This window comes from Clarias gariepinus, chromosome 14 (genome assembly GCF_024256425.1).
Source record: "Clarias gariepinus isolate MV-2021 ecotype Netherlands chromosome 14, CGAR_prim_01v2, whole genome shotgun sequence".
Taxonomy (NCBI): Eukaryota; Metazoa; Chordata; class Actinopteri; order Siluriformes; family Clariidae; genus Clarias; species Clarias gariepinus.
Window position 1 is genome coordinate 12,404,975 of NC_071113.1, and position 69,280 is coordinate 12,474,254.

Genomic DNA, 69,280 nt, shown 5'->3' on the forward strand with positions numbered 1-69,280 from the left:
AGGCCTTCCTTCAACCCAATTTCCACTTCTAGTTGTATTTGTATGAGAGTGCCAGATCAAGCCTGATCTAGAAAGCTAAGCAGGCTTGACCCTGGGTAGTGCTTGGATGGGGGACCACCTGATCCTGTAAGCTTTTCAGTTTTATTCCTCATATAGATTTTTTTTTTAAATAAAGAAATTAAATTAAAAAATAAATCATTTTAATTGGTCAAATAGGACTTCATTCAACCCAGTTTCCACTTCTAGTTGTACTGGTATGAGAGTGCCAGATAAAGCCTGATTTAGAAAGCTAAGCAGGCTTGACCCTGGGTAGTGCTTGGATGGGAGACCACCTGATCCTGTAAGCTTTTCAGTTTTATTTCTCATATAGATTTTTTTTTTTTTTTTTTTTTTTTTTTTAAATAAAGAAAACAAATAAAAAATAAATCATTTTAATTGGTCAAATAGGCCTTCCTTCAACCCTGTTTCCACTTCTAGTTGTACTGGTATGAGAGTGCCAGATCAAGCCTGATTTAGAAAGCTAAGCAGGCTTGACCCTGGGTAGTGCTTGGATGGGAGACCACCTGATCCTGTAAGCTTTTCAGTTTTATTTCTCATATAGATTTTTTTTTTTTTATAAAAAAAAATAAATTAAAAATAAATCATTTTAATTGGTCAAATAGGCCTTCCTTCAACCCAGTCTCCACTTCTAGTTGTACTGGTATGAGAGTGCCAGATAAAGCCTGATTTAGAAAGCTAAGCAGGCTTGACCCTGGGTAGTGCTTGGATGGGAGACCACCTGATCCTGTAAGCTTTTCAGTTTTATTTCTCATATAGATTTTTTTTTTTTTTTTTTTTTTTTTTTAAATAAAGAAAACAAATAAAAAATAAATCATTTTAATTGGTCAAATAGGCCTTCCTTCAACCCTGTTTCCACTTCTAGTTGTACTGGTATGAGAGTGCCAGATCAAGCCTGATTTAGAAAGCTAAGCAGGCTTGACCCTGGGTAGTGCTTGGATGGGAGACCACCTGATCCTGTAAGCTTTTCAGTTTTATTTCTCATATAGATTTTTTTTTTTTTATAAAAAAAAATAAATTAAAAATAAATCATTTTAATTGGTAAAATAGGCCTTCCTTCAACCCAGTTTCCACTTCTAGTTGTACTGGTATGAGAGTCCCAGATAAAGCCTGATTTAGAAAGCTAAGCAGGCTTGACCCTGGGTAGTGCTTGGATGGGAGACCGCCTGATCCTGTAAGCTTTTCAGTTTTATTCCTCATACAGTTTTTTTTTTTTTTTTTTAAATAAAGAAAACAAATAAAAAATAAATCATTTTAATTGGTCAAATAGGCCTTCCTTCAACCCTGTTTCCACTTCTAGTTGTATTTGTATGAGAGTGCCAGATCAAGCCTGATCTAGAAAGCTAAGCAGGCTTGACCCTGGGTAGTGCTTGGATGGGGGACCACCTGATCCTGTAAGCTTTTCAGTTTTACTCCTCATATAGTTTTTTTTTTTAAATAAAGAAAATAAATTAAATAATAAATCATTTTAATTGGTCAAATAGGACTTCCTTCAACCTAGTTTCCACTTCTAGTTGTACTGGGATGAGAGTGCCAGACCAAGCCTGATTTAGAAAGCTAAGCAGGCTTGACCCTGGGTAGTGCTTGGATGGGAGACCACCTGATCCTGTAAGCTTTTCAGTTTTATTTCTCATATATATATATATTTTTTTTTATAAAAAAAAATAAATTAAAAATAAATCATTTTAATTGGTCAAATAGGCCTTCCTTCAACCCAGTTTCCACTTCTAGTTGTACTGGTATGAGAGTGCCAGATCAAGCCTGATTTAGAAAGCTAAGCAGGCTTGACCCTGGGTAGTGCTTGGATGGGAGACCACCTGATCCTGTAAGCTTTTCAGTTTTATTCCTCATATAGATTTTTTTTTTTTAATAAAGAAAATAAATTAAAAATAAATCATTTTAATTGGTCAAATAGGCCTTCCTTCAACCCAGTTTCCACTTCTAATCGTACTGTGATGAGAGTGCCAGACCAAGCCTGATTTAGAAAGCTAAGCAGGCTTGACCCTGGGTAGTGCTTGGATGGGAGACCACCTGATCCTGTAAGCTTTTCAGTTTTATTCCTCATATAGATTTTTTTTTTTAAATGAAGAAAATAAATTAAATAATAAATCATTTTAATTGGTCAAATAGGACTTCCTTCAACCTAGTTTCCACTTCTAGTTGTACTGGGATGAGAGTGCCAGACCAAGCCTGATTTAGAAAGCTAAGCAGGCTTGACCCTGGGTAGTGCTTGGATGGGAGACCACCTGATCCTGTAAGCTTTTCAGTTTTATTCCTCATATAGTTTTTTTGTTTTTTTTAAATAAAGAAAACAAATAAAAAATAAATCATTTTAATTGGTCAAATAGGCCTTCCTTCAACCCTGTTTCCACTTCTAGTTGTACTGGTATGAGAGTGCCAGATCAAGCCTGATTTAGAAAGCTAAGCAGGCTTGACCCTGGATAGTGCTTGGATGGGAGACCACCTGATCCTGTAAGCTTTTCAGTTTTATTTCTCATATAGATTTTTTTTTTTTTTTTTTTTTTTATAAAAAAAAATAAATTAAAAATAAATCATTTTAATTGGTCAAATAGGCCTTCCTTCAACCCAGTCTCCACTTCTAGTTGTACTGGTATGAGAGTGCCAGATAAAGCCTGATTTAGAAAGCTAAGCAGGCTTGACCCTGGGTAGTGCTTGGATGGGAGACCACCTGATCCTGTAAGCTTTTCAGTTTTATTTCTCATATAGATTTTTTTTTTTTTTTTTTTTTTTTTTTTTTTTTAAATAAAGAAAAAAAATAAAAAATAAATCATTTTAATTGGTCAAATAGGCCTTCCTTCAACCCTGTTTCCACTTCTAGTTGTACTGGGATGAGAGTGCCAGACCAAGCCTGATTTAGAAAGCTAAGCAGGCTTGACCCTGGGTAGTGCTTGGATGGGAGACCACCTGATCCTGTAAGCTTTTCAGATTATTCCTCATATAGTTTTTTTGTTTTTATTAAATAAAGAAAACAAATAAAAAAATAAATCATTTTAATTGGTCAAATAGGCCTTCCTTCAACCCAGTTTCCACTTCTAGTTGTACTGGTATGAGAGTGCCAGATCAAGCCTGATTTAGAAAGCTAAGGAGGCTTGACCCTGGGTAATGCTTGGATGGGAGACCACCTGATCCTGTAAGCTTTTCAGTTTAATTTCTCATATAGATTTTTTTTTCTTTTTTTTTATATAAAGAAAATAAATTAAAAATAAATCATTTTAATTGGTCAAATAGGCCTTCCTTCAACCCAATTTCCACTTCTAGTTGTATTTGTATGAGAGTGCCAGATCAAGCCTGATCTAGAAAGCTAAGCAGGCTTGACCCTGGGTAGTGCTTGGATGGGGGACCACCTGATCCTGTAAGCTTTTCAGTTTTATTCCTCATATAGATTTTTTTTTTAAATAAAGAAAATAAATTAAATAATAAATCATTTTAATTGGTCAAATAGGACTTCCTTCAACCTAGTTTCCACTTCTAGTTGTACTGGGATGAGAGTGCCAGACCAAGCCTGATTTAGAAAGCTAAGCAGGCTTGACCCTGGGTAGTGCTTGGATGGGAGACCACCTGATCCTGTAAGCTTTTCAGTTTTATTTCTCATATAGATATATATATATTTTTTTAAACAAACAAAAAAATAAATTAAAAAGAAATCATTTTAATTGGTCAAATAGGCCTTCCTTAAACCCAGTTACCACTTCTAGTTGTACTGGTATGAGAGTGCCAGATCAAGCCTGATTTAGAAAGCTAAGCAGGCTTGACCCTGGGTAGTGCTTGGATGGGAGACCACCTGATCCTGTAAGCTTTTCAGTTTTTATTTCTCATATAGATTTTTTTTTTTTTTTTATAAAAAAAAAAAAAATTAAAAATAAATCATTTTAATTGGTCAAATAGGCCTTCCTTCAACCCAGTTTCCACTTCTAGTTGTACTGGTATGAGAGTGCCAGATAAAGCCTGATTTAGAAAGCTAAGCAGGCCTGACCCTGGGTAGTGCTTGGATGGGAGACCACCTGATCCTGTAAGCTTTTCAGTTTTATTCCTCATATAGATTTTTTTTTTAAATGAAGAAAATAAATTAAATAATAAATCATTTTAATTGGTCAAATAGGCCTTCCTTCAACCCAGTTTCCACTTCTAATCGTACTGGGATGAGAGTGCCAGACCAAGCCTGATTTAGAAAGCTAAGCAGGCTTGACCCTGGGTAGTGCTTGGATGGGAGACCACCTGATCCTGTAAGCTTTTCAGATTATTCCTCATATAGTTTTTTTGTTTTTATTAAATAAAGAAAACAAATAAAAAAATAAATCATTTTAATTGGTCAAATAGGCCTTCCTTCAACCCAGTTTCCACTTCTAGTTGTACTGGTATGAGAGTGCCAGATCAAGCCTGATTTAGAAAGCTAAGGAGGCTTGACCCTGGGTAATGCTTGGATGGGAGACCACCTGATCCTGTAAGCTTTTCAGTTTTATTTCTCATATAGATTTTTTTTTTCTTTTTTTTTATATAAAGAAAATAAATTAAAAATAAATCATTTTAATTGGTCAAATAGGCCTTCCTTCAACCCAATTTCCACTTCTAGTTGTATTTGTATGAGAGTGCCAGATCAAGCCTGATCTAGAAAGCTAAGCAGGCTTGACCCTGGGTAGTGCTTGGATGGGGGACCACCTGATCCTGTAAGCTTTTCAGTTTTATTCCTCATATAGTTTTTTTTTTTAAATAAAGAAAATAAATTAAATAATAAATCATTTTAATTGGTCAAATAGGACTTCCTTCAACCTAGTTTCCACTTCTAGTTGTACTGGGATGAGAGTGCCAGACCAAGCCTGATTTAGAAAGCTAAGCAGGCTTGACCCTGGGTAGTGCTTGGATGGGAGACCACCTGATCCTGTATGCTTTTCAGTTTTATTTCTCATATAGATATATATATTTTTTTTTAAACAAACAAAAAAATAAATTAAAAAGAAATCATTTTAATTGGTCAAATAGGCCTTCCTTAAACCCAGTTACCACTTCTAGTTGTACTGGTATGAGAGTGCCAGATCAAGCCTGATTTAGAAAGCTAAGCAGGCTTGACCCTGGGTAGTGCTTGGATGGGAGACCACCTGATCCTGTAAGCTTTTCAGTTTTATTTCTCATATAGATTTTTTTTTTTTTTTTTTTAATAAAAAAAAAAAATAATAAAAATAAATCATTTTAATTGGTCAAATAGGCCTTCCTTCAGCCCACTTTCCACTTCTAGTTGTACTGGTATAAGAGTGCCAGATCAAGCCAGATTTAAAAAGCTAAGCAGGCTTGACCCTGGGTAGTGCTTGGATGGGAGACCACCTGATCCTGTAAGCTTTTCAGATTATTCCTCATATAGTTTTTTTGTTTTTATTAAATAAAGAAAATAAATAAAAAATAAATCATTTTAATTGGTCAAATAGGACTTCATTCAACCCAGTTTCCACTTCTAGTTGTACTGGTATGAGAGTGCCAGATCAAGCCTGATTTAGAAAGCTAAGCAGGCTTGACCCTGGGTAGGGCTTGGGTGGGAGACCACCTGATCCTGTAAGCTTTTCAGTTTTATTTCTCATATAGTTTTTTTTTTTTTTTTTTTTTAAGAAAATAAATTAAAAAGAAATCATTTTAATTGGTCAAATAGGCCTTCCTTCAACCCAATTTCCACTTCTAGTTGTATTTGTATGAGAGTGCCAGATCAAGCCTGATCTAGAAAGCTAAGCAGGCTTGACCCTGGGTAGTGCTTGGGTGGGGGACCACCTGATCCTGTAAGCTTTTCAGTTTTATTCCTCATATAGTTTTTTTTTTTTAAATAAAGAAAATAAATTAAATAATAAATCATTTTAATTGGTCAAATAGGACTTCCTTCAACCTAGTTTCCACTTCTAGTTGTACTGGGATGAGAGTGCCAGACCAAGCCTGATTTAGAAAGCTAAGCAGGCTTGACCCTGGGTAGTGCTTGGATGGGAGACCACCTGATCCTGTAAGCTTTTCAGTTTTATTTCTCATATAGATATATATATATTTTTTTAAACAAACAAAAAAATAAATTAAAAAGAAATCATTTTAATTGGTCAAATAGGCCTTCCTTAAACCCAGTTACCACTTCTAGTTGTACTGGTATGAGAGTGCCAGATCAAGCCTGATTTAGAAAGCTAAGCAGGCTTGACCCTGGGTACTGCTTGGATGGGAGACCACCTGATCCTGTAAGCTTTTCAGTTTTATTCCTCATATAGTTTTTTTGTTTTTTCTAAATAAAGAAAACAAATAAAAAATAAATCATTTTAAACGGTCAAATAGGCCTTCCTTCAACCCAGTTTCCACTTCTAGTTGTACTGGTATGAGAGTGCCAGATCAAGCCTGATTTAGAAAGCTAAGCAGGCTTGACCCTGGGTAGTGCTTGGATGGGGGACCACCTGATCCTGTAAGCTTTTCAGTTTTATTTCTCATATAGATTTTTTTTTCTTTTTTTTTAAATAAAGAAAATAAATTAAAAAGAAATCATTTTAATTGGTCAAACAGGCCTTCCTTCAACCCAGTTTCCACGTCTAGTTGTATTTGTATGAGAGTGCCAGATCAAGCCTGATTTAGAAAGCTAAGCAGGCTTGACCCTAGATAGTGCTTGGATGGGAGACCACCTGATCCGGTAAGCTTTTCAGTTTTATTCCTCATATAGTTTTTTTTTTTAAATAAAGAAAATAAATTAAAAAGAAATCATTTTAATTGGTCAAATAGGCCTTCCTTCAACCTAGTTTCCACTTCTAGTTGTACTGGTATGAGAGTGCCAGATCAAGCCTGATTTAGAAAACTAAGCAGGCTTGACCCTGGGTAGTGCTTGGATGGGAGACCACCTGATCCTGTAAGCTTTTCAGTTTTATTCCTCATATAGTTTTTTTTTTCTTTTTAAATAAGTAAATAAATTAAAAAGAAATCATTTTAATTGGTCAAATAGGCCTTCCTTCAACCCAGTTTCCACTTCTAGTTGTACTGGTGTGAGAGTGCCAGATCAAGCCTGATTTAGAAAGCTAAGCAGGCTTGACCCTGGGTAGTGCTTGGATGGGAGACCACCTGATCCTGTAAGCTTTTCAGTTTTATTCCTCATATAGTTTTTTTTTTTTAAATAAAGAAACTAAATTAAAAATAAATCATTTTAATTGGTCAAATAGGCCTTCCTTCAACCCAGTTTCCACTTCTAGTTGTACTGGTATGAGAGTGCCAGATCAAGCCTGATTTAGAAAGCTAAGCAGGCTTGACCCTGGGTAGTGCTTGGATGGGAGACCACCTGATCCTGTAAGCTTTTCAGTTTTATTCCTCATATAGTTTTTTTTTTTTTTTTTATAATAAAAAAAAATAATTAAAAATAAATCAGTTTAATTGGTCAAATAGGCCTTCCTTCAACCCAGTTTCCACTTCTAGTTGTACTGGTATGAGATTGCCAGATCAAGCCTGATTTAGAAAGCTAAGCAGGCTTGACCCTAGATAGTGCTTGGAAGGGAGACCACCTGATCCGGTAAGCTTTTCAGTTTTATTCCTCATATAGTTTTTTTTATTTTTTTTAAATAAGAAAATAAATTAAAAATAAATCATTTTAATTGGTCAAATAGGCCTTCCTTCAGCCCACTTTCCACTTCTAGTTGTACTGGTATAAGAGTGCCAGATCAAGCCTGATTTAAAAAGCTAAGCAGGCTTGACCCTGGGTAGTGCTTGGATGGGAGACCACCTGATCCTGTAAGCTTTTCAGTTTTATTCCTCATATAGTTTTTTTTTTTTAATAAAGAAAATAAATTAAAAAGAAATCATTTTAATTGGTCAAATAGGCCTTCCTTCAACCTAGTTTCCACTTCTAGTTGTACTGGTATGAGAGTGCCAGATCAAGCCTGATTTAGAAAACTAAGCAGGCTTGACCCTGGGTAGTGCTTGGATGGGAGACCACCTGATCCTGTAAGCTTTTCAGTTTTATTCCTCATATAGTTTTTTTTATTTTTTTAAATTAGAAAATAAATTAAAAATAAATCATTTTAATTGGTCAAATAGGCCTTCCTTCAGCCCACTTTCCACTTCTAGTTGTACTGGTATAAGAGTGCCAGATCAAGCCTGATTTAAAAAGCTAATCAGGCTTGACCCTGGGTAGTGCTTGGATGGGAGACCACCTGATCCTGTAAGCTTTTCAGTTTTATTCCTCATATAGTTTTTTTTTTTAAATAAAGAAAATAAATTAAAAAGAAATCATTTTAATTGGTCAAATAGGCCTTCCTTCAACCCAGTTTCCACTTCTAGTTGTACTGGTATGAGATTGCCAGATCAAGCCTGATTTAGAAAGCTAAGCAGGCTTGACCCTGGGTAGTGCTTGGATGGGAGACCACCTGATCCTGTAAGCTTTTCAGTTTTATTCCTCATATAGTTTTTTTTTTTTTTTTAAATAAGAAAATAAATTTAAAATACATCATTTTAATTGGTCAAATAGGCCTTCCTTCAGCCCACTTTCCACTTCTAGTTGTAATGGTATAAGAGTGCCAGATCAAGCCTGATTTAAAAAGCTAAGCAGGCTTGACCCTGGGTAGTGCTTGGATGGGAGACCACCTGATCCTGTAAGCTTTTCAGTTTTATTCCTCATATAGTTTTTTTTTTTTTTAAATAAAGAAAATAAATTTAAAATAAATCATTTTAATTGGTCAAATAGGCCTTCCTTCAACCCAGTTTCCACTTCTAGTTGTACTGGTATGAGAGTGCCAGATCAAGCCTGATTTAGAAAGCTAAGCAGGCTTGACCCTGGGTAGTGCTTGGATGGGAGACCACCTGATCCTGTAAGCTTTTCAGTTTTATTCCTCATATAGTTTTTTTTTTTTTTAAATAAAGAAAATAAATTAAAAATAAATCATTTTAATTGGTCAAATAGGCCTTCCTTCAACCCAGCTTCCACTTCTAGTTGTACTGGTATGAGAGTGCCAGATCGAGCCTGATTTAGAAAGCTAAGCAGGCTTGACCCTGGGTAGTGCTTGGATGGGAGACTACCTGATCCTGTAAGCTTTTCAGTTCTATTCCTCATATAGTTTTTTTTTTTTTTTTAAATAAAAAAAAATAATTAAAAATAAATCAGTTTAACTGGTCAAATAGGCCTTCCTTCAACCCAGTTTCCACTTCTAGTTGTACTGGTATGAGATTGCCAGATCAAGCCTGATTTAGAAAGCTAAGCAGGCTTGACCCTAGATAGTGCTTGGATGGGAGACCACCTGATCAGGTAAGCTTTTCAGTTTTATTCCTCATATAGTGTTTTTTTTTTTTAAATAAAGAAAATAAATTAAAAAGAAATCATTTTAATTGGTCAAATAGGCCTTCCTTCAGCCCACTTTCCACTTCTAGTTGTACTGGTATAAGAGTGCCAGATCAAGCCTGATTTAAAAAGCTAAGCAGGCTTGACCCTGGGTAGTGCTTGGATGGGAGACCACCTGATCCTGTAAGCTTTTCAGTTTTATTCCTCATATAGTTTTTTTTTTTAAATAAAGAAAATAAATTAAAAAGAAATCATTTTAATTGGTCAAATAGGCCTTCCTTCAACCCAGTTTCCGCTTCTAGTTGTACTGGTATGAGAGTGCCAGATCAAGCCTGATCTAGAAAGCTAAGCAGGCTTGACCCTGGGTAGTGCTTGGATGGGGGACCACCTGATCCTGTAAGCTTTTCAGTTTTATTCCTCATATAGATTTTTTTTTTAAATGAAGAAAATAAATTAAATAATAAATCATTTTAATTGGTCAAATAGGCCTTCCTTCAACCCAGTTTCCACTTCTAATCGTACTGGGATGAGAGTGCCAGACCAAGCCTGATTTAGAAAGCTAAGCAGGCTTGACCCTGGGTAGTGCTTGGATGGGAGACCACCTGATCCTGTAAGCTTTTCAGATTATTCCTCATATAGTTTTTTTGTTTTTATTAAATAAAGAAAACAAATAAAAAAATAAATCATTTTAATTGGTCAAATAGGCCTTCCTTCAACCCAGTTTCCACTTCTAGTTGTACTGGTATGAGAGTGCCAGATCAAGCCTGATTTAGAAAGCTAAGGAGGCTTGACCCTGGGTAATGCTTGGATGGGAGACCACCTGATCCTGTAAGCTTTTCAGTTTTATTTCTCATATAGATTTTTTTTTTCTTTTTTTTTATATAAAGAAAATAAATTAAAAATAAATCATTTTAATTGGTCAAATAGGCCTTCCTTCAAACCAATTTCCACTTCTAGTTGTATTTGTATGAGAGTGCCAGATCAAGCCTGATCTAGAAAGCTAAGCAGGCTTGACCCTGGGTAGTGCTTGGATGGGGGACCACCTGATCCTGTAAGCTTTTCAGTTTTATTCCTCATATAGTTTTTTTTTTTAAATAAAGAAAATAAATTAAATAATAAATCATTTTAATTGGTCAAATAGGACTTCCTTCAACCTAGTTTCCACTTCTAGTTGTACTGGGATGAGAGTGCCAGACCAAGCCTGATTTAGAAAGCTAAGCAGGCTTGACCCTGGGTAGTGCTTGGATGGGAGACCACCTGATCCTGTAAGCTTTTCAGTTTTATTTCTCATATAGATATATATATATTTTTTTAAACAAACAAAAAAATAAATTAAAAAGAAATCATTTTAATTGGTCAAATAGGCCTTCCTTAAACCCAGTTACCACTTCTAGTTGTACTGGTATGAGAGTGCCAGATCAAGCCTGATTTAGAAAGCTAAGCAGGCTTGACCCTGGGTAGTGCTTGGATGGGAGACCACCTGATCCTGTAAGCTTTTCAGTTTTATTTCTCATATAGATTTTTTTTTTTTTTTTTTTTATAAAAAAAAAAAAAAATTAAAAATAAATCATTTTAATTGGTCAAATAGGCCTTCCTTCAGCCCACTTTCCACTTCTAGTTGTACTGGTATAAGAGTGCCAGATCAAGCCTGATTTAAAAAGCTAAGCAGGCTTGACCCTGGGTAGTGCTTGGATGGGAGACCACCTGATCCTGTAAGCTTTTCAGATTATTCCTCATATAGTTTTTTTGTTTTTATTAAATAAAGAAAACAAATAAAAAAATAAATCATTTTAATTGGTCAAATAGGCCTTCCTTCAACCCAGTTTCCACTTCTAGTTGTATTTGTATGAGAGTGCCAGATCAAGCCTGATCTAGAAAGCTAAGCAGGCTTGACCCTGGGTAGTGCTTGGATGGGGGACCACCTGATCCTGTAAGCTTTTCAGTTTTATTCCTCATATAGTTTTTTTTTTTAAATAAAGAAAATAAATTAAATAATAAATCATTTTAATTGGTCAAATAGGACTTCCTTCAACCTAGTTTCCACTTCTAGTTGTACTGGGATGAGAGCGCCAGACCAAGCCTGATTTAGAAAGCTAAGCAGGCTTGACCCTGGGTAGTGCTTGGATGGGAGACCACCTGATCCTTTAAGCTTTTCAGTTTTATTTCTCATATAGATATATATATTTTTTTTTAAACAAACAAAAAAATAAATTAAAAAGAAATCATTTTAATTGGTCAAATAGGCCTTCCTTAAACCCAGTTACCACTTCTAGTTGTACTGGTATGAGAGTGCCAGATCAAGCCTGATTTAGAAAGCTAAGCAGGCTTGACCCTGGGTAGTGCTTGGATGGGAGACCACCTGATCCTGTAAGCTTTTCAGTTTTATTCTTCATATAGTTTTTTTGTTTTTTCTAAATAAAGAAAACAAATAAAAAATAAATCATTTTAAACGGTCAAATAGGCCTTCCTTCAACCCAGTTTCCACTTCTAGTTGTACTGGTATGAGAGTGCCAGATCAAGCCTGATTTAGAAAGCTAAGCAGGCTTGACCCTGGGTAGTGCTTGGATGGGGGACCACCTGATCCTGTAAGCTTTTCAGTTTTATTTCTCATATAGATTTTTTTTTCTTTTTTTTTAAATAAAGATAATAAATTAAAAATAAATCATTTTAATTGGTCAAACAGGCCTTCCTTCAACCCAGTTTCCACGTCTAGTTGTATTTGTATGAGAGTGCCAGATCAAGCCTGATTTAGAAAGCTAAGCAGGCTTGACCCTAGATAGTGCTTGGATGGGAGACCACCTGATCCGGTAAGCTTTTCAGTTTTATTCCTCATATAGTTTTTTTTTTTAAATAAAGAAAATAAATTAAAAAGAAATCATTTTAATTGGTCAAATAGGCCTTCCTTCAACCTAGTTTCCACTTCTAGTTGTACTGGTATGAGAGTGCCAGATCAAGCCTGATTTAGAAAACTAAGCAGGCTTGACCCTGGGTAGTGCTTGGATGGGAGACCACCTGATCCTGTAAGCTTTTCAGTTTTATTCCTCATATAGTTTTTTTTTTTTTTTTAAATAAGTAAATAAATTAAAAAGAAATCATTTTAATTGGTCAAATAGGCCTTCCTTCAACCCAGTTTCCACTTCTAGTTGTACTGGTGTGAGAGTGCCAGATCAAGCCTGATTTAGAAAGCTAAGCAGGCTTGACCCTGGGTAGTGCTTGGATGGGAGACCACCTGATCCTGTAAGCTTTTCAGTTTTATTCCTCATATAGTTTTTTTTTTTTAATAAAGAAACTAAATTAAAAATAAATCATTTTAATTGGTCAAATAGGCCTTCCTTCATCCCAGTTTCCACTTCTAGTTGTACTGGTATGAGAGTGCCAGCTCAAGCCTGATTTAGAAAGCTAAGCAGGCTTGACCCTGGGTAGTGCTTGGATGGGAGACCACCTGATCCTGTAAGCTTTTCAGTTTTATTCCTCATATAGTTTTTTTTTTTTTTTTAAATAAGTAAATAAATTAAAAAGAAATCATTTTAATTGGTCAAATAGGCCTTCCTTCAACCCAGTTTCCACTTCTAGTTGTACTGGTGTGAGAGTGCCAGATCAAGCCTGATTTAGAAAGCTAAGCAGGCTTGACCCTGGGTAGTGCTTGGATGGGAGACCACCTGATCCTGTAAGCTTTTCAGTTTTATTCCTCATATAGTTTTTTTTTTTTAATAAAGAAACTAAATTAAAAATAAATCATTTTAATTGGTCAAATAGGCCTTCCTTCATCCCAGTTTCCACTTCTAGTTGTACTGGTATGAGAGTGCCAGATCAAGCCTGATTTAGAAAGCTAAGCAGGCTTGACCCTGGGTAGTGCTTGGATGGGAGACCACCTGATCCTGTAAGCTTTTCAGTTTTATTCCTCATATAGTTTTTTTTTTTTTTTATAATAAAAAAAAATAATTAAAAATAAATCAGTTTAATTGGTCAAATAGGCCTTCCTTCAACCCAGTTTCCACTTCTAGTTGTACTGGTATGAGATTGCCAGATCAAGCCTGATTTAGAAAGCTAAGCAGGCTTGACCCTAGATAGTGCTTGGATGGGAGACCACCTGATCTGGTAAGCTTTTCAGTTTTATTCCTCATATAGTTTTTTTTTTTTAAATAAAGAAAATAAATAAAAAATAAATTATTTTAATTTGTCAAATAGGCCTTCCTTCAACCTAGTTTCCACTTCTAGTTGTACTGGTATGAGAGTGCCAGATCAAGCCTGATTTAGAAAACTAAGCAGGCTTGACCCTGGGTAGTGCTTGGATGGGAGACCACCTGATCCTGTAAGCTTTTCAGTTTTATTCCTCATATAGTTTTTTTTATTTTTTTAAAATAAGAAAATAAATTAAAAATAAATCATTTTAATTGGTCAAATAGGCCTTCCTTCAGCCCACTTTCCACTTCTAGTTGTACTGGTATAAGAGTGCCAGATCAAGCCTGATTTAAAAAGTTAAGCAGGCTTGACCCTGGGTAGTGCTTGGATGGGAGACCACCTGATCCTGTAAGCTTTTCAGTTTTATTCCTCATATAGTTTTTTTTTTTTAAATAAAGAAAATAAATTAAAAAGAAATCATTTTAATTGGTCAAATAGGCCTTCCTTCAACCTAGTTTCCACTTCTAGTTGTTCTGGTATGAGAGTGCCAGATCAAGCCTGATTTAGAAAACTAAGCAGGCTTGACCCTGGGTAGTGCTTGGATGGGAGACCACCTGATCCTGTAAGCTTTTCAGTTTTATTCCTCATATAGTTTTTTTATTTTTTTAAATTAGAAAATAAATTAAAAATAAATCATTTTAATTGGTCAAATAGGCCTTCCTTCAGCCCACTTTCCACTTCTAGTTGTACTGGTATAAGAGTGCCAGATCAAGCCTGATTTAAAAAGCTAAGCAGGCTTGACCCTGGGTAGTGCTTGGGTGGGAGACCACCTGATCCTGTAAGCTTTTCAGTTTTATTCCTCATATAGTTTTTTTTTTTAATAAAGAAAATAAATTAAAAAGAAATCATTTTAATTGGTCAAATAGGCCTTCCTTCAACCCAGTTTCCACTTCTAGTTGTACTGGTATGAGATTGCCAGATCAAGCCTGATTTAGAAAGCTAAGCAGGCTTGACCCTGGGTAGTGCTTGGATGGGAGACCACCTGATCCTGTAAGCTTTTCAGTTTTATTCCTCATATAGTTTTTTTTTTTTTTTTAAATAAGAAAATAAATTTAAAATACATCATTTTAATTGGTCAAATAGGCCTTCCTTCAGCCCACTTTCCACTTATAGTTGTAATGGTATAAGAGTGCCAGATCAAGCCTGATTTAAAAAGCTAAGCAGGCTTGACCCTGGGTAGTGCTTGGATGGGAGACCACCTGTTCCTGTAAGCTATTCAGTTTTATTCCTCATATAGTTTTTTTTTTTTTTAAATAAAGAAAATAAATTAAAAATAAATCATTTTAATTGGTCAAATAGGCCTTCCTTCAACCCAGTTTCCACTTCTAGTTGTACTGGTGTGAGAGTGCCAGATCAAGCCTGATTTAGAAAGCTAAGCAGGCTTGACCCTGGGTAGTGCTTGGATGGGAGACCACCTGATCCTGTAAGCTTTTCAGTTTCATTCCTCATATAGTTTTTTTTTTTTTTAAATAAAGAAAATAAATTAAAAATAAATCATTTTAATTGGTCAAATAGGCCTTCCTTCAACCCAGCTTCCACTTCTAGTTGTCCTGGTATGAGAGTGCCAGATCGAGCCTGATTTAGAAAGCTAAGCAGGCTTGACCCTGGGTAGTGCTTGGATGGGAGACTACCTGATCCTGTAAGCTTTTCAGTTCTATTCCTCATATAGTTTTTTTTTTTTTTGTTAATAAAAAAAAATAATTAAAAATAAATCAGTTTAACTGGTCAAATAGGCCTTCCTTCAACCCAGTTTCCACTTCTAGTTGTACTGGTATGAGATTGCCAGATCAAGCCTGATTTAGAAAGCTAAGCAGGCTTGACCCTAGATAGTGCTTGGATGGGAGACCACCTGATCAGGTAAGCTTTTCAGTTTTATTCCTCATATAGTGTTTTTTTTTTTAAATAAAGAAAATAAATTAAAAAGAAATCATTTTAATTGGTCAAATAGGCCTTCCTTCAACCCAGCTTCCACTTCTAGTTGTCCTGGTATGAGAGTGCCAGATCGAGCCTGATTTAGAAAGCTAAGCAGGCTTGACCCTGGGTAGTGCTTGGATGGGAGACTACCTGATCCTGTAAGCTTTTCAGTTCTATTCCTCATATAGTTTTTTTTTTTTTTTTTTAATAAAAAAAAATAATTAAAAATAAATCAGTTTAACTGGTCAAATAGGCCTTCCTTCAACCCAGTTTCCACTTCTAGTTGTACTGGTATGAGATTGCCAGATCAAGCCTGATTTAGAAAGCTAAGCAGGCTTGACCCTAGATAGTGCTTGGATGGGAGACCACCTGATCAGGTAAGCTTTTCAGTTTTATTCCTCATATAGTGTTTTTTTTTTTAAATAAAGAAAATAAATTAAAAAGAAATCATTTTAATTGGTCAAATAGGCCTTCCTTCAACCCAGCTTCCACTTCTAGTTGTCCTGGTATGAGAGTGCCAGATCGAGCCTGATTTAGAAAGCTAAGCAGGCTTGACCCTGGGTAGTGCTTGGATGGGAGACTACCTGATCCTGTAAGCTTTTCAGTTCTATTCCTCATATAGTTTTTTTTTTTTTTTTTTATAAAAAAAAATAATTAAAAATAAATCAGTTTAACTGGTCAAATAGGCCTTCCTTCAACCCAGTTTCCACTTCTAGTTGTACTGGTATGAGATTGCCAGATCAAGCCTGATTTAGAAAGCTAAGCAGGCTTGACCCTAGATAGTGCTTGGATGGGAGACCACCTGATCAGGTAAGCTTTTCAGTTTTATTCCTCATATAGTGTTTTTTTTTTTAAATAAAGAAAATAAATTAAAAAGAAATCATTTTAATTGGTCAAATAGGCCTTCCTTCAGCCCACTTTCCACTTCTAGTTGTACTGGTATAAGAGTGCCAGATCAAGCCTGATTTAAAAAGCTAAGCAGGCTTGACCCTGGGTAGTGCTTGGATGGGAGACCACCTGATCCTGTAAGCTTTTCAGTTTTATTCCTCATATAGTTTTTTTTTTTAAATAAAAAAAATAAATTAAAAATAAATCATTTTAATTGGTCAAATAGGCCTTCCTTCAACCCAGTTTCCACTTCTAGTTGTACTGGTATGAGAGTGCCAGATCAAGCCTGATTTAGAAAGCTAAGCAGGCTTGACCCTGGGTAGTGCTTGGATGGGAGACCACCTGATCCTGTAAGCTTTTCAGTTTTATTCCTCATATAGTTTTTTTTTTTTTTTTTTATAAAAAAAAATAATTAAAAATAAATCAGTTTAATTGGTCAAATAGGCCTTCCTTCAACCCAGTTTCCACTTCTAGTTGTACTGGTATGAGATTGCCAGATCAAGCCTGATTTAGAAAGCTAAGCAGGCTTGACCCTAGATAGTGCTTGGATGGGAGACCACCTGATCCGGTAAGCTTTTCAGTTTTATTCCTCATATAGTTTTTTTTTTTTAAATAAAGAAAATAAATAAATAATAAATTATTTTAATTTGTCAAATAGGCCTTCCTTCAACCTAGTTTCCACTTCTAGTTGTACTGGTATGAGAGTGCCAGATCAAGCCTGATTTAGAAAACTAAGCAGGCTTGACCCTGGGTAGTGCTTGGATGGGAGACCACCTGATCCTGTAAGCTTTTCAGTTTTATTCCTCATATAGTTTTTTTTATTTTTTTAAAATAAGAAAATAAATTAAAAATAAATCATTTTAATTGGTCAAATAGGCCTTCCTTCAGCCCACTTTCCACTTCTAGTTGTACTGGTATAAGAGTGCCAGATCAAGCCTGATTTAAAAAGCTAAGCAGGCTTGACCCTGGGTAGTGCTTGGATGGGAGACCACCTGATCCTGTAAGCTTTTCAGTTTTATTCCTCATATAGTTTTTTTTTTAAATAAAGAAAATAAATTAAAAAGAAATCATTTTAATTGGTCAAATAGGCCTTCCTTCAACCTAGTTTCCACTTCTAGTTGTACTGGTATGAGAGTGCCAGATCAAGCCTGATTTAGAAAACTAAGCAGGCTTGACCCTGGGTAGTGCTTGGATGGGAGACCACCTGATCCTGTAAGCTTTTCAGTTTTATTCCTCATATAGTTTTTTTTTTTAAATAAAGAAAATAAATTAAAAAGAAATCATTTTAATTGGTCAAATAGGCCTTCCTTCAACCCAGTTTCCACTTCTAGTTGTACTGGTGTGAGAGTGCCAGATCAAGCCTGATTTAGAAAGCTAAGCAGGCTTGACCCTGGGTAGTGCTTGGATGGGAGACTACCTGATCCTGTAAGCTTTTCAGTTTTATTCCTCATATAGTTTTTTTTTTTTTTTTATAAAAAAAAATAATTAAAAATAAATCAGTTTAACTGGTCAAATAGGCCTTCCTTCAACCCAGTTTCCACTTCTAGTTGTACTGGTATGAGATTGCCAGATCAAGCCTGATTTAGAAAGCTAAGCAGGCTTGACCCTGGGTAGTGCTTGGATGGGAGACCACCTGATCCTGTAAGCTTTTCAGTTTTATTCCTCATATAGTTTTTTTTTTTTAAATAAAGAAAATAAATTAAAAATAAATCATTTTAATTGGTCAAATAGGCCTTCCTTCTACCCAGTTTCCACTTCTAGTTGTACTGGTGTGAGAGTGCCAGATCAAGCCTGATTGAGAAAGCTAAGCAGGCTTGACCCTGGGTAGTGCTTGGATGGGAGACCACCTGATCCTGTAAGCTTTTCAGTTTTATTTCTCATATAGTTTTTTTTTTTTAAATAAAGAAAATAAATTAAAAATAAATCATTTTAATTGGTCAAATAGGCCTTCCTTCAGCCCACTTTCCGCTTCTAGTTGTACTGGTATAAGAGTGCCAGATCAAGCCTGATTTAAAAAGCTAAGCAGGCTTGACCCTGGGTAGTGCTTGGATGGGAGACCACCTGATCCTGTAAGCTTTTCAGTTTTATTCCTCATATAGTTTTTTTTTTTAAATAAAGAAAATAAATTAAAAATAAATCATTTTAATTGGTCAAATAGGCCTTCCTTCAACCCAGTTTCCACTTCTAGTTGTACTGGTATGAGAGTGCCAGATCAAGCCTGATTTAGAAAGCTAAGCAGGCTTGACCCTGGGTAGTGCTTGGATGGGAGACCACCTGATCCTGTAAGCTTTTCAGTTTTATTCCTCATATAGTTTTTTTTTTTTTTTTTAATAAAAAAAAATAATTAAAAATAAATCAGTTTAATTGGTCAAATAGGCCTTCCTTCAACCCAGTTTCCACTTCTAGTTGTACTGGTATGAGATTGCCAGATCAAGCCTGATTTAGAAAGCTAAGCAGGCTTGACCCTAGATAGTGCTTGGATGGGAGACCACCTGATCCGGTAAGCTTTTCAGTTTTATTCCTCATATAGTTTTTTTTTTTTAAATAAAGAAAATAAATAAATAATAAATTATTTTAATTTGTCAAATAGGCCTTCCTTCAACCTAGTTTCCACTTCTAGTTGTACTGGTATGAGAGTGCCAGATCAAGCCTGATTTAGAAAACTAAGCAGGCTTGACCCTGGGTAGTGCTTGGATGGGAGACCACCTGATCCTGTAAGCTTTTCAGTTTTATTCCTCATATAGTTTTTTTAATTTTTTTAAAATAAGAAAATAAATTAAAAATAAATCATTTTAATTGGTCAAATAGGCCTTCCTTCAGCCCACTTTCCACTTCTAGTTGTACTGGTATAAGAGTGCCAGATCAAGCCTGATTTAAAAAGCTAAGCAGGCTTGACCCTGGGTAGTGCTTGGATGGGAGACCACCTGATCCTGTAAGCTTTTCAGTTTTATTCCTCATATAGTTTTTTTTTTTAAATAAAGAAAATAAATTAAAAAGAAATCATTTTAATTGGTCAAATAGGCCTTCCTTCAACCTAGTTTCCACTTCTAGTTGTACTGGTATGAGAGTGCCAGATCAAGCCTGATTTAGAAAACTAAGCAGGCTTGACCCTGGGTAGTGCTTGGATGGGAGACCACCTGATCCTGTAAGCTTTTCAGTTTTATTCCTCATATAGTTTTTTTTTTTAAATAAAGAAAATAAATTAAAAAGAAATCATTTTAATTGGTCAAATAGGCCTTCCTTCAACCCAGTTTCCACTTCTAGTTGTACTGGTGTGAGAGTGCCAGATCAAGCCTGATTTAGAAAGCTAAGCAGGCTTGACCCTGGGTAGTGCTTGGATGGGAGACTACCTGATCCTGTAAGCTTTTCAGTTTTATTCCTCATATAGTTTTTTTTTTTTTTTTAATAAAAAAAAATAATTAAAAATAAATCAGTTTAACTGGTCAAATAGGCCTTCCTTCAACCCAGTTTCCACTTCTAGTTGTACTGGTATGAGATTGCCAGATCAAGCCTGATTTAGAAAGCTAAGCAGGCTTGACCCTGGGTAGTGCTTGGATGGGAGACCACCTGATCCTGTAAGCTTTTCAGTTTTATTCCTCATATAGTTTTTTTTTTTTAAATAAAGAAAATAAATTAAAAATAAATCATTTTAATTGGTCAAATAGGCCTTCCTTCAACCTAGTTTCCACTTCTAGTTGTACTGGTGTGAGAGTGCCAGATCAAGCCTGATTGAGAAAGCTAAGCAGGCTTGACCCTGGGTAGTGCTTGGATGGGAGACCACCTGATCCTGTAAGCTTTTCAGTTTTATTTCTCATATAGTTTTTTTTTTTTAAATAAAGAAAATAAATTAAAAATAAATCATTTTAATTGGTCAAATAGGCCTTCCTTCAGCCCACTTTCCGCTTCTAGTTGTACTGGTATAAGAGTGCCAGATCAAGCCTGATTTAAAAAGCTAAGCAGGCTTGACCCTGGGTAGTGCTTGGAGGGGAGACCACCTGATCCTGTAAGCTTTTCAGTTTTATTCCTCATATAGTTTTTTTTTTTTAAAAAAAAAAAAAAAGAAAAAAAAAAAGAAAAGAAAATAAATTAAAAATAAATCATTTTAATTGGTCAAATAGGCCTTCCTTCAGCCCACTTTCCACTTCTAGTTGTACTGGTATAAGAGTGCCAGATCAAGCCTGATTTAAAAAGCTAAGCAGGTTTGACCCTGGGTAGTGCTTGGGTGGGAGACCACCTGATCCTGTAAGCTATTCAGTTTTATTCCTCATATAGTTTTTTTTTTTAAATAAAGAAAATAAATTAAAAATAAATCATTTTAATTGGTCAAATAGGCCTTCCATCAACCCAGTTTCCACTTCTAGTTGTACTGGTGTGAGAGTGCCAGATCAAGCCTGATTTAGAAAGCTAAACAGGCTTGACCCTGGGTAGTGCTTGGATGGGAGACCACCTGATCCTGTAAGCTTTTCAGTTGTATTCCTCATATAGTTTTTTTTTTTTTTTTTTTTTTTTTTTTTTTTTTTAAAAATAAAAAAAAATAATTAAAAATAAATCATTTTAATTGGTCAAATAGGCCTTCCTTCAACCCTGTTTCCACTTCTAGTTGTACTGGTATGAGATTGCCAGATCAAGCCTGATTTAGAAAGCTAAGCAGGCTTGACCCTGGGTAGTGCTTGGATGGGAGACCACCTGATCCTGTAAGCTTTTCAGTTTTATTCCTCATATAGTTTTTTTTTTTTTTAAATAAAGAAAATAAATAAAAAATAAATTATTTTAATTTGTCAAATAGGCCTTCCTTCAACCTAGTTTCCACTTCTAGTTGTACTGGTATGAGAGTGCCAGATCAAGCCTGATTTAGAAAGCTAAGCAGGCTTGACCCTGGGTAGTGCTTGGATGGGAGACCACCTGATCCTGTAAGCTTTTCAGTTTTATTCCTCATATAGTTTTTTTTTTTTTTTAAATAAGAAAATAAATTAAAAATAAATCATTTTAATTGGTCAAATAGGCCTTCCTTCAGACCACTTTCCACTTCTAGTTGTACTGGTATAAGAGTGCCAGATCAAGCCTGATTTAAAAAGCTAAGCAGGCTTGACCCTGGGTAGTGCTTGGATGGGAGACCACCTGATCCTGTAAGCTGTTCAGTTTTATTCCTCATATAGTTTTTTTTTTTTTTTAATAAAGAAATTAAATTAAAAATAAATCATTTTAATTGGTCAAATAGGCCTTCCTTCAACCCAGTTTCCACTTCTAGTTGTACTGGTGTGAGAGCACCAGAGGTCGCTGTTGGGCTGTGAACGGCTGCAGAAGGTGGGAGAGGCCCACCGCATATTTTTTTGAAAAAGTTTATTTTGTTTTTTGTTTAAAACAGTACACATACCCATTTTTTGTTTTATATTTCGTAAAGGTAACTCCCCTGCAGTTTACCTGCTAGGGGAGTTTTTTTCGGGTCTTTTTTCCTTTTCTTTAAAAATATTTTCTTTGGAGGACAATGGAGGAACATGAAAACAATAACTTAGACACGAAAGTAAACAATACAGGAGCTAAACCAAAGACCGGACAAAAGGACATGGAGACTCGATTTGTAGATGAATGGACTAGAGACGCAAGGAACAACGGTGAAACAAGTACAGGATCAATGAATGAGCAAAAGGAATCGACAACAAACAAGGAAGAGTATGGAAAACAAGCGAAAAATGGAGGGCAAACTAAGCAAAGGAAAATAAGTCAAAACGACGAGAGAATGTATAAAAAGGAAGCAACAGTAAGAATTGATGTGAGCCAAAATAAAACCATCAAAGTGGAAGATATAATAAAATCAATTAATGAATTAATCGGCAGAGGAAAACTAATGGCAGTTCGCCCAACAAATACTTCTGAATATGAGGTCACGTTGACGAACAAAACAGAAGCCGAACGTCTGCTCGACGGCGTAGAAATCAAAGGAGAAATATATTCAGTGAAGGAACTGGTGAATAATGAAATATTGGTGTCATTCCTACACCTACCCGTCTACATCGACGATCAGGAGATTTTTAACAAGCTGATGGACTGGGGAGTGACACCAATATTACCCATTAAAAGAAGGTTTTATCCGGGAACTGAAATAGCGGACGGAACAAGGTTCCTTAAAGTGAAATTTCCGATAACAGTGGCATCGCTTCCATACAGCACAAAGTTTAACACGGTGACAGGACAGCAGTACTTCAGGGTCCTGCACGATAAGCAGATGAAGATCTGCCGATTGTGCATGGACCCTGGACACATAATGAAAGACTGTCCATCATTCCTGTGCAGAAAATGCAGCAAACAAGGACACTTTGCAAAAGAGTGCAGCGCGGAAAGATGCAAACGATGCCGAAGCTTTCAATGTAAATGCCAACAATGGGAAGATGTAGAACAAACAAATAGAACAGAAGAGAACAATGAAATACAAATGGAACAAGAATGTGAGGAAGGAAATGACACGCAAAATGAAATGGAAATAGAGGAGGACTCGAGGATGGACAAGAGAGGACAAGGAGATTCTCTGAAAGACGGAGTAGAAGAGATAATAGGTGGTGAAAAACACGTACAAGAGGAGACAAGGTGGACGGAGGAAGCAGGGGGAGAAAAAGGACAGCAAAAGGATTTAAATAAGCATAAAGAGGAGATGGAAGACATGGGGACAAGAGGATTAAAATACCAAGAAAAGACTGAAGAAAGTGGACAAGAGAAGATAGAGGGAGACAGAGAAAAAGAACAACAGAAAAACAGAAAGGATTTAAAGAAGCACGAAGAGGAGATGGAAAACACGGGGATAAGCGGAATAAAAAATCAAGAAAGGACTGGAGTGGTAAGGAAAAAGGCTAAAATCTCAAATATTGAGGATGTACTGAAAAGACAGAGAGAAAGAAGGGGGACTTTGAAAATTGACTATTTAAAAAAAATAGGAGCAGAGGTGAATATAACACAGGAGGGGATGGAGGGATTTAAGGATTGATGGAGAGAACGATGTGGAGGATATTCATAATTTTAGCGATGACTCTGAGATATGCATCGATTAATGTGAGAGGACTAAAGAACGAGTTGAAATTTGAAAGAGTTTTAATGAGCAGTAAGAATGTAGATATTTTATGTATACAAGAAACAAACTGGGACGAAGAATGTGTAAAGATTTTCAAAAACAAGTGGGATGGGACAATTTATTTTAATAACAGTGATAAAGATAGAGGCGGAGGGGTAGCAATTTTAATAAAAAGAGGAGTGTGTGAAAATGGAAAAGTTATAATGAGTGACACAAGAGGTAAATTAATTGTAATTGAAGTGGAAATAGAAAAGGAAAAAAATTACATATATAACATACATGCACCAAATGAAGACAAAGAGAAGAAGGAGTTTTTTAAGGAAATAGCATCAAGTTTAAAAAAAGAAAAGAATACAATTTTACTGGGAGATTTTAACACGGTAATGGAAAAAATAGATATCGGTGATGGAATGATTTTTAAATCAGATCAGGGGAGAAATGAACTAAAAAAAATAATGACGGACTTTAAAATAGTAGATGTGTGGAGAGACAGGAACAGAGAAATGAAAGTATTTTCAAGAAAACAAATAGTACAAGGGAAAATGAAACAAAGTAGAATAGATATGATACTGTGTACAGAAGATTATAAACAAAACATAAAGAATGTCTTCTATGAGAACACAACATTTAGTGATCACAGCTTCCTATTTATAAATATAGATTTAACTAAAATAGAGAGAGGGCCAGGAACATGGATTTTAAATAGTGCAATTTTAAAAGATAGATTTTATTGTAATACCATAAAAACTATAATTGAATTGAATAAAACAAATGCTTTATTTGAAGAAGATAAAAGAATTTGGTGGGATAATGTTAAATATGACATAAAACAATTTTCAATCAGACATAGTAAAACAATACAGAGAGTCAAAAGAAAAGAAGAACAAGAAATAAGGAATAAATTGAACCAGGAAATAGATCAAATAAATAAAAGCGAAGGTAAAATAGAGGAAATGTTGGTGCTTAGAGATAAATTAAACAAAATAGAAGAAGAGAAATGTAGGGGAGCGATACTAAGAAGTAAAGCGAAATACGCGGTAGAAGGAGAAAGAAGCACAAAATTTTTTTTTGGCCTGGAAAAGAGCAGACAGAAAGCACAGGAAATAAAAGAAGTCGTCAGGAAAGATGGAACGATAGAAAAAGAAAAAGATGGAATATTAAAATCAGTAAAGGTGTTTTACGAAGATTTATTTAGAAGCAGAGGAACAGATGAAAGTCAAAGGGAGTTTCTATTTCAACAAATTACAGAAAGAATAACAGAAGAAAATAGGCAGATGTGTGAGGAGGAAATAACAGAGGAAGAAATAGACCGAGTGATAGGACAACTAGGTAATGGGAAAAGTCCGGGATTAGACGGACTTACAAGTGAATTTTATAAAAAATTTAAAAGAATCCTAATACCAATGCTGAAGCAAATTTATGATGATATATTTAAGAAGAAAGAGTTAAATGAATCAATGAAGATAGGAACAATAAAATTAATATATAAGAAAAAGGGGGAAGAAAATGATTTAAAGAATTTTAGGCCAATAACATTACTAAATGTGGATATTAAAATTTTATCAAAAATTTTAGCGAATCGTTTAAAGACAGTTTTACCAGAAATAATAAAAACTACTCAAGCCTACTCTGTCGAAGGAAGAGATATAGCAGATACGATATGTAATATACGGGACACATTACGGTACCTAAAAGAAAAAAGGAAAGGGGGATACTTAATCAGTTTAGATTTAGAAAAAGCCTTCGACAGAGTAGAGCATGAGTATTTATTTGGACTGATCGAAAAATATGGTTTTGGAGATAATTTTAGAAATTGGATTAGAATTTTATATACAGACATTGTGGCATGTGTCAAATGTAATGGTTTTATAACGGAATGTTTTAAACTAACAAGATCAATCAGGCAGGGATGCCCCCTTTCTGCACTGCTATACACACTAACGGCAGAGCCACTTGGACTGGCCATGAAGGCAGAGAGTGAAATAAAGGGAATAACTATTGAAGATTTTAGAAGTGAACCCATATATCAATATGCGGATGATACAACGCTGTTAGTAGAAAACATACAGAGTGTCGAGCAGGCAATGATAATTCTAGAAAAATACTGTAAAGGGTCAGGAGCAAAAGTGAATGTTGAAAAAAGTGAATGTATGAGGCTGTCAGGGGACGAAGGCTTACCTCAAAATATCACATTTAAGGAAAGCAAAGATAGTGTTAAAATATTAGGAATTGACATAGGATTAAATGAAGAAAAAACTAATGATTTATTATGGGAAAGAGTATTAAAAGCAATAGAGAAAAGACTAAACTTTTGGAAGGGGAGAGTTCTAACTTTAAAAGGAAAAGTTTTAATAGTAAATGCCTTGCTAATATCAAAGATGTGGTATGTATTGAGCGTAACCCCATTGCCGCAATGGGTTTTTAAAAGATTTAAAAGTTGTGTGCTGCATGTTTTATGGCGAGAAGGGAGGAAAAAAATTGCTTATGATACTCTAATTGGGGGAGTGGAAGAAGGAGGACTGGGATTAGCCGATATTTTAATAAGAATGAAGAGTGCAAGAGCAAAAACTATGAAAAAATTCTTAGACATAAATAAAGCAGAAACATGGAAAAGGGTGATGAAATATTATATTAAAAAGTGTGGGGACTTTACAATGGGAATAAGTATTTTATGGATGAAAACGAACAAAGATATCACAAAAAATATACCAAGATTTTATCAAGAGGTTTTAGAAGCATGGACTGAAATGTTTGATAATGTAACAGTTGTACCAAATGGAAGAATACAAATGCTGAATCAGCCAATATTTAATAACTTGAATATCGTGAATGGTGAAAAGTTGATATTTTATAAAAAATGGTGGGAAAATGGATTAAGACAAATAAAAGATATACTATATGAAGTGAAAGAAGGATTTCTGCCGCTGCAAGCAATAATAGATACACTGACTGAGGAAGGTGAGAAGGAAAGCGGAAAGAAATTATCTGAACAATATGACACAATTAAAAACAATATACCCAAAGAATGGATTAAAAGGATAGATGGCAAACAGGAAGACATTGGATTAGAACAGCCAACCATATATTTTAAAAAGAAAACTGGGGAAAAGACACGGATAGGAGAATGTAAGGTGAGAGATTTTTATGTTGCTTTTAGAACAATGGCTTTTGTAAGACCGGTTGCAAATACATTTTGGAAAATTAGATATGAAGGGTTAGAAGAAAAACATATATGGGGAAACTTAAGAATAAAATACATAGAACCAATTCTAGAAGATTTTACATTTTTACTGAGACACAATACAATATTAACCAGAATGCGATTATGTAAGGCAAGATTAGATAATGAAACGAAATGTCAAGTTTGTGGAGATCAAGACGAGGGGTTGCTACATCTGTTTGTCTACTGTGAAAAGTTAAAAGACTTTATGAGAGAAATAAAAAGCATGGCAAAAAATATTTTAAAAACAGACTTTAATGAGAATACAACATGGAAAGAATGGGAAAGATTATTTTTATTTGGAGTAGAAAACAAAAGATATAATTTAAAGGCTTTTAACTTTATTCTGGCAGTAGCAAGACAGGCCATATGGGTTAGGAGAAATATTGTGAGGTATGAGAAAAGATATGTGGAGGTTTGGCCAATCTTTAGAAACAAAATGAAACAGATAGAGAGAGAACTAAGAAAATATGTGCTAGAAAATGAGATTTGTGACATGATGATTGATGTTTTAACAAAATATGCAGAAAAACTGATTTAAGTAATTTCAATTATTTATAAATTGGAAATGTGTTGAGACTTTAGCGTCAAAGGTTTTAAGATTTTAGTCTTTAGTTTGTATTAATTATTGTAACAGAAATGAATGGTATGATAATAGTATATGTTTTTAAAATGTAAAATAGAAGTTACATAAAGATAATGAAATGTTTTAAAAACAAAACACAAATTTTATCTGTGTATATTATAAAATGTTAATGTCATTAAGTCATGGATGGACTTTTGTATGGTATTTTGTTGAAATGTTTTATGTATAATAAAAAAAAAATAAAAAAAAACATGGGACGCACGAGCTACCTGAAGACTTGGGAGACAAGCCACGCAAGGCAGGATTGCCTCCTACATTTGACACCCTGACAGCAGCTTCGATCTGTTTGAATCATTTGGTAAGTGCTATTTGTTGTGAGTTGTAGTTACAGGTGGAGCATTAAAGCATGGGAGCCTAGAGCTGTTTAAATCCTTTCGGAAGAATGACATTACAAACCCCACAATAGGCTCCCTGGCAATGGTGGGCTTGGAAAGCATGCCTTTTGGTAGACTGGACTCAAAATCCCAAAGAGGCTTGTGAGGGGATATCAGAGTTAAGCTGTTGATTGAGACATTCCAAGGGAGAACAAGGAAAGCAGGCATGACCACGAAAAACAGCTGTGGTGAGGCTAACGATCCTTTAGCATAAGCCGGGCTGCAGAAGCTATCGAAACACTTTGATGAAGAGAGCTAGCGCATGAGCATTCCAGGAGAAATACCGCTGGAAGTGACCCATTTAGTGACCTTCGGCCAACTGTCAATGCAGAAGTCGAATCAAAAGCAGGTCCTGGCAGCGGTGGGATTCGAACCCACGCCTCCGAAGAGACTGGAGCCTTAATCCAGCGCCTTAGACCGCTCGGCCACGCTACCAACAGATGAAGGAAGCGACCATGGAAAATCACAAAAGAAAGAGAGCGAACGTGCAAAGATTAGGCAATAATGGCTGCCCTTCGTTCATTACCAAAATTGGTTGAGCACGCTCTTGTTGATGACAAAAGAATCCATACCTACATGGGTTATGCACAGTGGATCGACTGTCAACTGCCTTAAATCTCATGTTGACATAGTTCAAACAGATGAACCTGGGAGCAAAAGGCGCATGACCAGTGCTACGTGTCTCCAGTCAGGCTCATGGACCTGTGTAAAAGCGCTGCTTGTAGGTCTTCTTGACGAAAAAGACACTGCAATAGCGTGAGGCATTCTAGGAACCGGCTAAAACACACAAGCGACGAAGGTGGGATTCGAACCCACGCGTGCAGAGCACAATGGATTAGCAGTCCATCGCCTTAACCCCTCGGCCACCTCGTCGAAAGCAATGAACATCCTCACACATTTTGTAAGGGACAGCGGAATATCTTGAAGTTTTTTTTTTTCTTATCAACTCCATGCATGTCTGAGAGCATGGCATCCAAGTTTCATCCCAGAGCCCACTGAATTTGAAGTGCTCGCATTAAACTCTTGGCCACCAACTACAGCGCTTCCAGCGTTTAAGACAAATTCTGGAAAGATCATTTCTTTTCTTTTTTTGAGCAAACTAGATGACTCATTCTCTCATTTAACATGTGTATGCCTTGTGGCATGTGGTGTGCTTTAACAGGAAGTGAATTGAGTGGATGCGGAGAGGCGCTGCAAACTTGACAGAGAACAGGATCATTTCTTCGTCGAGCTGACCGTTTCCCAATCTTTGGTGGCGAAGTTTCGATTAGGCCTATACCCCGCCCTGTTCAGACGAGCTAGGTAGCTTTTTCGAACAACTATAATGCTTTGTAACTGGAGATGTGAACAGCCTCGTGAAAAGGGAGCAAGTTTTGAGACGCTCTGTAAGCAGCATGCTCCATGTTGGCTGACTGTCTGAGGTACTCCATGGAAACCACGGGAGCTGCTTGGTGGCACAGCATGAAAACATGGGACGCACGAGCTACCTGAAGACTTGGGAGACAAGCCGCGCAAGGCAGGATTGCCTCCTACATTTGACACCCTGACAGCAGCTTCGATCTGTTTGAATCATTTGGTAAGTGCTATTTGTTGTGAGTTGTAGTTACAGGTGGAGCATTAGCGCATGGGAGCCTAGAGCTGTTTAAATCCTTTCGAAAGAATGACATTACAAACCCCAAAATAGGCTTCCTGGCAATGGTGGGCTTGGAAAGCATGCCTTTTGGTAGACTGGACTCAAATCCCAAAGGGGCTTGTGAGGGGATATCAGAGTTAAGCTGTTGATTGAGACATTCCAAGGGAGAACAAGGAAAGCAGGCATGACCACGAAAAACAGCTATGGTGAGGCTAACGATCCTTTAGCATAAGCCGGGCTGCAGAAGCTATCAAAACACTTTGATGAAGAGAGCTAACGCATGAGCATTCCAGGAGAAATACCGCTGGAAGTGACCCATTTAGTGACCTTCGGCCAACTGTCAATGCAGAAGTCAAATCAAAAGCAGGTCCTGGCAGCGGTGGGATTCGAACCCACGCCTCCGAAGAGACTGGAGCCTTAATCCAGCGCCTTAGACCGCTCGGCCACGCTACCAACAGATGAAGGAAGCGACCATGGAAAATCACAAAAGAAAGAGAGCGAACGTGCAAAGATTAGGCAATAATGGCTGCCCTTCGTTCATTACCAAAATTGGTTGAGCACGCTCTTGTTGATGACAAAAGAATCCATACCTACATGGGTTATGCACAGTGGATCGACTGTCAACTGCCTTAAATCTCATGTTGACATAGTTCAAACAGATGAACCTGGGAGCAAAAGGCGCATGACCAGTGCTACGTGTCTCCAGTCAGGCTCATGGACCTGTGTAAAAGCGCTGCTTGTAGGTCTTCTTGACGAAAAAGACACTGCAATAGCGTGAGGCATTCTAGGAACCGGCTAAAACACACAAGCGACGAAGGTGGGATTCGAACCCACGCGTGCAGAGCACAATGGATTAGCAGTCCATCGCCTTAACCCCTCGGCCACCTCGTCGAAAGCAATGAACATCCTCACACATTTTGTAAGGGACAGCGGAATATCTTGGAGTTTTTTTTTTCTTATCAACTCCATGCATGTCTGAGAGCATGGCATCCAAGTTTCATCCCAGAGCCCACTGAATTTGAAGTGCTCGCATTAAACTCTTGGCCACCAAGTACAGCGCTTCCAGCGTTTAAGACAAATTCTGGAAAGATCATTTCTTTTCTTCTCTTCAAACTAGATGACTCATTCTCTCATTCAACATGTGTATGCCTTGTGGCATGTGGTGTGCTTTAACAGGAAGTGAATTGAGTGGATGCGGAGAGGCGCTGCAAACTTGACAGAGAACAGGATCATTTCTTCGTCGAGCTGACCGTTTCCCAATCTTTGGTGGCGAAGTTTCGATTAGGCCTATACCCCGCCCTGTTCAGACGAGCTAGGTAGCTTTTTCGAACAACTATAATGCTTTGTAACTGGAGATGTGAACAGCCTCGTGAAAAGGGAGCAAGTTTTGAGACGCTCTGTAAGCAGCATGCTCCATGTTGGCTGACTGTCTGAGGTACTCCATGGAAACCACGGGAGCTGCTTGGTGGCACAGCATGAAAACATGGGACGCACGAGCTACCTGAAGACTTGGGAGACAAGCCGCGCAAGGCAGGATTGCCTCCTACATTTGACACCCTGACAGCAGCTTCGATCTGTTTGAATCATTTGGTAAGTGCTATTTGTTGTGAGTTGTAGTTACAGGTGGAGCATTAGCGCATGGGAGCCTAGAGCTGTTTAAATCCTTTCGAAAGAATGACATTACAAACCCCAAAATAGGCTCCCTGGCAATGGTGGGCTTGGAAAGCATGCCTTTTGGTAGACTGGACTCAAATCCCAAAGGGGCTTGTGAGGGGATATCAGAGTTAAGCTGTTGATTGAGACATTCCAAGGGAGAACAAGGAAAGCAGGCATGACCACGAAAAACAGCTATGGTGAGGCTAACGATCCTTTAGCATAAGCCGGGCTGCAGAAGCTATCGAAACACTTTGATGAAGAGAGCTAGCGCATGAGCATTCCAGGAGAAATACCGCTGGAAGTGACCCATTTAGTGACCTTCGGCCAACTGTCAATGCAGAAGTCGAATCAAAAGCAGGGCCTGGCAGCGGTGGGATTCGAACCCACGCCTCCGAAGAGACTGGATCCTTAATCCAGACCGCTCGGCCACGCTACCAACAGATGAAGGAAGCGACCATGGGAAATCACAAAAGAAAGAGAGCGAACGTGCAAAGATTAGGCAATAATGGCTGCCCTTCGTTCATTACCAAAATTGGTTGAGCACGCTCTTGTTGATGACAAAAGAATCCATACCTACATGGGTTATGCACAGTGGATCGACTGTCAACTGCCTTAAATCTCATGTTGACATAGTTCAAACAGATGAACCTGGGAGCAAAAGGCGCATGACCAGTGCTACGTGTCTCCAGTCAGGCTCATGGACCTGTGTAAAAGCGCTGCTTGTAGGTCTTCTTGACGAAGAAGACACTGCAATAGCGTGAGGCATTCTAGGAACCGGCTAAAACACACAAGCGACGAAGGTGGGATTCGAACCCACGCGTGCAGAGCACAATGGATTAGCAGTCCATCGCCTTAACCTCTCGGCCACCTCGTCGAAAGCAATGAACATCCTCACACATTTTGTAAGGGACAGCGGAATATCTTGAAGTTGTTTTTTTTTCTTATCAACTCCATGCATGTCTGAGAGCATGGCATCCAAGTTTCATCCCAGAGCCCACTGAATTTGAAGTGCTCGCATTAAACTCTTGGCCACCAAGTACAGCGCTTCCAGCGTTTAAGACAAATTCTGGAAAGATCATTTCTTTTCTTTTTTTTGAGCAAACTAGATGACTGATTCTCTCATTCAACATGTGTATGCCTTGTGGCATGTGGTGTGCTTTAACAGGAAGTGAATTGAGTGGATGCGGATTGCAGGATTGCAGTGAATTGAGTGGATGCGGATTGCAGGATTGCCTCCTACATTTGAAAGCAGGACCTGTGTAAAAGCGCTGCTTGTAGGTCTTCTTGACGAAAAAGACACTGCAATAGCGTGAGGCATTCTAGGAACTGGCTAAAACACACAAGCGACGAAGGTGGGATTCGAACCCACGCGTGCAGAGCACAATGGATTAGCAGTCCATCGCCTTAACCCCTCGGCCACCTCGTCGAAAGCAATGAACATCCTCACACATTTTGTAAGGGACAGCGGAATATCTTGGAGTTTTTTTTTTCTTATCAACTCCATGCATGTCTGAGAGCATGGCATCCAAGTTTCATCCCAGAGCCCACTGAATTTGAAGTGCTCGCATTAAACTCTTGGCCACCAAGTACAGCGCTTCCAGCGTTTAAGACAAATTCTGGAAAGATCATTTCTTTTCTTCTCTTCAAACTAGATGACTCATTCTCTCATTCAACATGTGTATGCCTTGTGGCATGTGGTGTGCTTTAACAGGAAGTGAATTGAGTGGATGCGGAGAGGCGCTGCAAACTTGACAGAGAACAGGATCATTTCTTCGTCGAGCTGACCGTTTCCCAATCTTTGGTGGCGAAGTTTCGATTAGGCCTATACCCCGCCCTGTTCAGACGAGCTAGGTAGCTTTTTCGAACAACTATAATGCTTTGTAACTGGAGATGTGAACAGCCTCGTGAAAAGGGAGCAAGTTTTGAGACGCTCTGTAAGCAGCATGCTCCATGTTGGCTGACTGTCTGAGGTACTCCATGGAAACCACGGGAGCTGCTTGGTGGCACAGCATGAAAACATGGGACGCACGAGCTACCTGAAGACTTGGGAGACAAGCCGCGCAAGGCAGGATTGCCTCCTACATTTGACACCCTGACAGCAGCTTCGATCTGTTTGAATCATTTGGTAAGTGCTATTTGTTGTGAGTTGTAGTTACAGGTGGAGCATTAGCGCATGGGAGCCTAGAGCTGTTTAAATCCTTTCGAAAGAATGACATTACAAACCCCAAAATAGGCTCCCTGGCAATGGTGGGCTTGGAAAGCATGCCTTTTGGTAGACTGGACTCAAATCCCAAAGGGGCTTGTGAGGGGATATCAGAGTTAAGCTGTTGATTGAGACATTCCAAGGGAGAACAAGGAAAGCAGGCATGACCACGAAAAACAGCTATGGTGAGGCTAACGATCCTTTAGCATAAGCCGGGCTGCAGAAGCTATCGAAACACTTTGATGAAGAGAGCTAGCGCATGAGCATTCCAGGAGAAATACCGCTGGAAGTGACCCATTTAGTGACCTTCGGCCAACTGTCAATGCAGAAGTCGAATCAAAAGCAGGGCCTGGCAGCGGTGGGATTCGAACCCACGCCTCCGAAGAGACTGGATCCTTAATCCAGACCGCTCGGCCACGCTACCAACAGATGAAGGAAGCGACCATGGGAAATCACAAAAGAAAGAGAGCGAACGTGCAAAGATTAGGCAATAATGGCTGCCCTTCGTTCATTACCAAAATTGGTTGAGCACGCTCTTGTTGATGACAAAAGAATCCATACCTACATGGGTTATGCACAGTGGATCGACTGTCAACTGCCTTAAATCTCATGTTGACATAGTTCAAACAGATGAACCTGGGAGCAAAAGGCGCATGACCAGTGCTACGTGTCTCCAGTCAGGCTCATGGACCTGTGTAAAAGCGCTGCTTGTAGGTCTTCTTGACGAAGAAGACACTGCAATAGCGTGAGGCATTCTAGGAACCGGCTAAAACACACAAGCGACGAAGGTGGGATTCGAACCCACGCGTGCAGAGCACAATGGATTAGCAGTCCATCGCCTTAACCTCTCGGCCACCTCGTCGAAAGCAATGAACATCCTCACACATTTTGTAAGGGACAGCGGAATATCTTGAAGTTGTTTTTTTTTCTTATCAACTCCATGCATGTCTGAGAGCATGGCATCCAAGTTTCATCCCAGAGCCCACTGAATTTGAAGTGCTCGCATTAAACTCTTGGCCACCAAGTACAGCGCTTCCAGCGTTTAAGACAAATTCTGGAAAGATCATTTCTTTTCTTTTTTTTGAGCAAACTAGATGACTGATTCTCTCATTCAACATGTGTATGCCTTGTGGCATGTGGTGTGCTTTAACAGGAAGTGAATTGAGTGGATGCGGATTGCAGGATTGCAGTGAATTGAGTGGATGCGGATTGCAGGATTGCCTCCTACATTTGAAAGCAGGACCTGTGTAAAAGCGCTGCTTGTAGGTCTTCTTGACGAAAAAGACACTGCAATAGCGTGAGGCATTCTAGGAACCGGCTAAAACACACAAGCGACGAAGGTGGGATTCGAACCCACGCGTGCAGAGCACAATGGATTAGCAGTCCATCGCCTTAACCCCTCGGCCACCTCGTCGAAAGCAATGAACATCCTCACACATTTTGTAAGGGACAGCGGAATATCTTGGAGTTTTTTTTTTCTTATCAACTCCATGCATGTCTGAGAGCATGGCATCCAAGTTTCATCCCAGAGCCCACTGAATTTGAAGTGCTCGCATTAAACTCTTGGCCACCAAGTACAGCGCTTCCAGCGTTTAAGACAAATTCTGGAAAGATCATTTCTTTTCTTCTCTTCAAACTAGATGACTCATTCTCTCATTCAACATGTGTATGCCTTGTGGCATGTGGTGTGCTTTAACAGGAAGTGAATTGAGTGGATGCGGAGAGGCGCTGCAAACTTGACAGAGAACAGGATCATTTCTTCGTCGAGCTGACCGTTTCCCAATCTTTGGTGGCGAAGTTTCGATTAGGCCTATACCCCGCCCTGTTCAGACGAGCTAGGTAGCTTTTTCGAACAACTATAATGCTTTGTAACTGGAGATGTGAACAGCCTCGTGAAAAGGGAGCAAGTTTTGAGACGCTCTGTAAGCAGCATGCTCCATGTTGGCTGACTGTCTGAGGTACTCCATGGAAACCACGGGAGCTGCTTGGTGGCACAGCATGAAAACATGGGACGCACGAGCTACCTGAAGACTTGGGAGACAAGCCGCGCAAGGCAGGATTGCCTCCTACATTTGACACCCTGACAGCAGCTTCGATCTGTTTGAATCATTTGGTAAGTGCTATTTGTTGTGAGTTGTAGTTACAGGTGGAGCATTAGCGCATGGGAGCCTAGAGCTGTTTAAATCCTTTCGAAAGAATGACATTACAAACCCCAAAATAGGCTCCCTGGCAATGGTGGGCTTGGAAAGCATGCCTTTTGGTAGACTGGACTCAAATCCCAAAGGGGCTTGTGAGGGGATATCAGAGTTAAGCTGTTGATTGAGACATTCCAAGGGAGAACAAGGAAAGCAGGCATGACCACGAAAAACAGCTATGGTGAGGCTAACGATCCTTTAGCATAAGCCGGGCTGCAGAAGCTATCGAAACACTTTGATGAAGAGAGCTAGCGCATGAGCATTCCAGGAGAAATACCGCTGGAAGTGACCCATTTAGTGACCTTCGGCCAACTGTCAATGCAGAAGTCGAATCAAAAGCAGGTCCTGGCAGCGGTGGGATTCGAACCCACGCCTCCGAAGAGACTGGAGCCTTAATCCAGCGCCTTAGACCGCTCGGCCACGCTACCAACAGATGAAGGAAGCGACCATGGAAAATCACAAAAGAAAGAGAGCGAACGTGCAAAGATTAGGCAATAATGGCTGCCCTTCGTTCATTACCAAAATTGGTTGAGCACGCTCTTGTTGATGACAAAAGAACCCATACCTACATGGGTTATGCACAGTGGATCGACTGTCAACTGCCTTAAATCTCATGTTGACATAGTTCAAACAGATGAACCTGGGAGCAAAAGGCGCATGACCAGTGCTACGTGTCTCCAGTCAGGCTCATGGACCTGTGTAAAAGCGCTGCTTGTAGGTCTTCTTGACGAAAAAGACACTGCAATAGCGTGAGGCATTCTAGGAACCGGCTAAAACACACAAGCGACGAAGGTGGGATTCGAACCCACGCGTGCAGAGCACAATGGATTAGCAGTCCATCGCCTTAACCTCTCGGCCACCTCGTCGAAAGCAATGAACATCCTCACACATTTTGTAAGGGACAGCGGAATATCTTGAAGTTTTTTTTTTTCTTATCAACTCCATGCATGTCTGAGAGCATGGCATCCAAGTTTCATCCCAGAGCCCACTGAATTTGAAGTGCTCGCATTAAACTCTTGGCCACCAACTACAGCGCTTCCAGCGTTTAAGACAAATTCTGGAAAGATCATTTCTTTTCTTTTTTTGAGCAAACTAGATGACTCATTCTCTCATTTAACATGTGTATGCCTTGTGGCATGTGGTGTGCTTTAACAGGAAGTGAATTGAGTGGATGCGGAGAGGCGCTGCAAACTTGACAGAGAACAGGATCATTTCTTCGTCGAGCTGACCGTTTCCCAATCTTTGGTGGCGAAGTCTCGATTAGGCCTATACCCCGCCCTGTTCAGACGAGCTAGGTAGCTTTTTCGAACAACTATAATGCTTTGTAACTGGAGATGTGAACAGCCTCGTGAAAAGGGAGCAAGTTTTGAGACGCTCTGTAAGCAGCATGCTCCATGTTGGCTGACTGTCTGAGGTACTCCATGGAAACCACGGGAGCTGCTTGGTGGCACAGCATGAAAACATGGGACGCACGAGCTACCTGAAGACTTGGGAGACAAGCCGCGCAAGGCAGGATTGCCTCCTACATTTGACACCCTGACAGCAGCTTCGATCTGTTTGAATCATTTGGTAAGTGCTATTTGTTGTGAGTTGTAGTTACAGGTGGAGCATTAAAGCATGGGAGCCTAGAGCTGTTTAAATCCTTTCGGAAGAATGACATTACAAACCCCACAATAGGCTCCCTGGCAATGGTGGGCTTGGAAAGCATGCCTTTTGGTAGACTGGACTCAAAATCCCAAAGAGGCTTGTGAGGGGATATCAGAGTTAAGCTGTTGATTGAGACATTCCAAGGGAGAACAAGGAAAGCAGGCATGACCACGAAAAACAGCTGTGGTGAGGCTAACGATCCTTTAGCATAAGCCGGGCTGCAGAAGCTATCGAAACACTTTGATGAAGAGAGCTAGCGCATGAGCATTCCAGGAGAAATACCGCTGGAAGTCACCCATTTAGTGACCTTCGTCCAACTGTCAATGCAGAAGTCGAATCAAAAGCAGGTCCTGGCAGCGGTGGGATTCGAACCCACGCCTCCGAAGAGACTGGAGCCTTAATCCAGCGCCTTAGACCGCTCGGCCACGCTACCAACAGATGAAGGAAGCGACCATGGAAAATCACAAAAGAAAGAGAGCGAACGTGCAAAGATTAGGCAATAATGGCTGCCCTTCGTTCATTACCAAAATTGGTTGAGCACGCTCTTGTTGATGACAAAAGAACCCATACCTACATGGGTTATGCACAGTGGATCGACTGTCAACTGCCTTAAATCTCATGTTGACATAGTTCAAACAGATGAACCTGGGAGCAAAAGGCGCATGACCAGTGCTACGTGTCTCCAGTCAGGCTCATGGACCTGTGTAAAAGCGCTGCTTGTAGGTCTTCTTGACGAAAAAGACACTACAATAGCGTGTGGCATTCTAGGAACCGGCTAAAACACACAAGCGACGAAGGTGGGACTCGAACCCACGCGTGCAGAGCACAATGGATTAGCAGTCCGTCGCCTTAACCTCTCGGCCACCTCGTCGAAAGCAACGAACATCCTCACACATTTTGTAAGGGACAGCGGAATATCTTGAAGGTTTTTTTTTTTCTTATCAACTCCATGCATGTCTGAGAGCATGACATCCAAGTTTCATCCCAGAGCCCACTGAATTTGAAGTGCTCGCATTAAACTCTTGGCCACCAAGTACAGCGCTTCCAGCGTTTAAGACAAATTCTGGAAAGATCATTTCTTTTCTTTTTTTGAGCAAACTAGATGACTCATTCTCTCATTCAACATGTGTATGCCTTGTGGCATGTGGTGTGCTTTAACAGGAAGTGAATTGAGTGGATGCGGAGAGGCGCTGCAAACTTGACAGAGAACAGGATCATTTCTTCGTCGAGCTGACCGTTTCCCAATCTTTGGTGGCGAAGTTTCGATTAGGCCTATACCCCGCCCTGTTCAGACGAGCTAGGTAGCTTTTTCGAACAACTAAAATGCTTTGTAACTGGAGATGTGAACAGCCTCGTGAAAAGGGAGCAAGTTTTGAGACGCTCTGTAAGCAGCATGCTCCATGTTGGCTGACTGTCTGAGGTACTCCATGGAAACCACGGGAGCTGCTTGGTGGCACAGCATGAAAACATGGGACGCACGAGCTACCTGAAGACTTGGGAGACAAGCCGCGCAAGGCAGGATTGCCTCCTACATTTGACACCCTGACAGCAGCTTCGATCTGTTTGAATCATTTGGTAAGTGCTATTTGTTGTGAGTTGTAGTTACAGGTGGAGCATTAGCGCATGGGAGCCTAGAGCTGTTTAAATCCTTTCGAAAGAATGACATTACAAACCCCAAAATAGGCTTCCTGGCAATGGTGGGCTTGGAAAGCATGCCTTTTGGTAGACTGGACTCAAATCCCAAAGGGGCTTGTGAGGGGATATCAGAGTTAAGCTGTTGATTGAGACATTCCAAGGGAGAACAAGGAAAGCAGGCATGACCACGAAAAACAGCTATGGTGAGGCTAACGATCCTTTAGCATAAGCCGGGCTGCAGAAGCTATCAAAACATTTTGATGAAGAGAGCTAACGCATGAGCATTCCAGGAGAAATACCGCTGGAAGTGACCCATTTAGTGACCTTCGGCCAACTGTCAATGCAGAAGTCGAATCAAAAGCAGGTCCTGGCAGCGGTGGGATTCGAACCCACGCCTCCGAAGAGACTGGAGCCTTAATCCAGCGCCTTAGACCGCTCGGCCACGCTACCAACAGATGAAGGAAGCGACCATGGAAAATCACAAAAGAAAGAGAGCGAACGTGCAAAGATTAGGCAATAATGGCTGCCCTTCGTTCATTACCAAAATTGGTTGAGCACGCTCTTGTTGATGACAAAAGAATCCATACCTACATGGGTTATGCACAGTGGATCGACTGTCAACTGCCTTAAATCTCATGTTGACATAGTTCAAACAGATGAACCTGGGAGCAAAAGGCGCATGACCAGTGCTACGTGTCTCCAGTCAGGCTCATGGACCTGTGTAAAAGCGCTGCTTGTAGGTCTTCTTGACGAAAAAGACACTGCAATAGCGTGAGGCATTCTAGGAACCGGCTAAAACACACAAGCGACGAAGGTGGGATTCGAACGCACGCGTGCAGAGCACAATGGATTAGCAGTCCATCGCCTTAACCCCTCGGCCACCTCGTCGAAAGCAATGAACATCCTCACACATTTTGTAAGGGACAGCGGAATATCTTGGAGTTTTTTTTTTCTTATCAACTCCATGCATGTCTGAGAGCATGGCATCCAAGTTTCATCCCAGAGCCCACTGAATTTGAAGTGCTCGCATTAAACTCTTGGCCACCAAGTACAGCGCTTCCAGCGTTTAAGACAAATTCTGGAAAGATCATTTCTTTTCTTCTCTTCAAACTAGATGACTCATTCTCTCATTCAACATGTGTATGCCTTGTGGCATGTGGTGTGCTTTAACAGGAAGTGAATTGAGTGGATGCGGAGAGGCGCTGCAAACTTGACAGAGAACAGGATCATTTCTTCGTCGAGCTGACCGTTTCCCAATCTTTGGTGGCGAAGTTTCGATTAGGCCTATACCCCGCCCTGTTCAGACGAGCTAGGTAGCTTTTTCGAACAACTATAATGCTTTGTAACTGGAGATGTGAACAGCCTCGTGAAAAGGGAGCAAGTTTTGAGACGCTCTGTAAGCAGCATGCTCCATGTTGGCTGACTGTCTGAGGTACTCCATGGAAACCACGGGAGCTGCTTGGTGGCACAGCATGAAAACATGGGACGCACGAGCTACCTGAAGACTTGGGAGACAAGCCGCGCAAGGCAGGATTGCCTCCTACATTTGACACCCTGACAGCAGCTTCGATCTGTTTGAATCATTTGGTAAGTGCTATTTGTTGTGAGTTGTAGTTACAGGTGGAGCATTAGCGCATGGGAGCCTAGAGCTGTTTAAATCCTTTCGAAAGAATGACATTACAAACCCCAAAATAGGCTCCCTGGCAATGGTGGGCTTGGAAAGCATGCCTTTTGGTAGACTGGACTCAAATCCCAAAGGGGCTTGTGAGGGGATATCAGAGTTAAGCTGTTGATTGAGACATTCCAAGGGAGAACAAGGAAAGCAGGCATGACCACGAAAAACAGCTATGGTGAGGCTAACGATCCTTTAGCATAAGCCGGGCTGCAGAAGCTATCGAAACACTTTGATGAAGAGAGCTAGCGCATGAGCATTCCAGGAGAAATACCGCTGGCTGGAAGTGACCCATTTAGTGACCTTCGGCCAACTGTCAATGCAGAAGTCGAATCAAAAGCAGGGCCTGGCAGCGGTGGGATTCGAACCCACGCCTCCGAAGAGACTGGATCCTTAATCCAGACCGCTCGGCCACGCTACCAACAGATGAAGGAAGCGACCATGGGAAATCACAAAAGAAAGAGAGCGAACGTGCAAAGATTAGGCAATAATGGCTGCCCTTCGTTCATTACCAAAATTGGTTGAGCACGCTCTTGTTGATGACAAAAGAATCCATACCTACATGGGTTATGCACAGTGGATCGACTGTCAACTGCCTTAAATCTCATGTTGACATAGTTCAAACAGATGAACCTGGGAGCAAAAGGCGCATGACCAGTGCTACGTGTCTCCAGTCAGGCTCATGGACCTGTGTAAAAGCGCTGCTTGTAGGTCTTCTTGACGAAGAAGACACTGCAATAGCGTGAGGCATTCTAGGAACCGGCTAAAACACACAAGCGACGAAGGTGGGATTCGAACCCACGCGTGCAGAGCACAATGGATTAGCAGTCCATCGCCTTAACCTCTCGGCCACCTCGTCGAAAGCAATGAACATCCTCACACATTTTGTAAGGGACAGCGGAATATCTTGAAGTTGTTTTTTTTTCTTATCAACTCCATGCATGTCTGAGAGCATGGCATCCAAGTTTCATCCCAGAGCCCACTGAATTTGAAGTGCTCGCATTAAACTCTTGGCCACCAAGTACAGCGCTTCCAGCGTTTAAGACAAATTCTGGAAAGATCATTTCTTTTCTTTTTTTTGAGCAAACTAGATGACTGATTCTCTCATTCAACATGTGTATGCCTTGTGGCATGTGGTGTGCTTTAACAGGAAGTGAATTGAGTGGATGCGGAGAGGCGCTGCAAACTTGACAGAGAACAGGATCATTTCTTCGTCGAGCTGACCGTTTCCCAATCTTTGGTGGTGAAGTTTCGATTAGGCCTATACCCCGCCCTGTTCAGACGAGCTAGGTAGCTTTTTCGAACAACTATAATGCTTTGTAACTGGAGATGTGAACAGCCTCGTGAAAAGGGAGCAAGTTTTGAGACGCTCTGTAAGCAGCATGCTCCATGTTGGCTGACTGTCTGAGGTACTCCATGGAAACCACGGGAGCTGCTTGGTGGCACAGCATGAAAACATGGGACGCACGAGCTACCTGAAGACTTGGGAGACAAGCCACGCAAGGCAGGATTGCCTCCTACATTTGACACCCTGACAGCAGCTTCGATCTGTTTGAATCATTTGGTAAGTGCTATTTGTTGTGAGTTGTAGTTACAGGTGGAGCATTAAAGCATGGGAGCCTAGAGCTGTTTAAATCCTTTCGAAAGAATGACATTACAAACCCCAAAATAGGCTCCCTGGCAATTGTGGGCTTGGAAAGCATGTCTTTTGGTAGACTGGACTCAAAATCCCAAAGGGGCTTGTGAGGGGATATCAGAGTTAAGCTGTTGATTGAGACATTCCAAGGGAGAACAAGGAAAGCAGGCATGACCACGAAAAACAGCTATGGTGAGGCTAACGATCCTTTAGCATAAGCCGGGCTGCAGAAGCTATCGAAACACTTTGATGAAGAGAGCTAGCGCATGAGCATTCCAGGAGAAATACCGCTGGAAGTGACCCATTTAGTGACCTTCGGCCAACTGTCAATGCAGAAGTCGAATCAAAAGCAGGTCCTGGCAGCGGTGGGATTCGAACCCACGCCTCCGAAGAGACTGGAGCCTTAATCCAGCGCCTTAGACCGCTCGGCCACGCTACCAACAGATGAAGGAAGCGACCATGGAAAATCACAAAAGAAAGAGAGCGAACGTGCAAAGATTAGGCAATAATGGCTGCCCTTCGTTCATTACCAAAATTGGTTGAGCACGCTCTTGTTGATGACAAAAGAATCCATACCTACATGGGTTATGCACAGTGGATCGACTGTCAACTGCCTTAAATCTCATGTTGACATAGTTCAAACAGATGAACCTGGGAGCAAAAGGCGCATGACCAGTGCTACGTGTCTCCAGTCAGGCTCATGGACCTGTGTAAAAGCGCTGCTTGTAGGTCTTCTTGACGAAAAAGACACTGCAATAGCGTGAGGCATTCTAGGAACCGGCTAAAACACACAAGCGACGAAGGTGGGATTCGAACCCACGCGTGCAGAGCACAATGGATTAGCAGTCCATCGCCTTAACCCCTCGGCCACCTCGTCGAAAGCAATGAACATCCTCACACATTTTGTAAGGGACAGCGGAATATCTTGAAGTTTTTTTTTTTCTTATCAACTCCATGCATGTCTGAGAGCATGGCATCCAAGTTTCATCCCAGAGCCCACTGAATTTGAAGTGCTCGCATTAAACTCTTGGCCACCAAGTACAGCGAATCCAGCGTTTAAGACAAATTCTGGAAAGATCATTTCTTTTCTTTTTTTGAGCAAACAAGATGACTCATTCTCTCATTCAACATGTGTATGCCTTGTGGCATGTGGTGTGCTTTAACAGGAAGTGAATTGAGTGGATGCGGAGAGGTGCTGCAAACTTGACAGAGAACAGGATCATTTCTTCGTCGAGCTGACCGTTTCCCAATCTTTGGTGGCGAAGTTTCGATTAGGCCTATACCCCGCCCTGTTCAGACGAGCTAGGTAGCTTTTTCGAACAACTATAATGCTTTGTAACTGGAGATGTGAACAGCCTCGTGAAAAGGGAGCAAGTTTTGAGACGCTCTGTAAGCAGCATGCTCCATGTTGGCTGACTGTCTGAGGTACTCCATGGAAACCACGGGAGCTGCTTGGTGGCACAGCATGAAAACATGGGACGCACGAGCTACCTGAAGACTTGGGAGACAAGCCGCGCAAGGCAGGATTGCCTCCTACATTTGACACCCTGACAGCAGCTTCGATCTGTTTGAATCATTTGGTAAGTGCTATTTGTTGTGAGTTGTAGTTACAGGTGGAGCATTAGCGCATGGGAGCCTAGAGCTGTTTAAATCCTTTCGAAAGAATGACATTACAAACCCCAAAATAGGCTCCCTGGCAATGGTGGGCTTGGAAAGCATGCCTTTTGGTAGACTGGACTCAAATCCCAAAGGGGCTTGTGAGGGGATATCAGAGTTAAGCTGTTGATTGAGACATTCCAAGGGAGAACAAGGAAAGCAGGCATGACCACGAAAAACAGCTATGGTGAGGCTAACGATCCTTTAGCATAAGCCGGGCTGCAGAAGCTATCGAAACACTTTGATGAAGAGAGCTAGCGCATGAGCATTCCAGGAGAAATACCGCTGGAAGTGACCCATTTAGTGACCTTCGGCCAACTGTCAATGCAGAAGTCGAATCAAAAGCAGGGCCTGGCAGCGGTGGGATTCGAACCCACGCCTCCGAAGAGACTGGATCCTTAATCCAGACCGCTCGGCCACGCTACCAACAGATGAAGGAAGCGACCATGGGAAATCACAAAAGAAAGAGAGCGAACGTGCAAAGATTAGGCAATAATGGCTGCCCTTCGTTCATTACCAAAATTGGTTGAGCACGCTCTTGTTGATGACAAAAGAATCCATACCTACATGGGTTATGCACAGTGGATCGACTGTCAACTGCCTTAAATCTCATGTTGACATAGTTCAAACAGATGAACCTGGGAGCAAAAGGCGCATGACCAGTGCTACGTGTCTCCAGTCAGGCTCATGGACCTGTGTAAAAGCGCTGCTTGTAGGTCTTCTTGACGAAGAAGACACTGCAATAGCGTGAGGCATTCTAGGAACCGGCTAAAACACACAAGCGACGAAGGTGGGATTCGAACCCACGCGTGCAGAGCACAATGGATTAGCAGTCCATCGCCTTAACCTCTCGGCCACCTCGTCGAAAGCAATGAACATCCTCACACATTTTGTAAGGGACAGCGGAATATCTTGAAGTTGTTTTTTTTTCTTATCAACTCCATGCATGTCTGAGAGCATGGCATCCAAGTTTCATCCCAGAGCCCACTGAATTTGAAGTGCTCGCATTAAACTCTTGGCCACCAAGTACAGCGCTTCCAGCGTTTAAGACAAATTCTGGAAAGATCATTTCTTTTCTTTTTTTTGAGCAAACTAGATGACTGATTCTCTCATTCAACATGTGTATGCCTTGTGGCATGTGGTGTGCTTTAACAGGAAGTGAATTGAGTGGATGCGGAGAGGCGCTGCAAACTTGACAGAGAACAGGATCATTTCTTCGTCGAGCTGACCGTTTCCCAATCTTTGGTGGCGAAGTTTCGATTAGGCCTATACCCCGCCCTGTTCAGACGAGCTAGGTAGCTTTTTCGAACAACTATAATGCTTTGTAACTGGAGATGTGAACAGCCTCGTGAAAAGGGAGCAAGTTTTGAGACGCTCTGTAAGCAGCATGCTCCATGTTGGCTGACTGTCTGAGGTACTCCATGGAAACCACGGGAGCTGCTTGGTGGCACAGCATGAAAACATGGGACGCACGAGCTACCTGAAGACTTGGGAGACAAGCCACGCAAGGCAGGATTGCCTCCTACATTTGACACCCTGACAGCAGCTTCGATCTGTTTGAATCATTTGGTAAGTGCTATTTGTTGTGAGTTGTAGTTACAGGTGGAGCATTAAAGCATGGGAGCCTAGAGCTGTTTAAATCCTTTCGAAAGAATGACATTACAAACCCCAAAATAGGCTCCCTGGCAATTGTGGGCTTGGAAAGCATGTCTTTTGGTAGACTGGACTCAAAATCCCAAAGGGGCTTGTGAGGGGATATCAGAGTTAAGCTGTTGATTGAGACATTCCAAGGGAGAACAAGGAAAGCAGGCATGACCACGAAAAACAGCTATGGTGAGGCTAACGATCCTTTAGCATAAGCCGGGCTGCAGAAGCTATCGAAACACTTTGATGAAGAGAGCTAGCGCATGAGCATTCCAGGAGAAATACCGCTGGAAGTGACCCATTTAGTGACCTTCGGCCAACTGTCAATGCAGAAGTCGAATCAAAAGCAGGGCCTGGCAGCGGTGGGATTCGAACCCACGCCTCCGAAGAGACTGGATCCTTAATCCAGACCGCTCGGCCACGCTACCAACAGATGAAGGAAGCGACCATGGGAAATCACAAAAGAAAGAGAGCGAACGTGCAAAGATTAGGCAATAATGGCTGCCCTTCGTTCATTACCAAAATTGGTTGAGCACGCTCTTGTTGATGACAAAAGAATCCATACCTACATGGGTTATGCACAGTGGATCGACTGTCAACTGCCTTAAATCTCATGTTGACATAGTTCAAACAGATGAACCTGGGAGCAAAAGGCGCATGACCAGTGCTACGTGTCTCCAGTCAGGCTCATGGACCTGTGTAAAAGCGCTGCTTGTAGGTCTTCTTGACGAAGAAGACACTGCAATAGCGTGAGGCATTCTAGGAACCGGCTAAAACACACAAGCGACGAAGGTGGGATTCGAACCCACGCGTGCAGAGCACAATGGATTAGCAGTCCATCGCCTTAACCTCTCGGCCACCTCGTCGAAAGCAATGAACATCCTCACACATTTTGTAAGGGACAGCGGAATATCTTGAAGTTGTTTTTTTTTCTTATCAACTCCATGCATGTCTGAGAGCATGGCATCCAAGTTTCATCCCAGAGCCCACTGAATTTGAAGTGCTCGCATTAAACTCTTGGCCACCAAGTACAGCGCTTCCAGCGTTTAAGACAAATTCTGGAAAGATCATTTCTTTTCTTTTTTTTGAGCAAACTAGATGACTGATTCTCTCATTCAACATGTGTATGCCTTGTGGCATGTGGTGTGCTTTAACAGGAAGTGAATTGAGTGGATGCGGAGAGGCGCTGCAAACTTGACAGAGAACAGGATCATTTCTTCGTCGAGCTGACCGTTTCCCAATCTTTGGTGGCGAAGTTTCGATTAGGCCTATACCCCGCCCTGTTCAGACGAGCTAGGTAGCTTTTTCGAACAACTATAATGCTTTGTAACTGGAGATGTGAACAGCCTCGTGAAAAGGGAGCAAGTTTTGAGACGCTCTGTAAGCAGCATGCTCCATGTTGGCTGACTGTCTGAGGTACTCCATGGAAACCACGGGAGCTGCTTGGTGGCACAGCATGAAAACATGGGACGCACGAGCTACCTGAAGACTTGGGAGACAAGCCACGCAAGGCAGGATTGCCTCCTACATTTGACACCCTGACAGCAGCTTCGATCTGTTTGAATCATTTGGTAAGTGCTATTTGTTGTGAGTTGTAGTTACAGGTGGAGCATTAAAGCATGGGAGCCTAGAGCTGTTTAAATCCTTTCGGAAGAATGACATTACAAACCCCACAATAGGCTCCCTGGCAATGGTGGGCTTGGAAAGCATGCCTTTTGGTAGACTGGACTCAAAATCCCAAAGAGGCTTGTGAGGGGATATCAGAGTTAAGCTGTTGATTGAGACATTCCAAGGGAGAACAAGGAAAGCAGGCATGACCACGAAAAACAGCTGTGGTGAGGCTAACGATCCTTTAGCATAAGCCGGGCTGCAGAAGCTATCGAAACACTTTGATGAAGAGAGCTAGCGCATGAGCATTCCAGGAGAAATATCGCTGGAAGTCACCCATTTAGTGACCTTCGTCCAACTGTCAATGCAGAAGTCGAATCAAAAGCAGGTCCTGGCAGCGGTGGGATTCGAACCCACGCCTCCGAAGAGACTGGAGCCTTAATCCAGCGCCTTAGACCGCTCGGCCACGCTACCAACAGATGAAGGAAGCGACCATGGAAAATCACAAAAGAAAGAGAGCGAACGTGCAAAGATTAGGCAATAATGGCTGCCCTTCGTTCATTACCAAAATTGGTTGAGCACGCTCTTGTTGATGACAAAAGAATCCATACCTACATGGGTTATGCACAGTGGATCGACTGTCAACTGCCTTAAATCTCATGTTGACATAGTTCAAACAGATGAACCTGGGAGCAAAAGGCGCATGACCAGTGCTACGTGTCTCCAGTCAGGCTCATGGACCTGTGTAAAAGCGCTGCTTGTAGGTCTTCTTGACGAAAAAGACACTGCAATAGCGTGAGGCATTCTAGGAACCGGCTAAAACACACAAGCGACGAAGGTGGGATTCGAACCCACGCGTGCAGAGCACAATGGATTAGCAGTCCATCGCCTTAACCTCTCGGCCACCTCGTCGAAAGCAATGAACATCCTCACACATTTTGTAAGGGACAGCGGAATATCTTGAAGTTTTTTTTTTTCTTATCAACTCCATGCATGTCTGAGAGCATGGCATCCAAGTTTCATCCCAGAGCCCACTGAATTTGAAGTGCTCGCATTAAACTCTTGGCCACCAACTACAGCGCTTCCAGCGTTTAAGACAAATTCTGGAAAGATCATTTCTTTTCTTTTTTTGAGCAAACTAGATGACTCATTCTCTCATTTAACATGTGTATGCCTTGTGGCATGTGGTGTGCTTTAACAGGAAGTGAATTGAGTGGATGCGGAGAGGCGCTGCAAACTTGACAGAGAACAGGATCATTTCTTCGTCGAGCTGACCGTTTCCCAATCTTTGGTGGCGAAGTCTCGATTAGGCCTATACCCCGCCCTGTTCAGACGAGCTAGGTAGCTTTTTCGAACAACTATAATGCTTTGTAACTGGAGATGTGAACAGCCTCGTGAAAAGGGAGCAAGTTTTGAGACGCTCTGTAAGCAGCATGCTCCATGTTGGCTGACTGTCTGAGGTACTCCATGGAAACCACGGGAGCTGCTTGGTGGCACAGCATGAAAACATGGGACGCACGAGCTACCTGAAGACTTGGGAGACAAGCCGCGCAAGGCAGGATTGCCTCCTACATTTGACACCCTGACAGCAGCTTCGATCTGTTTGAATCATTTGGTAAGTGCTATTTGTTGTGAGTTGTAGTTACAGGTGGAGCATTAGCGCATGGGAGCCTAGAGCTGTATAAATCCTTTCGAAAGAATGACATTACAAACCCCAAAATAGGCTCCCTGGCAATGGTGGGCTTGGAAAGCATGCCTTTTGGTAGACTGGACTCAAATCCCAAAGGGGCTTGTGAGGGGATATCAGAGTTAAGCTGTTGATTGAGACATTCCAAGGGAGAACAAGGAAAGCAGGCATGACCACGAAAAACAGCTATGGTGAGGCTAACGATCCTTTAGCATAAGCCGGGCTGCAGAAGCTATCGAAACACTTTGATGAAGAGAGCTAGCGCATGAGCATTCCAGGAGAAATACCGCTGGAAGTGACCCATTTAGTGACCTTCGGCCAACTGTCAATGCAGAAGTCGAATCAAAAGCAGGGCCTGGCAGCGGTGGGATTCGAACCCACGCCTCCGAAGAGACTGGATCCTTAATCCAGACCGCTCGGCCACGCTACCAACAGATGAAGGAAGCGACCATGGGAAATCACAAAAGAAAGAGAGCGAACGTGCAAAGATTAGGCAATAATGGCTGCCCTTCGTTCATTACCAAAATTGGTTGAGCACGCTCTTGTTGATGACAAAAGAATCCATACCTACATGGGTTATGCACAGTGGATCGACTGTCAACTGCCTTAAATCTCATGTTGACATAGTTCAAACAGATGAACCTGGGAGCAAAAGGCGCATGACCAGTGCTACGTGTCTCCAGTCAGGCTCATGGACCTGTGTAAAAGCGCTGCTTGTAGGTCTTCTTGACGAAGAAGACACTGCAATAGCGTGAGGCATTCTAGGAACCGGCTAAAACACACAAGCGACGAAGGTGGGATTCGAACCCACGCGTGCAGAGCACAATGGATTAGCAGTCCATCGCCTTAACCTCTCGGCCACCTCGTCGAAAGCAATGAACATCCTCACACATTTTGTAAGGGACAGCGGAATATCTTGAAGTTGTTTTTTTTTCTTATCAACTCCATGCATGTCTGAGAGCATGGCATCCAAGTTTCATCCCAGAGCCCACTGAATTTGAAGTGCTCGCATTAAACTCTTGGCCACCAAGTACAGCGCTTCCAGCGTTTAAGACAAATTCTGGAAAGATCATTTCTTTTCTTTTTTTTGAGCAAACTAGATGACTGATTCTCTCATTCAACATGTGTATGCCTTGTGGCATGTGGTGTGCTTTAACAGGAAGTGAATTGAGTGGATGCGGAGAGGCGCTGCAAACCTGACAGAGAACAGGATCATTTCTTCGTCGAGCTGACCGTTTCCCAATCTTTGGTGGCGAAGTTTCGATTAGGCCTATACCCCGCCCTGTTCAGACGAGCTAGGTAGCTTTTTCGAACAACTATAATGCTTTGTAACTGGAGATGTGAACAGCCTCGTGAAAAGGGAGCAAGTTTTGAGACGCTCTGTAAGCAGCATGCTCCATGTTGGCTGACTGTCTGAGGTACTCCATGGAAACCACGGGAGCTGCTTGGTGGCACAGCATGAAAACATGGGACGCACGAGCTACCTGAAGACTTGGGAGACAAGCCGCGCAAGGCAGGATTGCCTCCTACATTTGACACCCTGACAGCAGCTTCGATCTGTTTGAATCATTTGGTAAGTGCTATTTGTTGTGAGTTGTAGTTACAGGTGGAGCATTAGCGCATGGGAGCCTAGAGCTGTTTAAATCCTTTCGAAAGAATGACATTACAAACCCCAAAATAGGCTCCCTGGCAATGGTGGGCTTGGAAAGCATGCCTTTTGGTAGACTGGACTCAAATCCCAAAGGGGCTTGTGAGGGGATATCAGAGTTAAGCTGTTGATTGAGACATTCCAAGGGAGAACAAGGAAAGCAGGCATGACCACGAAAAACAGCTATGGTGAGGCTAACGATCCTTTAGCATAAGCCGGGCTGCAGAAGCTATCGAAACACTTTGATGAAGAGAGCTAGCGCATGAGCATTCCAGGAGAAATACCGCTGGAAGTGACCCATTTAGTGACCTTCGGCCAACTGTCAATGCAGAAGTCGAATCAAAAGCAGGGCCTGGCAGCGGTGGGATTCGAACCCACGCCTCCGAAGAGACTGGATCCTTAATCCAGACCGCTCGGCCACGCTACCAACAGATGAAGGAAGCGACCATGGGAAATCACAAAAGAAAGAGAGCGAACGTGCAAAGATTAGGCAATAATGGCTGCCCTTCGTTCATTACCAAAATTGGTTGAGCACGCTCTTGTTGATGACAAAAGAATCCATACCTACATGGGTTATGCACAGTGGATCGACTGTCAACTGCCTTAAATCTCATGTTGACATAGTTCAAACAGATGAACCTGGGAGCAAAAGGCGCATGACCAGTGCTACGTGTCTCCAGTCAGGCTCATGGACCTGTGTAAAAGCGCTGCTTGTAGGTCTTCTTGACGAAGAAGACACTGCAATAGCGTGAGGCATTCTAGGAACCGGCTAAAACACACAAGCGACGAAGGTGGGATTCGAACCCACGCGTGCAGAGCACAATGGATTAGCAGTCCATCGCCTTAACCTCTCGGCCACCTCGTCGAAAGCAATGAACATCCTCACACATTTTGTAAGGGACAGCGGAATATCTTGAAGTTGTTTTTTTTTCTTATCAACTCCATGCATGTCTGAGAGCATGGCATCCAAGTTTCATCCCAGAGCCCACTGAATTTGAAGTGCTCGCATTAAACTCTTGGCCACCAAGTACAGCGCTTCCAGCGTTTAAGACAAATTCTGGAAAGATCATTTCTTTTCTTTTTTTTGAGCAAACTAGATGACTGATTCTCTCATTCAACATGTGTATGCCTTGTGGCATGTGGTGTGCTTTAACAGGAAGTGAATTGAGTGGATGCGGAGAGGCGCTGCAAACCTGACAGAGAACAGGATCATTTCTTCGTCGAGCTGACCGTTTCCCAATCTTTGGTGGCGAAGTTTCGATTAGGCCTATACCCCGCCCTGTTCAGACGAGCTAGGTAGCTTTTTCGAACAACTATAATGCTTTGTAACTGGAGATGTGAACAGCCTCGTGAAAAGGGAGCAAGTTTTGAGACGCTCTGTAAGCAGCATGCTCCATGTTGGCTGACTGTCTGAGGTACTCCATGGAAACCACGGGAGCTGCTTGGTGGCACAGCATGAAAACATGGGACGCACGAGCTACCTGAAGACTTGGGAGACAAGCCGCGCAAGGCAGGATTGCCTCCTACATTTGACACCCTGACAGCAGCTTCGATCTGTTTGAATCATTTGGTAAGTGCTATTTGTTGTGAGTTGTAGTTACAGGTGGAGCATTAGCGCATGGGAGCCTAGAGCTGTTTAAATCCTTTCGAAAGAATGACATTACAAACCCCAAAATAGGCTCCCTGGCAATGGTGGGCTTGGAAAGCATGCCTTTTGGTAGACTGGACTCAAATCCCAAAGGGGCTTGTGAGGGGATATCAGAGTTAAGCTGTTGATTGAGACATTCCAAGGGAGAACAAGGAAAGCAGGCATGACCACGAAAAACAGCTATGGTGAGGCTAACGATCCTTTAGCATAAGCCGGGCTGCAGAAGCTATCGAAACACTTTGATGAAGAGAGCTAGCGCATGAGCATTCCAGGAGAAATACCGCTGGAAGTGACCCATTTAGTGACCTTCGGCCAACTGTCAATGCAGAAGTCGAATCAAAAGCAGGGCCTGGCAGCGGTGGGATTCGAACCCACGCCTCCGAAGAGACTGGATCCTTAATCCAGACCGCTCGGCCACGCTACCAACAGATGAAGGAAGCGACCATGGGAAATCACAAAAGAAAGAGAGCGAACGTGCAAAGATTAGGCAATAATGGCTGCCCTTCGTTCATTACCAAAATTGGTTGAGCACGCTCTTGTTGATGACAAAAGAATCCATACCTACATGGGTTATGCACAGTGGATCGACTGTCAACTGCCTTAAATCTCATGTTGACATAGTTCAAACAGATGAACCTGGGAGCAAAAGGCGCATGACCAGTGCTACGTGTCTCCAGTCAGGCTCATGGACCTGTGTAAAAGCGCTGCTTGTAGGTCTTCTTGACGAAGAAGACACTGCAATAGCGTGAGGCATTCTAGGAACCGGCTAAAACACACAAGCGACGAAGGTGGGATTCGAACCCACGCGTGCAGAGCACAATGGATTAGCAGTCCATCGCCTTAACCTCTCGGCCACCTCGTCGAAAGCAATGAACATCCTCACACATTTTGTAAGGGACAGCGGAATATCTTGAAGTTGTTTTTTTTTCTTATCAACTCCATGCATGTCTGAGAGCATGGCATCCAAGTTTCATCCCAGAGCCCACTGAATTTGAAGTGCTCGCATTAAACTCTTGGCCACCAAGTACAGCGCTTCCAGCGTTTAAGACAAATTCTGGAAAGATCATTTCTTTTCTTTTTTTTGAGCAAACTAGATGACTGATTCTCTCATTCAACATGTGTATGCCTTGTGGCATGTGGTGTGCTTTAACAGGAAGTGAATTGAGTGGATGCGGAGAGGCGCTGCAAACCTGACAGAGAACAGGATCATTTCTTCGTCGAGCTGACCGTTTCCCAATCTTTGGTGGCGAAGTTTCGATTAGGCCTATACCCCGCCCTGTTCAGACGAGCTAGGTAGCTTTTTCGAACAACTATAATGCTTTGTAACTGGAGATGTGAACAGCCTCGTGAAAAGGGAGCAAGTTTTGAGACGCTCTGTAAGCAGCATGCTCCATGTTGGCTGACTGTCTGAGGTACTCCATGGAAACCACGGGAGCTGCTTGGTGGCACAGCATGAAAACATGGGACGCACGAGCTACCTGAAGACTTGGGAGATAAGCCACGCAAGGCAGGATTGCCTCCTACATTTGACACCCTGACAGCAGCTTCGATCTGTTTGAATCATTTGGTAAGTGCTATTTGTTGTGAGTTGTAGTTACAGGTGGAGCATTAAAGCATGGGAGCCTAGAGCTGTTTAAATCCTTTCGAAAGAATGACATTACAAACCCCAAAATAGGCTCCCTGGCAATTGTGGGCTTGGAAAGCATGTCTTTTGGTAGACTGGACTCAAAATCCCAAAGGGGCTTGTGAGGGGATATCAGAGTTAAGCTGTTGATTGAGACATTCCAAGGGAGAACAAGGAAAGCAGGCATGACCACGAAAAACAGCTATGGTGAGGCTAACGATCCTTTAGCATAAGCCGGGCTGCAGAAGCTATCGAAACACTTTGATGAAGAGAGCTAGCGCATGAGCATTCCAGGAGAAATACCGCTGGAAGTGACCCATTTAGTGACCTTCGGCCAACTGTCAATGCAGAAGTCGAATCAAAAGCAGGTCCTGGCAGCGGTGGGATTCGAACCCACGCCTCCGAAGAGACTGGAGCCTTAATCCAGCGCCTTAGACCGCTCGGCCACGGTACCAACAGATGAAGGAAGCGACCATGGAAAATCACAAAAGAAAGAGAGCGAACGTGCAAAGATTAGGCAATAATGGCTGCCCTTCGTTCATTACCAAAATTGGTTGAGCACGCTCTTGTTGATGACAAAAGAATCCATACCTACATGGGTTATGCACAGTGGATCGACTGTCAACTGCCTTAAATCTCATGTTGACATAGTTCAAACAGATGAACCTGGGAGCAAAAGGCGCATGACCAGTGCTACGTGTCTCCAGTCAGGCTCATGGACCTGTGTAAAAGCGCTGCTTGTAGGTCTTCTTGACGAAAAAGACACTGCAATAGCGTGAGGCATTCTAGGAACCGGCTAAAACACACAAGCGACGAAGGTGGGATTCGAACCCACGCGTGCAGAGCACAATGGATTAGCAGTCCATCGCCTTAACCCCTCGGCCACCTCGTCGAAAGCAATGAACATCCTCACACATTTTGTAAGGGACAGCGGAATATCTTGAAGTTTTTTTTTTTCTTATCAACTCCATGCATGTCTGAGAGCATGGCATCCAAGTTTCATCCCAGAGCCCACTGAATTTGAAGTGCTCGCATTAAACTCTTGGCCACCAAGTACAGCGCTTCCAGCGTTTAAGACAAATTCTGGAAAGATCATTTCTTTTCTTTTTTTGAGCAAACAAGATGACTCATTCTCTCATTCAACATGTGTATGCCTTGTGGCATGTGGTGTGCTTTAACAGGAAGTGAATTGAGTGGATGCGGAGAGGTGCTGCAAACTTGACAGAGAACAGGATCATTTCTTCGTCGAGCTGACCGTTTCCCAATCTTTGGTGGCGAAGTTTCGATTAGGCCTATACCCCGCCCTGTTCAGACGAGCTAGGTAGCTTTTTCGAACAACTATAATGCTTTGTAACTGGAGATGTGAACAGCCTCGTGAAAAGGGAGCAAGTTTTGAGACGCTCTGTAAGCAGCATGCTCCATGTTGGCTGACTGTCTGAGGTACTCCATGGAAACCACGGGAGCTGCTTGGTGGCACAGCATGAAAACATGGGACGCACGAGCTACCTGAAGACTTGGGAGACAAGCCACGCAAGGCAGGATTGCCTCCTACATTTGACACCCTGACAGCAGCTTCGATCTGTTTGAATCATTTGGTAAGTGCTATTTGTTGTGAGTTGTAGTTACAGGTGGAGCATTAAAGCATGGGAGCCTAGAGCTGTTTAAATCCTTTCGAAAGAATGACATTACAAACCCCAAAATAGGCTCCCTGGCAATGGTGGGCTTGGAAAGCATGCCTTTTGGTAGACTGGACTCAAAATCCCAAAGGGGCTTGTGAGGGGATATCAGAGTTAAGCTGTTGATTGAGACATTCCAAGGGAGAACAAGGAAAGCAGGCATGACCACGAAAAACAGCTATGGTGAGGCTAACGATCCTTTAGCATAAGCCGGGCTGCAGAAGCTATCGAAACACTTTGATGAAGAGAGCTAGCGCATGAGCATTCCAGGAGAAATACCGCTGGAAGTGACCCATTTAGTGACCTTCGGCCAACTGTCAATGCAGAAGTCGAATCAAAAGCAGGTCCTGGCAGCGGTGGGATTCGAACCCACGCCTCCGAAGAGACTGGAGCCTTAATCCAGCGCCTTAGACCGCTCGGCCACGCTACCAACAGATGAAGGAAGCGACCATGGAAAATCACAAAAGAAAGAGAGCGAACGTGCAAAGATTAGGCAATAATGGCTGCCCTTCGTTCATTACCAAAATTGGTTGAGCACGCTCTTGTTGATGACAAAAGAATCCATACCTACATGGGTTATGCACAGTGGATCGACTGTCAACTGCCTTAAATCTCATGTTGACATAGTTCAAACAGATGAACCTGGGAGCAAAAGGCGCATGACCAGTGCTACGTGTCTCCAGTCAGGCTCATGAACCTGTGTAAAAGCGCTGCTTGTAGGTCTTCTTGACGAAAAAGACACTGCAATAGCGTGAGGCATTCTAGAAACCGGCTAAAACACACAAGCGACGAAGGTGGGATTCAAACCCACGCGTGCAGAGCACAATGGATTAGCAGTCCATCGCCTTAACCTCTCGGCCACCTCGTCGAAAGCAATGAACATCCTCACACAGTTTGTAAGGGACAGCGGAATATCTTGAAGTTGTTTTTTTTTCTTATCAACTCCATGCATGTCTGAGAGCATGGCATCCAAGTTTCATCCCAGAGCCCACTGAATTTGAAGTGCTCGCATTAAACTCTTGGCCACCAAGTACAGCGCTTCCAGCGTTTAAGACAAATTCTGGAAAGATCATTTCTTTTCTTTTTTTTGAGCAAACTAGATGACTCATTCTCTCATTCAACATGTGTATGCCTTGTGGCATGTGGTGTGCTTTAACAGGAAGTGAATTGAGTGGATGCGGAGAGGCGCTGCAAACTTGACAGAGAACAGGATCATTTCTTCGTCGAGCTGACCGTTTCCCAATCTTTGGTGGCGAAGTTTCGATTAGGCCTATACCCCGCCCTGTTCAGACGAGCTAGGTAGCTTTTTCGAACAACTATAATGCTTTGTAACTGGAGATGTGAACAGCCTCGTGAAAAGAGAGCAAGTTTTGAGACGCTCTGTAAGCAGCATGCTCCATGTTGGCTGACTGTCTGAGGTACTCCATGGAAACCACGGGAGCTGCTTGGTGGCACAGCATGAAAACATGGGACGCACAAGCTACCTGACGACTTGGGAGACAAGCCACGCAAGGCAGGATTGCCTCCTACATTTGACACCCTGACAGCAGCTTCGATCTGTTTGAATCATTTGGTAAGTGCTATTTGTTGTGAGTTGTAGTTACAGGTGGAGCATTAAAGCATGGGACCCTAGAGCTGTTTAAATCCTTTCGAAAGAATGACATTACAAACCCCAAAATAGGCTCCCTGGCAATGGTGGGCTTGGAAAGCATGCCTTTTGGTAGACTGGACTCGAAATCCCAAAGGGGCTTGTGAGGGGATATCAGAGTTAAGTTGTTGATTGAGACATTCCAAGGGAGAACAAGGAAAGCAGGCATGACCACGAAAAACAGCTATGGTGAGGCTAACGATGAAGAGAGCTAGCGCATGAGCATTCCAGGAGAAATACCGCTGGAAGTGACCCATTTAGTGACCTTCGGCCAACTGTCAATGCAGAAGTCGAATCAAAAGCAGGTCCTGGCAGCGGTGGGATTCGAACCCACGCCTCCGAAGAGACTGGAGCCTTAATCCAGCGCCTTAGACCGCTCGGCCACGCTACCAACAGATGAAGGAAGCGACCATGGAAAATCACAAAAGAAAGAGAGCGAACGTGCAAAGATTAGGCAATAATGGCTGCCCTTCGTTCATTACCAAAATTGGTTGAGCACGCTCTTGTTGATGACAAAAGAATCCATACCTACATGGGTTATGCACAGTGGATCGACTGTCAACTGCCTTAAATCTCATGTTGACATAGTTCAAACAGATGAACCTGGGAGCAAAAGGCGCATGACCAGTGCTACGTGTCTCCAGTCAGGCTCATGGACCTGTGTAAAAGCGCTGCTTGTAGGTCTTCTTGATGAAAAAGACACTGCAATAGCGTGAGGCATTCTAGGAACCGGCTAAAACACACAAGCGACGAAGGTGGGATTTGAACCCACGCGTGCAGAGCACAATGGATTAGCAGTCCATCGCCTTAACCTCTCGGCCACCTCGTCGAAAGCAATGAACATCCTCACACATTTTGCAAGGGACAGCGGAATATCTTGAAGTTTTTTTTTTTTCTTATCAACTCCATGCATGTCTGAGAGCATGGCATCCAAGTTTCATCCCAGAGCCCACTGAATTTGAAGTGCTCGCATTAAACTCTTGGCCACCAAGTACAGCGCTTCCAGCGTTTAAGACAAATTCTGGAAAGATCATTTCTTTTCTTTTTTTTGAGCAAACTAGATGACTCATTCTCTCATTCAACATGTGTATGCCTTGTGGCATGTGGTGTGCTTTAACAGGAAGTGAATTGAGTGGATGCGGAGAGGCGCTGCAAACTTGACAGAGAACAGGATCATTTCCTCGTCGAGCTGACCGTTTCCCAATCTTTGGTGGCGAAGTTTCGATTAGGCCTATACCCCGCCCTGTTCAGACGAGCTAGGTAGCTTTTTCGAACAACTATAATGCTTTGTAACTGGAGATGTGAACAGCCTCGTGAAAAGGGAGCAAGTTTTGAGACGCTCTGTAAGCAGCATGCTCCATGTTGGCTGACTGTCTGAGGTACTTCATGGAAACCACGGGAGCTGCTTGGTGGCACAGCATGAAAACATGGGACGCACAAGCTACCTGAAGACTTGGGAGACAAGCCACGCAAGGCAGGATTGCCTCCTACATTTGACACCCTGACAGCAGCTTCGATCTGTTTGAATCATTTGGTAAGTGCTATTTGTTGTATAGTGTAGTGCTTGGATGGGAGACCACCTGATCCTGTAAGCTGTTCAGTTTTATTCCTCATATAGATTTTTTTTTTTAATAAAGAAATTAAATTAAAAATAAATCATTTTAATTGGTCAAATAGGCCTTCCTTCAACCCAGTTTCCACTTCTAGTTGTACTGGTATGAGAGTGCCAAATCGAGCCTGATTTCGAAAGCTAAGCAGGCTTGACCCTGGGTAGTGCTTGGATGGGAGACCACCTGATCCTGTAAGCTTTTCAGTTTTATTCCTCATATAGTTTTTTTTTTTTTTTAAATAAAGAAAATAAATTAAAAATAAATCATTTTAATTGGTCAAATAGGCCTTCCTTCAACCCACTTTCCGCTTCTAGTTGTACTGGTATAAGAGTGCCAGATCAAGCCTGATTCAAAAAGCTAAGCAGGCTTGACCCTGGGTGGTGCTTGGATGGGAGACCACCTGATCCTGTAAGCTGTTCAGTTTTATTCCTCATATAGATTTTTTTTTTTAATAAAGAAATTAAATTAAAAATAAATCATTTTAATTGGTCAAATAGGCCTTCCTTCAACCCAGTTTCCACTTCTAGTTGTACTGGTATGAGAGTGCCAAATCGAGCCTGATTTCGAAAGCTAAGCAGGCTTGACCCTGGGTAGTGCTTGGATGGGAGACCACCTGATCCTGTAAGCTTTTCAGTTTTATTCCTCATATAGTTTTTTTTTTTTTTAAATAAAGAAAATAAATTAAAAATAAATCATTTTAATTGGTCAAATAGGCCTTCCTTCAACCCACTTTCCGCTTCTAGTTGTACTGGTATAAGAGTGCCAGATCAAGCCTGATTTAAAAAGCTAAGCAGGCTTGACCCTGGGTGGTGCTTGGATGGGAGACCACCTGATCCTGTAAGCTGTTCAGTTTTATTCCTCATATAGATTTTTTTTTTTAATAAAGAAATTAAATTAAAAATAAATCATTTTAATTGGTCAAATAGGCCTTCCTTCAACCCAGTTTCCACTTTTAGTTGTACTGGTATGAGAGTGCCAAATCGAGCCTGATTTCGAAAGCTAAGCAGGCTTGACCCTGGGTAGTGCTTGGATGGGAGACCACCTGATCCTGTAAGCTTTTCAGTTTTATTCCTCATATATATATTTTTTTTTTAAATAAGAAAATAAATTAAAAATAAATCATTTTCATTGGTCAAATAGGCCTTCCTTCAGCCCACTTTCCACTTCTAGTTGTACTGGTATAAGAGTGCCAGATCAAGCCTGATTTAAAAAGCTAAGCAGGCTTGACCCTGGGTAGTGCTTGGATGGGAGACCACCTGATCCTGTAAGCTTTTCAGTTTTATTCCTCATATATATATATTTTTTTTAAATAAGAAAATAAATTAAAAATAAATCATTTTCATTGGTCAAATAGGCCTTCCTTCAGCCCACTTTCCACTTCTAGTTGTACTGGTATAAGAGTGCCAGATCAAGCCTGATTTAAAAAGCTAAGCAGGCTTGACCCTGGGTAGTGCTTGGATGGGAGACCACCTGATCCTGTAAGCTTTTCAGTTTTATTCCTCATATAGTTTTTTTTTTAAATAAAGAAAATAAATTAAAAATAAATCATTTTAATTGGTCAAATAGGCCTTCCTTCAACCCCGTTTCCACTTCTAGTTGTACTGGTATGAGAGTGCCTGATCAAGCCTGATTTAGAAAGCTAAGCAGGCTTGACCCTGGGTAGTGCTTGGATGGGAGACCACCTGATCCTGTAAGCTGTTCAATTTTATTCCTCATATAGTTTTTTTTTTTTTTTTTTTTTTTTTTTTTTTTTTTTTTTTTTTTTAAATAATAAGAAAATAAATTAAAAATAAATCATTTTAATTGGTCAAATAGGCCTTCCTTCAGCCCACTTTCCACTTCTAGTTGTACTGGTATAAGAGTGCCAGATCAAGCCTGATTTAAAAAGCTAAGCAGGCTTGACCCTGGGTAGTGCTTGGATGGGAGACCACCTGATCCTGTAAGCTTTTCAGTTTTATTCCTCATATAGTTTTTTTTTTTAAATAAAGAAAATAAATTAAAAATAAATCATTTTAATTGGTCAAATAGGCCTTCCTTCAACCTAGTTTCCACTTCCAGTTGTACTGGTATGAGAGTGCCAGATCAAGCCTGATTTAAAAAGCTAAGCAGGCTTGACCCTGGGTAGTGCTTGGATGGGAGACCACCTGATCCTGTAAGCTGTTCAGTTTTATTCCTCATATAGATTTTTTTTTTTAATAAAGAAATTAAATTAAAAATAAATCATTTTAATTGGTCAAATAGGCCTTCCTTCAACCCAGTTTCCACTTCTAGTTGTACTGGTATGAGAGTGCCAAATCGAGCCTGATTTTGAAAGCTAAGCAGGCTTTACCCTGGGTAGTGCTTGGATGGGAGACCACCTGATCCTGTAAGCTTTTCAGTTTTATTCCTCATATATATATTTTTTTTTTAAATAAGAAAATAAATTAAAAATAAATCATTTTCATTGGTCAAATAGGCCTTCCTTCAGCCCACTTTCCACTTCTAGTTGTACTGGTATAAGAGTGCCAGATCAAGCCTGATTTAAAAAGCTAAGCAGGCTTGACCCTGGGTAGTGCTTGGATGGGAGACCACCTGATCCTGTAAGCTTTTCAGTTTTATTCCTCATATAGTTTTTTTTTTTAAATAAAGAAAATAAATTAAAAATAAATCATTTTAATTGGTCAAATAGGCCTTCCTTCAACCTAGTTTCCACTTCCAGTTGTACTGGTATGAGAGTGCCAGATCAAGCCTGATTTAAAAACTAAGCAGGCTTGACCCTGGGTAGTGCTTGGATGGGAGACCACCTGATCCTGTAAGCTGTTCAGTTTTATTCCTCATATAGATTTTTTTTTTTAATAAAGAAATTAAATTAAAAATAAATCATTTTAATTGGTCAAATAGGCCTTCCTTCAACCCAGTTTCCACTTCTAGTTGTACTGGTCTGAGAGCACCAGAGGTCGCTGTTGGGCTGTGAACGGCTGCAGAAGGTGGGAGAGGCCCACCGCATATTTTTTTGAAAAAGTTTATTTTGTTTTTTGTTTAAAACAGTACACATACCCATTTTTTGTTTTATATTTCGTAAAGGTAACTCCCCTGCAGTTTACCTGCTAGGGGAGTTTTTTTCGGGTCTTTTTTCCTTTTCTTTAAAAATATTTTCTTTGGAGGACAATGGAGGAACATGAAAACAATAACTTAGACACGAAAGTAAACAATACAGGAGCTAAACCAAAGACCGGACAAAAGGACATGGAGACTCGATTTGTAGATGAATGGACTAGAGACGCAAGGAACAACGGTGAAACAAGTACAGGATCAATGAATGAGCAAAAGGAATCGACAACAAACAAGGAAGAGTATGGAAAACAAGCGAAAAATGGAGGGCAAACTAAGCAAAGGAAAATAAGTCAAAACGACGAGAGAATGTATAAAAAGGAAGCAACAGTAAGAATTGATGTGAGCCAAAATAAAACCATCAAAGTGGAAGATATAATAAAATCAATTAATGAATTAATCGGCAGAGGAAAACTAATGGCAGTTCGCCCAACAAATACTTCTGAATATGAGGTCACGTTGACGAACAAAACAGAAGCCGAACGTCTGCTCGACGGCGTAGAAATCAAAGGAGAAATATATTCAGTGAAGGAACTGGTGAATAATGAAATATTGGTGTCATTCCTACACCTACCCGTCTACATCGACGATCAGGAGATTTTTAACAAGCTGATGGACTGGGGAGTGACACCAATATTACCCATTAAAAGAAGGTTTTATCCGGGAACTGAAATAGCGGACGGAACAAGGTTCCTTAAAGTGAAATTTCCGATAACAGTGGCATCGCTTCCATACAGCACAAAGTTTAACACGGTGACAGGACAGCAGTACTTCAGGGTCCTGCACGATAAGCAGATGAAGATCTGCCGATTGTGCATGGACCCTGGACACATAATGAAAGACTGTCCATCATTCCTGTGCAGAAAATGCAGCAAACAAGGACACTTTGCAAAAGAGTGCAGCGCGGAAAGATGCAAACGATGCCGAAGCTTTCAATGTAAATGCCAACAATGGGAAGATGTAGAACAAACAAATAGAACAGAAGAGAACAATGAAATACAAATGGAACAAGAATGTGAGGAAGGAAATGACACGCAAAATGAAATGGAAATAGAGGAGGACTCGAGGATGGACAAGAGAGGACAAGGAGATTCTCTGAAAGACGGAGTAGAAGAGATAACAGGTGGTGAAAAACACGTACAAGAGGAGACAAGGTGGACGGAGGAAGCAGGGGGAGAAAAAGGACAGCAAAAGGATTTAAATAAGCATAAAGAGGAGATGGAAGACATGGGGACAAGAGGATTAAAATACCAAGAAAAGACTGAAGAAAGTGGACAAGAGAAGATAGAGGGAGACAGAGAAAAAGAACAACAGAAAAACAGAAAGGATTTAAAGAAGCACGAAGAGGAGATGGAAAACACGGGGATAAGCGGAATAAAAAATCAAGAAAGGACTGGAGTGGTAAGGAAAAAGGCTAAAATCTCAAATATTGAGGATGTACTGAAAAGACAGAGAGAAAGAAGGGGGACTTTGAAAATTGACTATTTAAAAAAAATAGGAGCAGAGGTGAATATAACACAGGAGGGGATGGAGGGATTTAAGGATTGATGGAGAGAACGATGTGGAGGATATTCATAATTTTAGCGATGACTCTGAGATATGCATCGATTAATGTGAGAGGACTAAAGAACGAGTTGAAATTTGAAAGAGTTTTAATGAGCAGTAAGAATGTAGATATTTTATGTATACAAGAAACAAACTGGGACGAAGAATGTGTAAAGATTTTCAAAAACAAGTGGGATGGGACAATTTATTTTAATAACAGTGATAAAGATAGAGGCGGAGGGGTAGCAATTTTAATAAAAAGAGGAGTGTGTGAAAATGGAAAAGTTATAATGAGTGACACAAGAGGTAAATTAATTGTAATTGAAGTGGAAATAGAAAAGGAAAAAAATTACATATATAACATACATGCACCAAATGAAGACAAAGAGAAGAAGGAGTTTTTTAAGGAAATAGCATCAAGTTTAAAAAAAGAAAAGAATACAATTTTACTGGGAGATTTTAACACGGTAATGGAAAAAATAGATATCGGTGATGGAATGATTTTTAAATCAGATCAGGGGAGAAATGAACTAAAAAAAATAATGACGGACTTTAAAATAGTAGATGTGTGGAGAGACAGGAACAGAGAAATGAAAGTATTTTCAAGAAAACAAATAGTACAAGGGAAAATGAAACAAAGTAGAATAGATATGATACTGTGTACAGAAGATTATAAACAAAACATAAAGAATGTCTTCTATGAGAACACAACATTTAGTGATCACAGCTTCCTATTTATAAATATAGATTTAACTAAAATAGAGAGAGGGCCAGGAACATGGATTTTAAATAGTGCAATTTTAAAAGATAGATTTTATTGTAATACCATAAAAACTATAATTGAATTGAATAAAACAAATGCTTTATTTGAAGAAGATAAAAGAATTTGGTGGGATAATGTTAAATATGACATAAAACAATTTTCAATCAGACATAGTAAAACAATACAGAGAGTCAAAAGAAAAGAAGAACAAGAAATAAGGAATAAATTGAACCAGGAAATAGATCAAATAAATAAAAGCGAAGGTAAAATAGAGGAAATGTTGGTGCTTAGAGATAAATTAAACAAAATAGAAGAAGAGAAATGTAGGGGAGCGATACTAAGAAGTAAAGCGAAATACGCGGTAGAAGGAGAAAGAAGCACAAAATTTTTTTTTGGCCTGGAAAAGAGCAGACAGAAAGCACAGGAAATAAAAGAAGTCGTCAGGAAAGATGGAACGATAGAAAAAGAAAAAGATGGAATATTAAAATCAGTAAAGGTGTTTTACGAAGATTTATTTAGAAGCAGAGGAACAGATGAAAGTCAAAGGGAGTTTCTATTTCAACAAATTACAGAAAGAATAACAGAAGAAAATAGGCAGATGTGTGAGGAGGAAATAACAGAGGAAGAAATAGACCGAGTGATAGGACAACTAGGTAATGGGAAAAGTCCGGGATTAGACGGACTTACAAGTGAATTTTATAAAAAATTTAAAAGAATCCTAATACCAATGCTGAAGCAAATTTATGATGATATATTTAAGAAGAAAGAGTTAAATGAATCAATGAAGATAGGAACAATAAAATTAATATATAAGAAAAAGGGGGAAGAAAATGATTTAAAGAATTTTAGGCCAATAACATTACTAAATGTGGATATTAAAATTTTATCAAAAATTTTAGCGAATCGTTTAAAGACAGTTTTACCAGAAATAATAAAAACTACTCAAGCCTACTCTGTCGAAGGAAGAGATATAGCAGATACGATATGTAATATACGGGACACATTACGGTACCTAAAAGAAAAAAGGAAAGGGGGATACTTAATCAGTTTAGATTTAGAAAAAGCCTTCGACAGAGTAGAGCATGAGTATTTATTTGGACTGATCGAAAAATATGGTTTTGGAGATAATTTTAGAAATTGGATTAGAATTTTATATACAGACATTGTGGCATGTGTCAAATGTAATGGTTTTATAACGGAATGTTTTAAACTAACAAGATCAATCAGGCAGGGATGCCCCCTTTCTGCACTGCTATACACACTAACGGCAGAGCCACTTGGACTGGCCATGAAGGCAGAGAGTGAAATAAAGGGAATAACTATTGAAGATTTTAGAAGTGAACCCATATATCAATATGCGGATGATACAACGCTGTTAGTAGAAAACATACAGAGTGTCGAGCAGGCAATGATAATTATAGAAAAATACTGTAAAGGGTCAGGAGCAAAAGTGAATGTTGAAAAAAGTGAATGTATGAGGCTGTCAGGGGACGAAGGCTTACCTCAAAATATCACATTTAAGGAAAGCAAAGATAGTGTTAAAATATTAGGAATTGACATAGGATTAAATGAAGAAAAAACTAATGATTTATTATGGGAAAGAGTATTAAAAGCAATAGAGAAAAGACTAAACTTTTGGAAGGGGAGAGTTCTAACTTTAAAAGGAAAAGTTTTAATAGTAAATGCCTTGCTAATATCAAAGATGTGGTATGTATTGAGCGTAACCCCATTGCCGCAATGGGTTTTTAAAAGATTTAAAAGTTGTGTGCTGCATTTTTTATGGCGAGAAGGGAGGAAAAAAATTGCTTATGATACTCTAATTGGGGGAGTGGAAGAAGGAGGACTGGGATTAGCCGATATTTTAATAAGAATGAAGAGTGCAAGAGCAAAAACTATGAAAAAATTCTTAGACATAAATAAAGCAGAAACATGGAAAAGGGTGATGAAATATTATATTAAAAAGTGTGGGGACTTTACAATGGGAATAAGTATTTTATGGATGAAAACGAACAAAGATATCACAAAAAATATACCAAGATTTTATCAAGAGGTTTTAGAAGCATGGACTGAAATGTTTGATAATGTAACAGTTGTACCAAATGGAAGAATACAAATGCTGAATCAGCCAATATTTAATAACTTGAATATCGTGAATGGTGAAAAGTTGATATCTTATAAAAAATGGTGGGAAAATGGATTAAGACAAATAAAAGATATACTATATGAAGTGAAAGAAGGATTTCTGCCGCTGCAAGCAATAATAGATACACTGACTGAGGAAGGTGAGAAGGAAAGCGGAAAGAAATTATCTGAACAATATGACACAATTAAAAACAATATACCCAAAGAATGGATTAAAAGGATAGATGGCAAACAGGAAGACATTGGATTAGAACAGCCAACCATATATTTTAAAAAGAAAACTGGGGAAAAGACACGGATAGGAGAATGTAAGGTGAGAGATTTTTATGTTGCTTTTAGAACAATGGCTTTTGTAAGACCGGTTGCAAATACATTTTGGAAAATTAGATATGAAGGGTTAGAAGAAAAACATATATGGGGAAACTTAAGAATAAAATACATAGAACCAATTCTAGAAGATTTTACATTTTTACTGAGACACAATACAATATTAACCAGAATGCGATTATGTAAGGCAAGATTAGATAATGAAACGAAATGTCAAGTTTGTGGAGATCAAGACGAGGGGTTGCTACATCTGTTTGTCTACTGTGAAAAGTTAAAAGACTTTATGAGAGAAATAAAAAGCATGGCAAAAAATATTTTAAAAACAGACTTTAATGAGAATACAACATGGAAAGAATGGGAAAGATTATTTTTATTTGGAGTAGAAAACAAAAGATATAATTTAAAGGCTTTTAACTTTATTCTGGCAGTAGCAAGACAGGCCATATGGGTTAGGAGAAATATTGTGAGGTATGAGAAAAGATATGTGGAGGTTTGGCCAATCTTTAGAAACAAAATGAAACAGATAGAGAGAGAACTAAGAAAATATGTGCTAGAAAATGAGATTTGTGACATGATGATTGATGTTTTAACAAAATATGCAGAAAAACTGATTTAAGTAATTTCAATTATTTATAAATTGGAAATGTGTTGAGACTTTAGCGTCAAAGGTTTTAAGATTTTAGTCTTTAGTTTGTATTAATTATTGTAACAGAAATGAATGGTATGATAATAGTATATGTTTTTAAAATGTAAAATAGAAGTTACATAAAGATAATGAAATGTTTTAAAAACAAAACACAAATTTTATCTGTGTATATTATAAAATGTTTATGTCATTAAGTCATGGATGGACTTTTGTATGGTATTTTGTTGAAATGTTTTATGTATAATAAAAAAAAAAAAAAAAAGAGTGCCAGATCAAGCCTGATTTAAAAAGCTAAGCAGGCTTGACCCTGGGTAGTGCTTGGATGGGAGACCACCTGATCCTGTAAGCTATTCAGTTTTATTCCTCATATAGTTTTTTTTTTTTTTAAATAAAGAAAATAAATTAAAAATAAATCATTTTAATTGGTCAAATAGGCCTTCCTTCAGCCCACTTTCCACTTCTAGTTGTACTGGTATAAGAGTGCCAGATCAAGCCTGATTTAAAAAGCTAAGCAGGCTTGACCCTGGGTAGTGCTTGGATGGGAGACCACCTGATCCTGTAAGCTATTCAGTTTTATTCCTCATATAGTTTTTTTTTTTTTTAAATAAAGAAAATAAATTAAAAATAAATCATTTTAATTGGTCAAATAGGCCTTCCTTCAACCCAGTTTCCACTTCTAGTTGTACTGGTGTGAGAGTGCCAGATCAAGCCTGATTTAGAAAGCTAAGCAGGCTTGACCCTGGGTAGTGCTTGGATGGGAGACCACCTGATCCTGTAAGCTTTTCAGTTTTATTCCTCATATAGTTTTTTCATTTTTTTTTTTAATAAAAAAAAATAATTAAAAATAAATCAGTTTAATTGGTCAAATAGGCCTTCCTTCAACCCAGTTTCCACTTCTAGTTGTACTGGTATGAGATTGCCAGATCAAGCCTGATTTAGAAAGCTAAGCAGGCTTGACCCTGGGTAGTGCTTGGATGGGAGACCACCTGATCCTGTAAGCTTTTCAGTTTTATTCCTCATATAGTTTTTTTTTTTTTAAATAAAGAAAATAAATAAAAAATAAATTATTTTAATTTGTCAAATAGGCCTTCCTTCAACCTAGTTTCCACTTCTAGTTGTACTGGTTTGAGAGTGCCAGATCAAGCCTGATTTAGAAAGCTAAGCAGGCTTGACCCTGGGTAGTGCTTGGATGGGAGACCACCTGATCCTGTAAGCTTTTCAGTTTTATTCCTCATATAGTTTTTTTTTTTTTTAAATAAAGAAAATAAATTAAAAATAAATCATTTTAATTGGTCAAATAGGCCTTCCTTCAACCCAGCTTCCACTTCTAGTTGTACTGGTATGAGAGTGCCAGATCAAGCCTGATTTAGAAAGCTAAGCACGCTTGACCCTGGGTAGTGCTTGGATGGGAGACCACCTGATCCTGTAAGCTTTTCAGTTTTATTCCTCATATAGTTTTTTTTTTTTTTTAAATAAAAAAAAATAATTAAAAATAAATCAGTTTAACTGGTCAAATAGGCCTACCTTCAACCCAGTTTCCACTTCTAGTTGTACTGGTATGAGATTGCCAGATCAAGCCTGATTTAGAAAGCTAAGCAGGCTTGACCCTAGATAGTGCTTGGATGGGAGACCACCTGATCCTGTAAGCTTTTCAGTTTTATTCCTCATATAGTTTTTTTTTTTTTTTTTAAATAAGAAAATAAATTAAAAATAAATCATTTTAATTGGTCAAATAGGCCTTCCTTCAGCCCACTTTCCACTTCTAGTTGTACTGGTATAAGAGTGCCAGATCAAGCCTGATTTAAAAAGCTAAGCAGGCTTGACCCTGGGTAGTGCTTGGTTGGGAGACCACCTGATCCTGTAAGCTATTCAGTTTTATTCCTCATATAGTTATTTTTTTTTTAAATAAAGAAAATAAATTAAAAATAAATCATTTTAATTGGTCAAATAGGCCTTCCTTCAACCCAGTTTCCACTTCTAGTTGTACTGGTGTGAGAGTGCCAGATCAAGCCTGATTGAGAAAGCTAAGCAGGCTTGACCCTGGGTAGTGTTTGGATGGGAGACCACCTGATCCTGTAAGCTTTTCAGTTTTATTCCTCATATAGTTTTTTTAGTTTTTTTTTTAATAAAAAAAAATAATTAAAAATAAATCAGTTTAATTGGTCAAATAGGCCTTCCTTCAACCCAGTTTCCACTTCTAGTTGTACTGGTATGAGATTGCCAGATCAAGCCTGATTTAGAAAGCTAAGCAGGCTTGACCCTGGGTAGTTCTTGGATGGGAGACCACCTGATCCTGTAAGCTTTTCAGTTTTATTCCTCATATAGTTTTTTTTTTTTTTAAATAAAGAAAATAAATAAAAAATAAATTATTTTAATTTGTCAAATAGGCCTTCCTTCAACCTAGTTTCCACTTCTAG

At 40.5% G+C, this 69,280-nt stretch overlaps 27 non-coding genes across 27 annotated transcripts; all 27 read right to left on the bottom strand.

The window, feature by feature from the left end:
• Positions 1–27,977: 27,977 nt before the first annotated feature.
• trnal-aag (transfer RNA leucine (anticodon AAG)) lies at positions 27,978–28,059 on the bottom strand. Its single transcript has one exon. It is a non-coding gene; the product is annotated as a tRNA-Leu (tRNA).
• Positions 28,060–28,415: 356 nt separating this feature from the next.
• trnas-gcu (transfer RNA serine (anticodon GCU)) lies at positions 28,416–28,497 on the bottom strand. Its single transcript has one exon. It is a non-coding gene; the product is annotated as a tRNA-Ser (tRNA).
• A 1,131-nt stretch (positions 28,498–29,628) lies between these two features.
• trnal-aag (transfer RNA leucine (anticodon AAG)) lies at positions 29,629–29,710 on the bottom strand. The gene has a single exon. It is a non-coding gene; the product is annotated as a tRNA-Leu (tRNA).
• A 356-nt stretch (positions 29,711–30,066) lies between these two features.
• Positions 30,067–30,148, bottom strand: trnas-gcu (transfer RNA serine (anticodon GCU)). The gene has a single exon. It is a non-coding gene; the product is annotated as a tRNA-Ser (tRNA).
• Positions 30,149–31,705: 1,557 nt separating this feature from the next.
• trnas-gcu (transfer RNA serine (anticodon GCU)) lies at positions 31,706–31,787 on the bottom strand. The gene has a single exon. It is a non-coding gene; the product is annotated as a tRNA-Ser (tRNA).
• Positions 31,788–32,257: 470 nt separating this feature from the next.
• trnas-gcu (transfer RNA serine (anticodon GCU)) lies at positions 32,258–32,339 on the bottom strand. The gene has a single exon. It is a non-coding gene; the product is annotated as a tRNA-Ser (tRNA).
• Positions 32,340–33,896: 1,557 nt separating this feature from the next.
• On the bottom strand, positions 33,897–33,978 carry trnas-gcu (transfer RNA serine (anticodon GCU)). The gene has a single exon. It is a non-coding gene; the product is annotated as a tRNA-Ser (tRNA).
• A 470-nt stretch (positions 33,979–34,448) lies between these two features.
• Positions 34,449–34,530, bottom strand: trnas-gcu (transfer RNA serine (anticodon GCU)). The gene has a single exon. It is a non-coding gene; the product is annotated as a tRNA-Ser (tRNA).
• A 1,127-nt stretch (positions 34,531–35,657) lies between these two features.
• trnal-aag (transfer RNA leucine (anticodon AAG)) lies at positions 35,658–35,739 on the bottom strand. Its single transcript has one exon. It is a non-coding gene; the product is annotated as a tRNA-Leu (tRNA).
• A 356-nt stretch (positions 35,740–36,095) lies between these two features.
• On the bottom strand, positions 36,096–36,177 carry trnas-gcu (transfer RNA serine (anticodon GCU)). The gene has a single exon. It is a non-coding gene; the product is annotated as a tRNA-Ser (tRNA).
• Positions 36,178–37,309: 1,132 nt separating this feature from the next.
• On the bottom strand, positions 37,310–37,391 carry trnal-aag (transfer RNA leucine (anticodon AAG)). The gene has a single exon. It is a non-coding gene; the product is annotated as a tRNA-Leu (tRNA).
• Positions 37,392–38,961: 1,570 nt separating this feature from the next.
• trnal-aag (transfer RNA leucine (anticodon AAG)) lies at positions 38,962–39,043 on the bottom strand. The gene has a single exon. It is a non-coding gene; the product is annotated as a tRNA-Leu (tRNA).
• Positions 39,044–41,042: 1,999 nt separating this feature from the next.
• Positions 41,043–41,124, bottom strand: trnas-gcu (transfer RNA serine (anticodon GCU)). Its single transcript has one exon. It is a non-coding gene; the product is annotated as a tRNA-Ser (tRNA).
• A 1,134-nt stretch (positions 41,125–42,258) lies between these two features.
• trnal-aag (transfer RNA leucine (anticodon AAG)) lies at positions 42,259–42,340 on the bottom strand. The gene has a single exon. It is a non-coding gene; the product is annotated as a tRNA-Leu (tRNA).
• A 356-nt stretch (positions 42,341–42,696) lies between these two features.
• trnas-gcu (transfer RNA serine (anticodon GCU)) lies at positions 42,697–42,778 on the bottom strand. The gene has a single exon. It is a non-coding gene; the product is annotated as a tRNA-Ser (tRNA).
• A 1,561-nt stretch (positions 42,779–44,339) lies between these two features.
• trnas-gcu (transfer RNA serine (anticodon GCU)) lies at positions 44,340–44,421 on the bottom strand. Its single transcript has one exon. It is a non-coding gene; the product is annotated as a tRNA-Ser (tRNA).
• A 1,564-nt stretch (positions 44,422–45,985) lies between these two features.
• trnas-gcu (transfer RNA serine (anticodon GCU)) lies at positions 45,986–46,067 on the bottom strand. Its single transcript has one exon. It is a non-coding gene; the product is annotated as a tRNA-Ser (tRNA).
• A 1,134-nt stretch (positions 46,068–47,201) lies between these two features.
• On the bottom strand, positions 47,202–47,283 carry trnal-aag (transfer RNA leucine (anticodon AAG)). Its single transcript has one exon. It is a non-coding gene; the product is annotated as a tRNA-Leu (tRNA).
• Positions 47,284–47,639: 356 nt separating this feature from the next.
• Positions 47,640–47,721, bottom strand: trnas-gcu (transfer RNA serine (anticodon GCU)). The gene has a single exon. It is a non-coding gene; the product is annotated as a tRNA-Ser (tRNA).
• Positions 47,722–49,282: 1,561 nt separating this feature from the next.
• Positions 49,283–49,364, bottom strand: trnas-gcu (transfer RNA serine (anticodon GCU)). Its single transcript has one exon. It is a non-coding gene; the product is annotated as a tRNA-Ser (tRNA).
• A 1,563-nt stretch (positions 49,365–50,927) lies between these two features.
• On the bottom strand, positions 50,928–51,009 carry trnas-gcu (transfer RNA serine (anticodon GCU)). The gene has a single exon. It is a non-coding gene; the product is annotated as a tRNA-Ser (tRNA).
• A 1,563-nt stretch (positions 51,010–52,572) lies between these two features.
• Positions 52,573–52,654, bottom strand: trnas-gcu (transfer RNA serine (anticodon GCU)). The gene has a single exon. It is a non-coding gene; the product is annotated as a tRNA-Ser (tRNA).
• A 1,134-nt stretch (positions 52,655–53,788) lies between these two features.
• trnal-aag (transfer RNA leucine (anticodon AAG)) lies at positions 53,789–53,870 on the bottom strand. Its single transcript has one exon. It is a non-coding gene; the product is annotated as a tRNA-Leu (tRNA).
• A 356-nt stretch (positions 53,871–54,226) lies between these two features.
• Positions 54,227–54,308, bottom strand: trnas-gcu (transfer RNA serine (anticodon GCU)). Its single transcript has one exon. It is a non-coding gene; the product is annotated as a tRNA-Ser (tRNA).
• Positions 54,309–55,440: 1,132 nt separating this feature from the next.
• Positions 55,441–55,522, bottom strand: trnal-aag (transfer RNA leucine (anticodon AAG)). Its single transcript has one exon. It is a non-coding gene; the product is annotated as a tRNA-Leu (tRNA).
• Positions 55,523–57,049: 1,527 nt separating this feature from the next.
• trnal-aag (transfer RNA leucine (anticodon AAG)) lies at positions 57,050–57,131 on the bottom strand. The gene has a single exon. It is a non-coding gene; the product is annotated as a tRNA-Leu (tRNA).
• Positions 57,132–57,487: 356 nt separating this feature from the next.
• Positions 57,488–57,569, bottom strand: trnas-gcu (transfer RNA serine (anticodon GCU)). Its single transcript has one exon. It is a non-coding gene; the product is annotated as a tRNA-Ser (tRNA).
• Between the last annotated feature and the right edge of the window lie 11,711 nt (positions 57,570–69,280).